The sequence below is a fragment of the Daktulosphaira vitifoliae genome, unplaced genomic scaffold (assembly GCF_025091365.1).
Source record: "Daktulosphaira vitifoliae isolate Bord-2020 unplaced genomic scaffold, ASM2509136v1 Scaffold_1, whole genome shotgun sequence".
Taxonomy (NCBI): domain Eukaryota; kingdom Metazoa; phylum Arthropoda; class Insecta; order Hemiptera; family Phylloxeridae; genus Daktulosphaira; species Daktulosphaira vitifoliae.
The window spans coordinates 36,681,394-36,752,840 of NW_026099572.1; the positions used below are offsets into that span (position 1 = coordinate 36,681,394).

At 27.2% G+C, this 71,447-nt stretch overlaps 7 protein-coding genes across 13 annotated transcripts in view; 4 read left to right on the forward strand and 3 right to left on the reverse strand.

Annotated features, from left to right (window-relative positions):
* Positions 1 to 1,742, reverse strand: part of LOC126895126 (prostaglandin G/H synthase 2-like) — an 8,393-nt gene extending 6,651 nt beyond the window's left edge. Inside the window, exons 1-3 of the mRNA XM_050666645.1 lie at positions 1,444 to 1,742; positions 1,252 to 1,365; positions 21 to 175 (exon numbers count right to left, since the gene is read on the reverse strand). The gene's annotated coding sequence lies outside the window, so the exon portion shown is untranslated. The remainder of the gene's footprint in view (positions 1 to 20; positions 176 to 1,251; positions 1,366 to 1,443) is intronic.
* A 4,704-nt stretch (positions 1,743 to 6,446) lies between these two features.
* On the reverse strand, positions 6,447 to 21,211 carry LOC126900967 (guanine nucleotide-releasing factor 2). 3 transcript variants are annotated; one of them, XM_050677019.1, is made up of 18 exons: positions 21,084 to 21,211; positions 20,780 to 20,960; positions 15,166 to 15,419; positions 14,818 to 15,105; positions 14,537 to 14,751; positions 14,170 to 14,387; positions 13,994 to 14,104; positions 13,787 to 13,926; positions 13,514 to 13,727; positions 12,353 to 12,376; positions 12,020 to 12,197; positions 11,820 to 11,966; positions 11,542 to 11,720; positions 8,747 to 8,921; positions 8,305 to 8,667; positions 7,403 to 7,681; positions 7,204 to 7,335; positions 6,447 to 7,105 (listed from the first exon to the last, which is right to left on the reverse strand). In XM_050677019.1, exons 2-18 carry the CDS (start codon positions 20,832 to 20,834, stop codon positions 6,976 to 6,978), a joined length of 3,102 nt encoding a protein of 1,033 aa, XP_050532976.1. In that variant the 5' UTR covers positions 20,835 to 20,960; positions 21,084 to 21,211; the 3' UTR covers positions 6,447 to 6,975. The 3 variants fall into 3 exon arrangements, with proteins under 3 accessions (XP_050532976.1, XP_050532997.1, XP_050532986.1); XM_050677040.1 differs by lacking the exons at positions 20,780 to 20,960; positions 21,084 to 21,211 and adding an exon at positions 15,506 to 15,800; XM_050677029.1 differs by lacking the exon at positions 12,353 to 12,376 and having other exon boundaries at positions 6,448 to 7,105.
* A 1,846-nt stretch (positions 21,212 to 23,057) lies between these two features.
* On the forward strand, positions 23,058 to 42,326 carry LOC126904031 (cyclic AMP-dependent transcription factor ATF-6 alpha). Of its 3 annotated transcripts, none has more exons than XM_050682677.1 (14): positions 23,058 to 23,265; positions 29,247 to 29,290; positions 29,450 to 29,567; positions 29,625 to 29,725; positions 31,665 to 31,815; positions 32,437 to 32,499; positions 34,114 to 34,331; positions 34,395 to 34,535; positions 34,604 to 34,746; positions 34,809 to 35,006; positions 41,059 to 41,244; positions 41,304 to 41,527; positions 41,934 to 42,065; positions 42,142 to 42,326. In XM_050682677.1, exons 1-14 carry the CDS (start codon positions 23,220 to 23,222, stop codon positions 42,231 to 42,233), a joined length of 1,857 nt encoding a protein of 618 aa, XP_050538634.1. In that variant the 5' UTR covers positions 23,058 to 23,219; the 3' UTR covers positions 42,234 to 42,326. The 3 variants fall into 3 exon arrangements, with proteins under 3 accessions (XP_050538634.1, XP_050538638.1, XP_050538626.1); XM_050682681.1 differs by lacking the exon at positions 23,058 to 23,265 and adding an exon at positions 26,692 to 27,004 and having other exon boundaries at positions 34,144 to 34,331; XM_050682669.1 differs by lacking the exon at positions 23,058 to 23,265 and adding an exon at positions 26,695 to 27,004.
* A 5,228-nt stretch (positions 42,327 to 47,554) lies between these two features.
* LOC126903972 (uncharacterized) lies at positions 47,555 to 52,651 on the forward strand. Its single transcript, XM_050682574.1, has 2 exons — positions 47,555 to 47,602; positions 48,832 to 52,651. Exon 2 carries the CDS (start codon positions 48,888 to 48,890, stop codon positions 51,729 to 51,731), a length of 2,844 nt encoding a protein of 947 aa, XP_050538531.1. The 5' UTR covers positions 47,555 to 47,602; positions 48,832 to 48,887; the 3' UTR covers positions 51,732 to 52,651.
* Positions 52,652 to 57,537: 4,886 nt separating this feature from the next.
* Positions 57,538 to 58,266, forward strand: LOC126910545 (uncharacterized). The gene is made up of 2 exons (XM_050693196.1): positions 57,538 to 57,580; positions 57,629 to 58,266. The coding sequence occupies exons 1-2, from the start codon at positions 57,538 to 57,540 to the stop codon at positions 58,264 to 58,266; spliced, it is 681 nt and encodes a 226-aa protein (XP_050549153.1).
* A 2,974-nt stretch (positions 58,267 to 61,240) lies between these two features.
* On the forward strand, positions 61,241 to 70,341 carry LOC126904023 (conserved oligomeric Golgi complex subunit 2). Its single transcript, XM_050682658.1, has 11 exons — positions 61,241 to 61,506; positions 61,599 to 61,826; positions 61,886 to 62,137; positions 62,468 to 62,769; positions 63,826 to 63,946; positions 64,014 to 64,156; positions 65,257 to 65,415; positions 65,915 to 66,141; positions 66,567 to 66,810; positions 66,879 to 67,038; positions 70,186 to 70,341. The coding sequence occupies exons 1-11, from the start codon at positions 61,456 to 61,458 to the stop codon at positions 70,270 to 70,272; spliced, it is 1,974 nt and encodes a 657-aa protein (XP_050538615.1). The 5' UTR covers positions 61,241 to 61,455; the 3' UTR covers positions 70,273 to 70,341.
* The window catches only part of LOC126904000 (WD and tetratricopeptide repeats protein 1-like), an 8,980-nt gene continuing 7,614 nt past the window's right edge, over positions 70,082 to 71,447 (reverse strand). For all 3 annotated transcript variants that reach the window (XM_050682620.1, XM_050682629.1, XM_050682636.1), the window contains exons 12-13: positions 70,347 to 70,536; positions 70,082 to 70,230 (exon numbers count right to left, since the gene is read on the reverse strand). In XM_050682620.1, coding sequence (XP_050538577.1) covers positions 70,348 to 70,536 — 189 coding nt within the window. In that variant the 3' untranslated portion in view covers positions 70,082 to 70,230; position 70,347. The remainder of the gene's footprint in view (positions 70,231 to 70,346; positions 70,537 to 71,447) is intronic.

Consider the following 71,447-nt stretch of genomic DNA (forward strand, 5'->3'; position numbering starts at 1 on the left):
AATATTTAGCTTTTCAATACCTCTAGTTTTGAGTCTGTGTTAAAAAATTGTAGAACAAAGTATTGATAAAATGAAAAAAATAATAAGTTCGTATTCTCTGGATTAGGAATAAACTTCATTTGAGACCTTTGAAATAGTGTTGTGTGTAATATAGACAGTTGTGGCATCTTTTGGCCTAAAAAGTAACCCAACAAAAATAAAAACCAAAGATCATTACTATTATCTAAATTAAATGATCAGTAAAAATTATCTATGGACATAATAACTATAAAAATATTGCCATTTATTATTTTTTAGAAAACTGATCATAAACGCATGTTGCATACATTGTACTCTAGCATTTTTAAAAAGAAATGGTTTGGACATAAGAACGATGAATAATCGGATGAAACTATATGTTATCATATGAAACTTAAGTTTCATATAGTAATTACTTCAATGAGTGGTGGTTAAACTATTTTTCCATTAGAGGGGATACCTTTTTGATACAAATCACTTTAGGAGCTTTGACCTTATATCACAGAGCTTTTTCATTTGTATTACTATACCAAAATGATACTATAAATTATTAGATATACATAAATGACTTCTTAATAAGCCTATTTTAAATATTTAATTTATTTTATAACTATCCCCGTTGAATTTATCTACGTATATATATTTTTTTTTATTAGCTTTCAATACAAAGTATTATTATAGCTTAACAATTAAATAAAATGAGAAAAGAAAAATCTACGTATATATAATAATAAAAAATTTCATTTTCTTAATGTAAGAATAATAAGTTTATGATATAAAATGTGCTCAATATAATTTAAATAGAATTATCATACTTTATATTTACATACATATTTCATCATATTTATCTATCATACATAATTTATATTTTTATATTTTAACTTTCATTAAGTATTCTATATAAAAGTTATACTAAAATGTCAAAAATATAGCCATAAAAAAAAAACAAAATCCTCGTGATATGTTAGGATTATTACGAAAATTAATTTAATTTCATAATCACTTTATTTTTAATTTTTGTTAGTCCAATATATAGACTGGTCTTATAATCTTAAGATTATGCAACGACTTATTTTTAATCAAGTCTATTCATTTGTCTTTTAGCTATGGTAATTTCAAAATTGTTTTAGCCAAGAAAGTTTACCACGCTAATGGTAAATAGAATAACCAAAAAGATTTTATCATACATAATATAATATGACAAATGTAATAATGATTTAAAAAATAACATACTTGTGTTCGAAGGTGGAAGAAGCCTTGAATATGGTGTTCCATATCCAGAATTAATACTTAAATAATTTTTTGATCCGAAATAAAATACTAATTTGGTACCTTGTTTGAGATGAACTAAGTTTTTAGTTAAATTAATAGTTAATTTTACTAATTACTTTAACTAAAATTTTATTTTAATTGAAAAATACATACACTTGTATAAATTTTTTAGTTGATATTTGTATGTAAATGGTATAAAAAACCATACATTTCTTGGTTCACCTCTGATTAAATCTGTATTTTTATTATAATTCACTCCTAAAATTGACCTTATTTTATCCGCCTGTTCTGGTTCTAATAATGTGTAATCTAAAATATATACGTGTTTGTATGCTTAAACTAAAGTATAATAGTATAGAAGATGTGACAAAATGAATATTAAGGGTAAAATTTAAAACACTACAGTTAGTTAAATACCAAAAGTAATATACAAATGCACATTGCTCGTTATAACTGACATAAAACCAAATGATAATAGGTAAATAATAATATTCTCCAAAGTTACCATTACATATTAGTAAACTTAGGTCAACACACAGGAGCACGTACGTTTGTTTGTTTACAATTGGATAATGGCCTCGTTTCGCGCTATGATTTAAAATATATTTTTTCATTAAATTAAAAATTTGAGTAGTTCAATGTGTCATCAAAATTATAACTTATCATGAGAATACCGAGATCATGGTTGTAGAAACTGTAATTATAACTGTCTGTGAGAGTATGATAAACCATAACATCTTTTCTAAGTGGACTTAATGATTAAAAAGTGCCTAAAAGTCTGGATAATCTCAAGTGATTGAGAACAAATTTCCATCAATATAGTTTTTTATACAAAATATTTAAAAAAACACTAAAGTTATCTTTTAGGTTTCTTTTAAAATACTTATTATTGAATTTACTTATTATTGCATTTGTGTTTTTTTCAAGAAATTTTATAATTGCGTATGATAATATCAATAGAATTACTGAACGTTTTACTGAAAAAGTGCAAACAAAAAGTAGAATTAATAACTTAATAAAGAGTAAAGTCAATTTATAGAGTGTAAGTCAACATTTTTACATATTAGTTGTTTAATTATAATAAATGAATTGCAAAATACTTACGATGAAAAAAATGAATGATTAATATAGTGTTAAATCTACTTAAAATAGTTGAAATAACTAAATAAATGGTTGGATTAACCAAATAATCAGTTATTCCAACTGTTCTAATTACAGTTGCAACTATATAAACCGTTTATATGGTAGTTCCAACCGCATTTTATACGTGTATGGGTGAAAAAATTTCAATTGAATTATAAAATAAATACAAATTGGTGTTTTCTCCGTCTTCAAACAATATAGTTATCCGTCATGAAAATGATTAAAAAGATTTTAAAAATAAAAGTTCACATCTATATTCACACAACCCATCAAGTTTGTATATATTTAATATGTTTTATTTATTATTACTTACCAGCATATTTTAGCATAAAGTTCTTTATGTAATACATTTTAAGAAATAGTAACTAATTTAAATTAAAAACATTTTTTTAAATTAATTGTATTCATTTAAAATAAAGAAAACAATTGTTACTAAGGAAACGAATTCCAGATATATTTATTAATGTATTTATTTATCTGGAATATATAAATAAATATATATATATATACATAGTTGTAAAAAATACTTTTAAAAAGTATTTTAAATAATATTCAAATATTTAAAAAAAAATGTATTTAAAATACTATTTGAATACTTTTCATACAAAAGTATTTGAGTAATACTCAATTACTTTACAAAAGTATTTCAAATACTAAGAATATAATTAAAAAATAATAATAATGTTTTTATTTTAACTAAGAGCAAAAGGTTCCACCTAAATAATTACCAAGAGGGTAATTTGAGTCAAATATTGAGTACTCTTAAATTAAGAGAACTCATTTATTATTTTCGATATTTTTTGTTAGAGGTAAATAAAATTAATTATTGGAGACTAATCAGTGAAAAAAATAAATATTAGTACACGTGTAAAAACCTGTAAAGTATGTCTTATTGACAATAGAGTAAATCATTTGAACCTGCAATAGGCTATTGTACGTTCAACTGATGTATTAAAAATAGATGTATACATAATAGCATTTAGATAAGCACAATAATTATGTTATACTATAATGTAACATATAAAATAACAGAGAATTATTCTCAATTTTCATTTTGACTGAGTTTAATTTGCTTGCTGTGTTATGGTTAGCAAATTAAAAAAAAAAAAGTATATTAATAGTACTGAATATTAAACAGTATTAAATACTAAATAATTGTATTTAAAATACTACTCAGATACTTTTTATTAAATGTATTTAAAAATACTATTCAATACCAATGAAAGTATTTGAATACTTTTATTCAAATACATTTACTCAAATGCTTTACGCCTTTGTATATATATATACAGAGTGATCGATTAAGGATAAAACACTCATATTATTGAAAACCATTGAAAGCTTAAAATTTCCCTAATGGAAAAATTGTTTCTTTAAAAAATTCTACAATGTTTAATGTAAAAGTTAAATACAAAAATTATTAAAAGTGAAAACATATAACTATATGTTTAATTGCACCTATCTTCTCAGTACTCTGTAAGTTATCAGTTTAATGATTATTGGGCTACTGTGATACAGTATAGTAACACAGTGGGCCGGTCGGTTTCTGCTTTAAATTATTAACTTAGGTTCGTGCCAAAAAAAAATTTTGTTCATTTCATCTTTTTACATGATGGTGATTTTTTTTAATATTATTTCATTTTATACTTTCAGTTCATTTTATTTTAATAGATTACAATTATTTCATAAATATGATCCATTCCCACTGTGATCCGGATTAAGAAAATAATATAATGGAGAATGCACGTATACACATTTTCCCGTTATCTTTAATATTTAAAAAGATACACGCAAAAAACTATACAGTTTCAGTAAATAAGGAAATAGGTTTCTATTGTTTATAACAATTGACCTGTTTCCTACGTTTTAAACGCTGTATTTCTATCTCTTTAAGACAAATGAAAAAGTTGCCTATAATATTTAACGTTGATAATGATTACTTTATTCCCGCAATGTGTATCTGCGATTTTTTTTGCGGCTTTTTGAGTTAAATATTTTTTAGTCTTAAATTAATAATATTTTAAATATAGTTTTAATTTTAAATAAAATTCAAAATTTACAACAATTTTTAATTTACTACATAGAACAAAATGAAAGGTACGGACCTTCAAGTTTTAAAAGATGGTCAAATAACGATCACTCTTTATAATTTATCTAATATAATTAATAATTACACTAATGTAACTCCCATTTTGTCATTTATCAACTCTTATGACATGAACAATTCCATCCAATATTAAGTTCATTGCATGTGCTAAGGTCGTAAATAGTATGGTTTGGAAAAAATACCCTGTCCCTAATGTAAAAAAACATTGAAGTACATGTGCATCTATCCATATTTGTCTATTGGGTCAATCCATGCCAAATCATCCAGAAGTGGTTGCACGACCACCTCACTTTTTTTTCAAACTTCAAAATTGTATAGTATATATTAAACAAATATAACTAGAGAATTAAAAACAATTTTTTTTTAAAATTAGTTCCCCAACAAAAATAATGCACTTAGAATACGTGTATTTTTATAAAATTTCTAACTTTGTAAGCCTCTAAATACGAAGAAAATTGTTTTATATATTTTAAATTTAGTTAAAATATAGATTATACAATACCACATTTGAAAATCACTCTAAAATAATAACTTCTTAATGGTTTTAATTGAGCTTAAAAACAACAATTTACACAGAAAGACGCCATTTTTAGAAAGACATTAAAGTTTAGAATTTTAAATGCTCTTTTTTTTTTTTTTATGTCTGTTGCCACTTTTTCTCAGCTCTCACTAGACCGATTTCTTTCAAAAATACGTCAAAAGATCACAAATCGTATCTAGTTGGAGACATTACCCTTAAAAATTGAAAAAAATTCCCTCGTTTCCCGAAAATGGGGGAAATATCCAAAAATATTACAAATTTAAAAATCGGTAAATTTTGTCATTTTTTTCTTTTTATTCTTAAAACTTCCATAACTTTTTCAAAAATCAACAAATCAATCTAATTTTTTTTTATACTAAAACCTTAGATATTTTCCTTTCATTTGATATCATTTTTTTGAATATTTATCACTTAACCTGCTCATTGGGGGGGGATTTAAAATAGTAACTTTTTTACAAAAATTAACTTTTTCAACTTAATTTTTGAAAATGTTCCGGAAATACTGCGTCCTTTAAACATATATCAAATTAAAGCTTATTTTATGTACTATAAAATGGAAAAAAAAAATTTGTCCCGACGACCTATCTTCTATGCGCAAAATGCGTATTCAACCGTATTCAAAAATATGCTATTTTAACAAATTTTTTTTTTATAAATTAAACACTATCTACAGATTTGCATCGAAGCATTTTTTACGATAGTGATTTTTTAATGTAATCTTTTAATTATAATAAGGTCAATTTTTAAATTTTAATTCCATTAAATTAATATTGAATAATATTTTTTTTTTAAATTTTTTATATTGAAATAAACATAAAAATGTGAATTTTGTTTTAATAATTAGCTAGTTTTAATCTAAATATAGCATAAAGAATAAACCCTGAAAATTAAAAAAAAAAAAGAGGTGGTCGTGCAATCACTTCTTGATGATTTAGCATGGTTTGATCATTTGTATTATTTTCCTCGTTTTCATTATTCGAGTCACCGTGGGAGATGAACTATTTTTTATTAGGATATTAATTCATCTACATGGAGTAATATATAATATCTATTTTCAATTTAGAATGAATGAATTTTAAATTTTTGTATTGTATGGTGAACCTAGAGTGTATGCAAAATTGCAGATCCATTTGATGTGGGGAAGTGGATCAAAATTGAATCCAAAAATTTGTAGCATAATGGAAGAAATATAAACTATGTCAAGTTAAATAAGCGCTTTTAGAAAAACATATTCTATTATTATTTATTAAATGTGTATATTCCATTAAAGACAAAGTTTTTATATATTATAACTATTATTATTAATTTATCTAAAATATATTAGTTACAAATCAGAAATAAATCCATATTTTTATTATTGGTTTATGTCTGTATCTATTTGACTTAAAATTGTACATTAAAAAATAAAAAAAATTTATAAATTGTCAAAAAGTGAAAAATAAATAAATTATTAAGTAGGTAAATATAGGAACTTAATAGTTTGAAATTATGTATTTGTACAATAGCTTAAATGTAGTTAACACTATTTTTTGTTTTTAAGTAGTGTTTTAATTATAATAATGTTATATTAACTGTTTAACCTACCACTATTTTAAGTTATAGGCTGAGACCCATATAGTTAAAAATTATAAGTAAAAAGGATTATTAAAGATCTCAAGTTAAAAAATTTAACAATATTAATTAACAGAAAAAGAAGTATACAAAGTAATAGTTAAAACAAACAAATGTTTTACAGATCAACAGAAATTCCACACAAAAAATATCTTAAAAAATGACTAGATATTCAATAATAATTTAAAATTTTTATATTTTTACACTAAAACGTGAAAATATTACCTAGAAAAAAATGTTCAATGTAAAATAAACTATGGTTATATATAAAAATCTAATAACATTATGTGGCTTTCTTTGTTCCTCTTGGTTTGATGCTTTCACTAATTTGCCACATTGCTTCTTCACATAGAAACTCATCAAAATTATTAAAAAATGCAATGATGTGTTCATGTTTTTTAAAACTATAACTCCTAATAAACAATACAAGAGAAAGAATAATTTATTATCCAATAAAAATTTTAATTTAATTTAAATTTATTATTATCTTCTAATTAAAAAGAATAAATACCCTTTTTTGAATCGTTTCATATTTTCCACAATATTAAATTGTTGCCATCTTTTTGAAAAATTGATCATATTTTCTGGTATGTAATCATTGTTTCCAATATGCACAAACGTTAAATCTTGTAAAACTAATCCTCTATGTAAAATGGTTATAATTTATATCAATAAAAATTTAAAATATTCATTAAATTATAAATAGTTACATGTAAGGAATGCAAGGAGGATTTGTTTCAGCTAATGCTTGTCTATAAGCTCTAAAACTTGATGAACTATCTATTAAAGCACAATATTCTTTTAGTCCTTCTGTTATATATTTCTGCCATTCTAAACGTCTAATTGGAGCACTGTCCAAAGCTGATAGAAGTGCAAGATATGAATTAAAGTTGTTCATTTTTCGCAAACATTTCATTATTTTAATAAATTTTAAAACATAACGCTCACGATCTTTAGCTTCATTTTGTTCGAGTATTCTTGACCTTGCCCTATTTGATAAAGAGATAAGTTTGATAAATAAATTATTCATAACATCTATCTACTATAAAAAAACTATACATTTGAAACATGGAATAATGCAAAGTATTTATATTCTAAAAGTAAACTAAAATTAATAAATTAAAATTGTTTAGAATTTAATATTATTTTTTAATTATTTAATTATGTAGGATAACATTGAAGTAATTAAAATAGTACAATACTTAGGCATTTATTATATTTTTTTAAATTTCAAATCAATAAACAAAGTTTTCTAATTTTTAGCTTTGATGCTTGCTGAGAGAGTATTTAGTTTTAATATAATGTAGCCGAGTTTAAAAAATAAAATAATAAAACTTTTAATATTAGTTGTATTTTTATTTGGATTTTCTTTTTTAGCCAGGCAGTCATATTGAAAACAAATTTTTTTCTATTTACTACACTATATTATAATAATTTTTAACAATTTTAAATAAAATATTTATAAGAAATACTATGTTGAGTCACCTAATTATTGCTCTCTTCAGTACTAATTCTGTTTTTTCAAATGTTTAAACTTTACCTATCAATGTTTTATGAAAACTTAGGCATTCAAATATTCAATTGTATAAATCAACAAAATTTTAATATTTACCAATAAGACATTTTATTAAAATGTTCAGTAAACTCTGTTAGATTAGGACTACGTTCTTCATTCTGTTCCTTAACCCAAATAAGTACTTCAGGAATTTCTATTTTCATAAATAGCTCAGAATCCAACATAGTCATTTGTTCAGCAATTAGTTCGGTCTTATAATCTAATAATGTAGCTTGCCGTGTATAAATATTTTGAGATGGTAAAAGAATATTTATAGTTGTAGTATGCATTAATTTTGCTTGATATCTTTCTAAAAGTTTAACTCTTAGAGCTTTGGCCATAGTTAAATCACCAGCACGCAATAACTGGTAAACAAAGTCCATAAGTACTTGTAAAACTTCTTCATCTAAATCTGTTAAACTAAAAATAATTATAAAATAAATTTATTGATTTTATAAAGATTAGAAATAAAATACTTTTTAAATATAATAATACTCACGTTAAATCACTAACAACTCTCACTAATAATGAAAATGATTCTCGACCAGCTCTTTGTCTGTTCAAATCACCAGAGTTTTGAAATCTTTGATATCGCATACATAGTTTTTGTATTAGTTCCAAAGGACATAAAAATGTTCTATAAGTAGTTAAAAATGCTTCTTGATACATAAAATCTAAAATTTATAAATAAAATAAATAAATAAATAAATAATCACTCTTAAATCCATCTATTTTCCAAACTTAACATGCTATAGAGGGTGGTAGCCCTTTTCACGTGTTAAGAAGTTAAAGTTAGTTCTTGGCTAGGCAATGATGGCTGGGTATTATGGTCAGCTTTACCAGACACCAAATGCCACCAATGAAAAAATCAAAAAAAAAATCTCGCTTGTACACTGGACATCAAACCCCCCGGTATTCCGTAAGCTGGAACATACGTTTCTACATACTAGGTCAGACCAACCTAGGGCATGATGTGCGCCCTTACCATCCGGTGATGGCCGTGCCCGCCACACTTCTCGATGTGGAGGAATGAACGTAGGAGGGCTATGTGCTTGGCGAGACTGATGCCGAACCTGGGAGGACCAAGAGAACTGCGACACCGACTCCAAGTCAGCGTTGTTCACTTGGTCCTCCTGTACGGGTCACCGGTTTGGGAGCGTACTCTAAAGTACTAGCCCAAGAACGTGGAGGACCTGAACCGGGTTCAGAGGAGGGCCGCCTTTCGGACCGTGTGCGCTTACTGCACCATCTCCGGAGTGGCGGCTATGGTCCTGGCTTCTTTGCCGACCGCGGACTTGCTAGCAGTCGAATAAGATAACGAACACGAGCTCCTAAAAACCACTGGTCCCGCTTCGCGCGGAGGACCGGCTGCAGTTTCGGTGCGTTACCGTGTCCAACTGGCTGAGGAAGAAACCTGAGGAACGTAAACGAGGTCACTTATCGGATACCTTCACGGTATTTGTAAAGAAGCCTCCCTGACGTACGACCACTGTCGGGATCGCCCGGGAGAAGCGGACAATGCACTTTCGGTGTGAGGTGTGCACCAGCGAGCGGGAAGAATTGGAGTCCTGCTCGGGGTCCGCGTTCGGTGTGAGGTCCATGGTGGACCTCATGTTGAGAAGCCAGGAGGGGTGGTCTCTCGTTCAGGCGTTCGCCGAATTGGTGATGAGCCGAAATGAGGAAGCGGAACGCCTGAGGCAGAGACTGCTCCAAGGACCCAGACAGGTTGAATTGCGGCGCTGGTTTGTATTGTGAAATATTTTCTAACCCTCACAAAATTCTGCCTCATGGCAAGGAGGCTAGGGCGGGCACGGGGAGCTTATGGACGAGGATTTTAACGTTCACTCCACGGTGTAGGGATTGGCGGACACAAATTAGCGTGGCGAGGACCTGCTGTCAGCACTCAAGTTGGCCAACAGGGGCTCCATCCCGACGTTCGAGGGTCACGCCATGAGCTCAGTGGTGGACGTTACGCTGGTGTTCCAGTCGCTTCACTCGTACGTGACCGGTTGGTCGGTTCTTCCATACAGGGAAAACCTTAGCGTCCACCGGTACAACGTTTCGCGATGAGCGAGTGGGCTGGCGGATCGGTCCGGGAATTGACGTTGATGCATTCGAGACGGGCTTACTGCTCGCTCAATGGTCGACAAGTCTCCGCGAGCGACGCGGTGACGTGCGTGCGGGGTTGGAACACTGCTCCTAGCTGAGGGTCTTCCCCAACACGCAAAGCGATCGGTACGACGAGGAGAATCTCTTAGGCTTGTCACCTTTTTTCAGAAGCACTCCTGACCTTCCACTTCATGAGGAATTCACCCTCCAGGAGACACCGGTTTGCATGTTGGGGAAGATCCTCGAGCAGCTCCTAGTCACCCAGATCGAGGCCCATCTGGCCGAAGTTGGCTGAACGGGTTTAGGAGGTGGAGGTCCACGCACGACGATAGATGTTCCGGTCGTACTCTAGCGAACTGGTATCTCCTACGAGATCAGACCCGTAACAGGCGACGTCCCGCAAGGGTCCGTTCTTGGGCTTTACCTGTGGATCATTGCGTACAACGCGGTGTTCTACGTTCCGCTACCACCGCACGTGAGTGTCATCTGCTACGCAAACGACACGCTGATGGTGGCGGAAGGCATCTCGTCCAAGGAGGCTGGATCTTGTACGAACTGCGCGCTCAGCGCAGTCATTGCCTGGATCCAGCAGGAGGAGTGGATTAAGCCTCGACCGGGATAAGACCGAAGCGTCCTGTTATTGGGCAGGTACAAGTTCACTCCTTCTCGGCTCGTCGTTCTGGGGGTGGAAATCCCGCTTAAGGACTCCATGACTTATTTGAAACTTGTCCAGGCGTTCGTTGAATCCGTCTTGAAAAAGAAGGAGGAAGCGGAACGCCTGAGACAGAGGTAACCACGCCGTCTGCCACAGGAGAACCTGAGGCGCTGGTTTAGGTCGGCGTCTTAGGTTCTTGTTTTAGTGAGTTAGTTTGTCAACCGTCCCAAACGGTTCCCGCCTGGGATCTGGCTAACGGGAGAAGGGCACACTACGTTGTGAATCATCCTTTGATTAATTTCGTGCTGATTCACAAAGTGGTGGTATGAATTATAGAGATGGCGTGGGCCGCCCTGAAGAAATGCCTAATGGCAAAAATGTCGGTCTGGAAAAAGAAAAAAAAAAGGCCAAGCCAACCCTCTAAAATTTATACATTAATTTGTAGTTTTAGTAAGTAAATTTAGTTTATAAAATTGGATATTATTTTTAATTTAATGAAAACTAATAAAATTAAAAATTATATACTTAACCATTTTTCTCTGCATTAGTAGCATGAACAACTAAAGCATCTGCATGACCTCCACGAACTAACGGACCATCCTCTTCGGGTTTTTTAAATAACAACCAATTTGATACATTTAATTGTTCAATTATATTGATTTTTTTTAAATCATCCTGTGGAGTTTCAGAACTGCATGAAGGAATTTCCCTATATATAAATATGTATTATTAAACTACTGAATATAAGTACTAATTATACAAATTTAATTGTATACTATGTTTAATTTAATAACAAACTAATACTAACTGAATTTCAATACATTGAGAAGGATTTGAAATACAGTTTTCTTCAGTTACGTATACTTTGTTTGGAGCTTTTTGGGGTGATGTTTGTTTACAAGAAGACAAAATTGCCTTTCCTCGTTTTGGTGGTAATTCTGGTGGGTTAGATTCACTAGAGGAAAATTCTGTTATTAGAGTATAATTTTAATTATTTTTGTAACTTACTTATTTAAGTAGTATGATTGGTTTGAATTTTCAACACTATAATTTTGCATTTCATTATATTTTTGTGGTGAATGCCAATTACTTTGATGAAGCATTGTGTATGTATGTACCGAATGACGTAAAAATTCAGTAGTGTTTCCATGAGAACAGTTACCAAACATTTCCATATAAGCCATTACTGGAATTATTTAATGATCAAAAATGAATAAAATAGTTTATTTTAGTTAATTATTTCATTTAATTCAATCAAAATTCAAAACACTAAAAAATTATAAGAAAAAAATCAAACTAATTCAAGTTAAACATGCAAAAACACTTTTGAATAATTCTTACCAGAATAAGCCACTGAATGAAACACTAGATAAAAAATATTTTTCATCATTTCAATTTTATAATAAATTAATTTTTATGAAGGGTATGTAGACAAATAATTATTAGTATCTTTGATTTTAATTAATTAATATTAATTATTTGCATCAATTTTTCTAATTTATTAATATTAAATATAATTAATAGTTTAATAATTAATTTTAAATGTTAATGAGTTATTAAATCAACAACATCTAATCATATACAGCAACAGTGTGAATCTCAAAAATCGACAAAATAAGATATTTATCAATAATGATATAATACGTGTTTCTAATTATTTTTTATATATATATATATATATATTTTTTTTTTTTGTAATACTCATAGTTTCATTGTATTTTATATAAGTAAAATTATCTTTCAAGTTAAAATATATAAAATCAAGTAGGCGGCCTATCTATCTCAGCTGGTAAAGCATAGTGCTTTGGTGTAATTATAATGTAATTCAATTCTGTTATATTGCACTATGTAAAGTTTTCCCATCCTTTCTAGCATAAGCAATAATTTTTAGAGAGAACATTAATCATGATTAAAAAATTTTCAAATTCAAATTTGCTTTTCGATCATCCTGCAAACTGCATAACTAAGAAACATACTGTTGTAGTATAAACAATATATGTATACACAAAAAGTAAATATGTACATACAAATAAAAAATCATGTTTACCATTTTTTTTGTATAATTTTTAGTCAGTTTTTGAATTTATAAACTTCAGATTTTAAGACATAGTTTTTTTTTAATATTGGCCTCAAACTAAGTATTTAAAATGCTTCTAATTCATAGAATAATTATTTAAAGCTGTCTATTAACTAGTAATTTTATTTTTTTTGTAATAATAGCTTTGAACTAGTTATTTTATAAAATAATTATTTTTTTCTTAATAAGTAATAAAAAAGTAAAAGTTCAATGTAATGTAATAAATTATAATAGATATGCAAATGTACATATTTAATTTTTTCAATTTTAATTAAATTAAGTATAATAATAGAAATTATAATTTGTTATAGTTGTTGTTTTAAAAACATTGACTCATTTAAATATTATAGAGTCATAAGTTTGTGTGAGATAGGGTCAAAACCCAAATTATGAAATATTGTTGCAACTCATACTAGATTACTCACTATGTTTTTTTTTAAGTGGCAATGGAGGTGGATTAGAAGAATCAGCAACTGGATTGTCTAGTGAAGCTGTATGTGTCAATGTTTGAATATTACAATGACTACTATTCTTGTGAAAGTTATACTGTGTTCCCAATTCATCCATTGATAAATTATCATAAGTAGATCTTAACATTTGTCTAACATTACGTTTTTTTTCAGGTACAGGTGGAGGAATCTATAAATAAATTTTTAATTTTAAGAATTAGATAGTTAATAAATAAAATTATAAAATACTTCATTAGTAGATGACGACTTATTAATTTCATTAGAAAATATGGTTTGATTACTAATTTGATGAAAAGTTGTTGATTTGGATTGTGTCCACACCTGACTAGAAGCTTGATGAATAAACATAGTTTTCTTTTCTATTGTGGCTTAAATAATAAACATATTTTTATTACAATAAGTATTTAATTTGAAATATTAAAATAAAACAAATACCTTGTTGTGGTGAATATTCAGAAAATGGAGAAATCAGTTTTTCATTACCTTGATCCATTGAAGTTGAACTAGAAGAACAGTTACAATATCCACAAACATGATTGGTATCACCTGATAAGTTTAAAACACAAGAGTGTAATATTAAATAAAATAAAAACTAAACATTCACAACTTACAGGTTAAAAATGAACCATCATTTTGAGCCATAACTACATTAACTTCTTCATCATTTAAAATTGAATCTAAAGAACCAATTGAAGATGAACCATCTGATAATTCTAACAGTTCCATAGGTATGTTACATGGGCTATATTTAGTAAAATTTTGTTTAGCTTGACGTTTTGGAGGAAGAGGCGGAGGGGAATGATTTGTGTCAACGTCTTCCAAACATGTCCTATTAAAAAATCTGATATAATGATACTAGATAGGATTGAAAAATCTACATTACGAAGAATAATATATAAAACCTGTTTTCTTTAAGGCCTATTATAGATTATTAAACTTATGATACAGAAATAGTAATTTTTTTTATTATATACAAACCTATTTGGTAAAGGAGGCTTAGAAGGAGGATTATTATCAAATAAATAATTATTGCTTGTTTGTTCTAATATTTCTCTTTCTCTTGGTGTTAATGGAATATCAGGCAATGAAACTCTTTGTTTTATCTCATCAGAAACTTCGAGAGAGCCTTCAGCCTTAAAATTATTTTTAATGGTTATTTGGCCCTTTTTTGAATTGGATAGGGATACTAAATTCTAAAAAAAAAAAAAAAATTAAAATAAAAAATTATATTTAAAAACTGTTATTTTACACCCTCTCACTTGAATAGCTACATCGACTAAATGCAATGTATCTGATACATTCTCAGTATTAATTGCTTTTTCGCCAGATAAGAGAACATCATCACATAATTTTATAAGTTGTGCTACACTTTGATATACTTGGTTTAAAGCAGATACTACTAAAGAACTTTGTTCATTGATATCATACGATTTAAATACACCACAAATAGAAGTTACAGTTTCTAAAACTACAGTTCCATTTCCAGGTAACATTTCTAATTTGTTTTTTGTCACTACATCAAAGAAATGTTTCAAGGCTATCTGAATCTATAAAATATACAGTTTATTAGTTGATCATATATCAAATTAAGTAAAATTATATCATACTTGTCTAACGTGAAAGTCAATGTCATTGAGGGATCTTTTAGGACTACTTCCAGATGAAGCATGTCTTTGCTTTGGTAACCAATTTTTGGGAGAATTGCTTCTAGAATTAATTGTGCTATGACTAGGCGATCGCATCGCAGATATAATGTCCAATAAATCTTCTTTAAAAGATCGCGCACGTCGAGCAAATTTGTTTCCGCTACTGTTAGTATTGTTATTACTCCATTTCTTACACTTATCATCGGCAGACACTCCTAATCATAAAAGGTCTATTGTTAAACAATACACAAATAACAATTCAACAGTGTAGAGTTAGCTACTCTCGAATCAACACACGTACACATTTCCTCGGTATAGCGAGACTACAGATAAATCATTTAAAAATAGAATTCCTACTTCCTTCAAAAAGTGAATAGTGGGGGGAGTAAAAGTTGTATTTTTCCATCAACTTGATTATTAATATCATTAATATAATTTGATAAACTCGCAATATGGTAAGGTCAGTAGCTAAATAGGGATAAATATAATAGTTTTTAATTATTATTTTGACATAATTATATAAAGGTAATCAAGGTTGCTTTCTACGCTTAGTCATCAGATTTATTTTTTTCATGATAGTTATGTGTTACATTCGAATGACAATTTATTTTTGAAATATTGTATTGTTATATATTAATTCTACTACAATAATATTCTAAGTTATACGAATATTTAAAGTATAAAATTATGCAAGCTGATATAATTTTTACATCAATGTTTACTAAAAATTATTCATACAAAAAATTTTTTTTTGTAAATAGTTCCTTTTTTATGTACTTTATTTAAAAATCATTTGACTTATTAAGCGATGAATATTTTTCAGTAAAAAAATACTGTTCATTAATTAAAAAAAAGACATCAGCCAATGTGTTTAAAACATGGATAAATAATCTACCTGTGTTTTGAAATATTTAAAAACCACTAAAATTTATGTGTTTATAGGATTTCTTGGTGATAAATTTTCAAGGTATTACAATTATAATACTCAAGACAAGATTTAGGAATGTTAAGGTTCAGGTCCATGCTAGGGAAGCAAATGGGGGAAAATGCAGTAGGGTGGCAAAAAAAAAGTGGTAATACTTTTTTTGTATAAGATGCGTTTTGTTTTCAATTATATTAAATAGGGGCGCTAAATATATGAGTGCTCTGAGGCGTCAATAGCAGTTAGCACGGTTGTTGGGGTCTTTAGTCATTGTTGGATAAACAACTTTAATAATTTATGTTCATAACGTTAATGGCCTTTATGAAAATATAAAAAATTAAAAAATCATTGACCTATTGGTGTACGTCTTAAATTTATGGAGTCTGATCCTTTGAATCCGGCCATGATAAAAGTAAAAAAAAAATTATAGTAATAGTAACATAGAATTTAAAAAAAAACTTTTAGGTTCTATATCCTAAGGACTCTGTGTATACAGAGTGATTTATTAACTACGTCTCACGAAATATATTAAAAAATAATTTTTTTTCTGATCGTCCCTAAACTTTAATAAGAAGAGAAACGTCATTAACAAAGAACCAGTTTAGTTTATTGCCTGTAAAGTCAACGATGTAGACAGTTTTTTGTGTGAGACAACTAATAGAAAAGTTTAGAGAAAAGAAGAAAAAGCTGTGTATGATATTTATAGATTTGGAGAAATCTAATAATGATAGAGATACCGAGAGAGGTTTTAAAGTGAGCATTAATGAGAAAAGGAGCCCCGAAAAGATACATTAATATAATAGAGGATATGTATAATGACACTTGTAACAGGTGTGGAAGAAGTAACAAAAAATTTTGGGTAAGAGTAGGAGTGCGATAAGGTTCTTCTAAACCCTTACTTATTTTTTATAGTGATGGATGAAATTACTAGAGAAATACAAGGAGAGATGCCGTGATACATGTTGTTCGCTGACGATATAGTGTTAACAGGAAAAAATTAATCAAAGGCTAGAGGTGTGGAGATCAGCTTTTAAAGAAAAGGATTTAAGAATAAGTAGGAGTATATAGAGTACGAGTTTGACAAAGGAGAATACGAGGTAGGTGAAATGAGGACATCAGTGACAATAAGCAAGGATGTTATAAGAGAGATGGAAAGTTATAAGAATTTTGGATCAGTTTTACAAAACAGCGGTGGTATTGACGATGTAAGACACAGAATTAAATGCGAGTGGGTAAAGTGGAGAGAAGCATCTGGTGTGTTATGCGATAATAGTGTAGCAGAGATAAGAATGATTAGATGAATGAGTGGAGTAACTAGAGAAGATAGGATAAGGAACGAGCATATAAGAAGGAGTGTAGGTGTGGCGTCAATCGTAAATAAGATGAGAGAAAATAGACTTAGATGTTATGTTATGAGAAGAGGGGAATTGGAAGTTGTAATAACAGTTATAGAAATTAATGTTGAAGGAAGAAGAGGTAGAGGAAGACCAAAAAAGAGATTGAGGGAAGTTATTGAATGCGATATAAGGACGGATGATGTGGGAGATCGTGTCAAGTGAAAGTTTAGAATTAGATGTCCAACCCCAAGTAGTTGAGATTAAGGCGAGAAAAATTAAGAAGAAGAAGACATATCTTTAAACAGACAAAATTTTATGGAAGATATAAAAACTCTATATGATTATACTTAACTAATTTTTAGTATTTTAGGAAGAAATGATCTCTAAGTACACCCTGAGAATTAGATTAAATTTTTAATACAAAAAATGAAATAGGGATATTTAATTTTTTAAATAGGTACTTCTAACTAATCCATAATAGCTAATGAATCATGAGACTAGAAAAATTATATACATTACATTTTGTTAAGTTATTGTAGATATAATATCATCTAGTACAAATTTTATTAATTAACTTAAACACTTAGTAATGTGTTGTTATCGAGGTTATAGATTTTTTGTGGTGATAAGGAATATTTATTTTCCCTTAAAACAATAAATATTTCTATGCTATTATTTAATCCTATAACAAAAAATTAGAGTGGTCGACCCCAAGTAGTAGGGATAAAGGCGAGAAAAAAAAGAAGATTAAAAAAAAAATGCTTATAAATTAAATGACGACGTCAGTTTTTTACTAAGTAAGGAACATAAAATAAATATTAAAATAAATAAATGTGTGTTATCGCGAATTGTATATATAAATGCTTATTTTATCGAAAGTAGTACATTTTATTTTTAATATTTTTGAACTGCAGCCCAATTTGATATAAATTGGCGTATTATTTTTAGTTTAATTTACGATTAAATTGACCAAGACAATGGACATTAAAGTACTCAGAAATAAATAAACAACGGAAATGGGACATAAAAAATGTTTATAGTAGCATACATCTAGATATGAGGAGGCACGTTCACCTTCTTTTAAATATATTACTGATGCTGCTATAAAGTAGATTAATACGTTGAATTAACTTACTATTATAAACTCGCACATTATTATCAACAAATCGTAAACATAAATATTTAAAAACTTAAAAATGGTTTATTGATTTTTAAAAATATATTATAATTGAATTTTATTTGTTATTATATTAAAATATTTAATTATTATTGCGTATAGTATGAATAATATATAATACAACCTTGAAAAGAAAAATGATTATAATAACTACCAATTAAAATTAAAACAAAAAATATATTTAAGTGCAAGTATAGTCTCAAGGGTGAGCAAAAAATGAAATTGTATGAGACCTTCTATTAAAAGGAAAAAGAAAAAATCATTTAAGATATACAATGGTAATTCTTCATTTGAGTTTGAGCTTAGTGGTAAGGGTCTATATGTCACCCTAATAACCAGAGTTGTTATATTTTAAACACTAATTGTTTAAAATAGTTTTTTATACGTGTTTTAAACATCAAGAATATCAACATTTGCATTGGTCTTATGACATGTTTTAAACAGATTTTCTTTTAAAACATATTTTTTAACAATCCTGTTAATAACCTAGGTTTATAAGATGACATCATAAATATCTCGATAACCATTTTTCTTTGCTTATTACTTTATATTTATAGTTTACATTATATGTTACATAATATATACAATTATTTTAAGACTGGATTAGCTATAGTCTACTTTTTACTTTACCAGTTGGTAAGATAAAAAATACCTTCGCCTTTTTACCTTGCCTCTCTTACTCACAATTATATTGCTTACACTACTAAAAATATTAGCATTAGCATTAATTAAGGTATATACAATAGATCTTGGTGTATTAAATTCAAAGTATTCGTAATAAATTAAAAAGCTTTAATGAAAAGTTCAGCTTATATTTTTGAAAAATGACCACTCAAGTTCATATTTTAAAAGCAATAACAGGTTTTACTTGACTCTGCAGTCCTAAAATTCATATATATTTAACACTATTTAAATAAATTAATAAAAATTATAAAACTTAAAAATGGTCATCAACTGTAAAAGTAAAATTTGTTTTAAAATTAAAAAATTGATATATATTAAAAGAATGACTTAATAAAAATAATTAGTGTTATCACCAATCATATCAATTTATTTGATAAGTTGTATCATATAATTGTTAAAATGTTTATAATACTAGTCAGAGTCAGAACTAAGATTATTTAGTTTTTTGTATCTCCTGAATAATTTTATAAAATATAGATATCTGTTTATTAGAGTAAATAATTAAATTATGCAATACACTTGATATTAAAAATATTTTATGTAAAATCAAAATTGTATCAAATAAAATGATATATAATATAAAAAGGGAATAAAGTTAAATAAAATTAATTAATGATTAATATTGAGATGCTGATATAATACCACCAATTATAGATATAAATATTTGTTTAGAAGAGTTATTTATTTCAAATTAAATTAATAAAAACAATTAAATAATACATGATAGTTGTCATTTCAATATATAAATAATAAATAAAGGATTTTTTTCTGTTGGTGAGTCTATATGTAGCATTAGTATTAAATGATATGACAATATAAAACAGAATATACTAATTCTAAATAAATTTTACAATGATTTTTTATAATTAAAATATTGCTAAACATTAGACTTTCATACCAAATTTATCTAAGATTAATTTTTAGGATATTTAAAATATCAAGGTACGAGTTTAAAATGAATGAAAAAAGTTATGATCATTTGAAAAAAAATATGAAACATGAGTAAACATTATTGAAATTATATATTTTATAAGAAATTTGTTTATATTTGCTTTTAATTCATTTATACTTACCAAACTTTAAAGCACTTATATTAAATTTAAAAAAAAACATAAAATTATTCAATTTAACATAACTTAAATAATTTTTTTGTTAAGAAAATAGTGCAAGATTAATTTGATAAACTTTTCAAAAAACAATATAACACAATTTCCATAATTATTTTCTCATTAAAATAAAAATTGGTAATGAGTGGTACTACGTTAAATACTAATAGTAAAACATAATTAAAATAAAATTATCTTTTAAATTCAAAATGAACGTTAATAATTGATTTAACTAATAATAAAAAAACACAATATTTTAGTTATTAATGTCGAAACAATGCACAATAAAATTACAAAAAATAGCCAAATTTTAAAATAGTACTATGGTTAGTCACTTGTTAATACTTACTGCATTGTTCAATATCATCATTCCTGTCAAAATCTTGCTTATTTGTTGAAGACATACCTTACAAACTACTTTACAGTAATCATATAACAAAACAAACCAAAACTGATTGCAAAACATTTTTGATCATATTATTTGTATTCCAAAAATAATACAACCACAGTAGAATATTCATCCACAAAACCTAAATATATATTACCATGTAAGTATTATTTTTCAAACAATAATATTATAAGCACTAATCATGATTTACTTAGTATTTTTGGGAGATCAAAAAACTATAATTAGTAATTTTTATTATACTTACATAATTTTCATAATTAAAAATAGCTGTCAATGCAATATAATGTGTTTATTGTATTCAATAATTAATTTATAAAAAATATTAAGTAATAGTAGAGAAATTTTTAAAATTTAAATAATAATATTTTTACATCAGTAATAAATTTAATATTAATTTTTAACTAAATTTCCTTCATAATTTACAGGAATTAAATTAATAAGTACTATAGTCTTATCATTATATCTCAAAATATTGTGTATCACATAAACATAATGATACCTTATTATAAATAGTATACCAGGAAATTTTCTACTTATTACTACCACAATAACATTAGACTATGGTTATATCCAGTTTATTTTAACCATGGTCAAAGGACTACTCTGATAAACATGCAGTTTAATTTTTTAGTGCTTTAATTCGAGCTATACGACTATGACTTTCTTGTTAATAAATTAAACTTTTTTTATTTGTATAATTAAATTTACTAATTATTTATAAGTACCTCTCTTTCAAAAAAAAAAGTTTAATTGTAAGAAGAAGTATTATGACTTTCTTTACAAATTAAAGAACGTTGTTTCTAACTAATAAATTAAAAAGTGGTAGAACATTTGTGTTGTGGTTCAATGAGTATGTATTATAGTTGGGGCAAGTGTAATGATATGTGATAGTGTTGAAAAACACTATCATAAGAAACGCTTCAGTACAAATCTGTACATAGTGTATAATTTAATAAAAATGATGAATTATTCCAAAAGCAACATGAACTTCTATTCCACCATTATTTTTAATTAGTAGTCCCTTGATTTATAAGTATAATATATGAATAAATACTTATTATAATAATTAAATTTAGTACGAAATTGATAATTAACAATTTAATATTGTAATTTTTACGGATAAATTGTATATTTCGTTACTTCTATGGTAAACATGTATAAAAAGTAAAGGGCTTTTTGAAACTTTCCAGAAAATAATTTTTTGTTAATTATGAATAAATTCATCAGTTTATAAAGAATCAGAATCAAAAATATACTTTTCCAAACCAATTATTCACACGGGTTTTATATTTGCAACTAGATCATTTCTATGACTTTTTTTTTTTCAGAATATTACTAAAGACTGCAAATAAAACATTAGGTGTCCGGATAACTTTTTTTAACATATGCATAGTTCTTAACATATGCTCAGAGTATTTACAAAAGTTTAATTGAAAAAGTTAACTGTTTGTTTAAAAGAAACTATATTAAATCCCTCTTGAGGACAGGAAAAAGGTCAGATTTAAAAAATATATGTACCAAAATAAAAGCAAATACCCAAGGTATTTATAAAAAAAAATTTAAAAAAAGAAATTTTTTTGAAGATTTTTACTTGACGGAGATTTTAAGGAAATTTTTTGAATTTTTGAGGGTAATGCCATCAAGTAGATACGATTTGTGATCTTTTGACGTATCGTTAATAAAAATCTGTCCGGTGAAAGTTGAGAAAAAGTGACGACAGACCTAAAAAAACACATTATAGTTAAATTAATACCTTCTCAGCTTCTCATCGAAGCTAAAATAAAATACGATAATAAGTTAAAATAAAGAAATAGTATTCAATTTTATTTTCAAATAACTAGGAGTGTTAGTGTTTAAAAGATTTTATTTTTATCAAAAATGCAAACTCAAATAAGTATTGTATCAAACATATAATTATGAATTGATATAAAAACCCTTCTATTTCAGTGTATTATCATACAAAATGAAAAACGATTTTATATAATTAGCCGGTAAGTTTGATAGTAAATCACGATGCGGCTTGCTTGTGTTTTGTTATCATTTTTGCATGTTACATAGGTTCCTAAACTACAGTCTCATTGACAAAGTGCGTAAATTTATGTTTTATAAAAATAAGCGTATTAGTTTTGGAAATAGATCTCAAAATATAGAATAAAATATTTTAAATTTATGTTATTTTTATAATATTAATTAAATATATTGTAATTAGTTAATTTTATTGTTTTACTCGTACTAAATGTTTGATATTTTTTCTTATTTTTAGTACTTACTTATCTTTAATACCTTTTAATCTAAAAACTTCTTTAAAAAAAAATTTTTGGATTTTAAAAAATTATATTATCTTTTTCATTTTTTTAAGTTTAACTTAAATAAAATTCTAATGCCGAACAAATATGTTAATGATTATTCAAAATATGATTCATCAGGTAAGATGAAAGTTTTTCTAAGTATCTTATGGTGTATAGAAAACAAAAATAAAAACTTATTAAATTGATATATAATAGTAGAACGCAAATATAATATTATGATTTTAATTTTACTTTCAAAAATATTCTTGTAGTACTTAAATATTATATTTTGTATAATTTTGATAAATCTACTAAAAGTAAAATTATTTTAAAATAGATGAGCAAATAAAAAGGTCTTTAACTCAATATATTTAACTAAATATCTTAACAAAGCTATATTATCACTGTTGCTGTTAGATAGTGAGGGGATCTCTTGAAACAGGAGCGAACCCAACCTACAAAAATGCTCCGGATTTTTTGGTTTACTGAGTATTTAAAAGAATTGGGTATTTTAGTTGAATATATTTTATATTAATAAAAAAATATAAATTAACTGTATAATTATATTATAAATTATAATTTAAAACTCATATTTAAATTACCTTTTATTATCATTATTTTTAATGTAAAATCTAAATTCCTTTTCTTTTTCTCATTTGATTTATTTTATATTTAAATTTATTTATATTTTCAATAAAAATTTCGGTGCCACAATGAAAATGTAATTTTGCAAGGCCAACAAGCCTCTCTTGGCACATATGAAATATTTGCCATTTTTTAATCTAATGTGAATGAATATAACTATAGAAATATGAATTTGAAAAAAGCAAAAACTAAATTAAAATTAATCAACAACTGAAAAATATTAAATATTAACAGTGAATTTATAATCTCTGTCAATCATAATATTTTAAATATAATTTGTAAAAATTTTCTTGGATGTATTATATTGCAATACTTACTACGTTCTAGGGAGGGGACATTGCCCCTATGACTCCCCCAATAGATACTACTGTTTTAAAATATACTTGGATTCAACACTGGATAAGTAAATTACGTTTTAATTATTAGCATATGTGGAATATGAGGGCTCTTACCTATGGGTTTTTTTAATGTAAATATTTCAAGCTCTTCTTAAAAAAAAAGATAAAATTGCACCTATGGTGTGATTGTAAAATAACCTTTGGTAGAATTTAATTTAACATATAAAAAACATGATTATACTTCTTTTTGTTATAATTTATAAAGTTATAAATAAGTTATAAATTATATTCCTTTTTGTTGAAAATAAAAAATCAAACTTCATATGAATTTGCCTTAAAAAAATTTATTTTCAAAATATATTTTTACTTCCTCGCGACCAAGTTAATCTCCAAGAATTTTTGCTAGCCTTCATATAATTTGTGATGTTTTTTTTAAACTCTTTGTTTAACATTTATTTTTTAGAAAATAATGTTTGTTGAGCATTCATTTCGTTAATTCTTTCTTTCGTTCTTACTTATACTTAATAGATGTAATGCTAATGGACTTGAACAGTGCTAGATCTATGTTTCAGTTACTGGCGTCAAACTAAAAATAAAAATTAAAAAAATTTTGATCATTTCGCTCACAATAAATTATTTTTATTTAAAATATATTTTTTGAATATCCGAAAAAAATTTATTAAATTTTGTTTTTCAAAGTTTTTTTTAATGTAATGATAGATATATGAAACTAAATCTTAATATAGGGTAAACCGAATCAAGACAATTCGGTATGAGGTGCGCACAATGGACCAACAGGTCTGAGTGCATGGGCATTATGTCCACCTCGATAATAACTAAAACTAAATCTTAATATACGAAGCGACACGCGTAAATATATATATATATATATATGCATTATATTTATATATAATAATGTAATGTATAATAATAATAAATATATAATATTTGACATATTAAAATCATTACTTTCTTAGCGTTGTGTTAAAATTAAAATTAAAATGAGGCTTATTTTAAAAGAAAAATTTAAGTCATTGCATATTGTTTGTATTAAAAGGAATCAGGAGTTAAATCATAGCATACTCATACATAATTTTGCATACACGCTAAAAATGTCAAAAACCTAAAATTCTTGAGGGCTGGTTGGTTTAATGAACTCCAAGTAAATCTAGCACTGGACTCGAGGAAAATTAATTCAGTGATTTTTACTTTAGAACCTTAAAAAGCCATGTTGGGCGTCTGCCTTTTAAACTAAAAAATAACTAATATTTTATATTATAATTTGTATAAAATTTTTGTGAAATCGCTATAAGCATATTAATACATTTTTCTTTAAAAATCTAATTTAATTACTGGTGGATAAAAAAGATATATTTTTATTTCCGAAAATTTTTTAGAATAATTCCTAATGAAATAAAGAGCAATTATGGTACTTAAAATTGTTTAGATAACTATTGCAAAATGATCGTAAGATCTATTTCTAGAGAATGTGCAAAATACGGAGTAAAAGTGATTAGGTTGAATTTTATAAATGTTTATTCATCTTTAGCGACGCTATAGTGATAATATTAGAGTATATATTGTTTACATAAAAATATCATAGCTATGGAGAATACAAAACTTTGCGTAACATTTTGATTGTGTAAACATTGTGTTTTGATGTCCTACTTAATTGATACTACAAAATCATATTCAAATGCTTATTATATTTATTCATTGAATTAATTGAAAATTCTATTTTTTCTTTTGGTATTTATTAACAAAGACTCTATGTATGTAAAGATATAATCTTTATTTTTTAAGATTACGAGTAATGTAGGATCTTATTTTCTTGGTTTTAGATACATCATTTCAAATATTGGCCTTAAAACTAATGAATCATGAATATGACTAGGAATTATATGCATTTATATTTTATTTTTTTGTTTAGTTATTCTGAACATAACATCATCCAGTACAAATTTTTATTAATTAACTTAAACACTTAGTAATGTGTTGTTATCGAGGTTATAGATTTTTTTGTGGTGATAAGGAATATTTATTTTCCCTTAAAACAAAAAATATTTCTGTGCTATTATTATTTAATCTTATGAAAACAAGTTGAAGTAATCTACCTATCCCCAAGAAGTAGGGATAAAGGCCAGAAAAAAAAGAATATTAAAAAAAAATGATAATAAATTAAATAATGATGTCAGTTTTTTATTAAGTATCTATTGAAGATCGTTATTGAATCAATTATTTTTTCGCCTAATAACGTAAAAAATAATTCCAGAGCCTGACTCTTTTTAATGTTGAATTTTGAAAAAAAAACTATTGTTTTTAATTATTTTATATATCATATACTTGATGGCGTAAGTAGATTTTCCGAGAGTTGTAAGTTCATTAATAGTCTGATCAACAAAACAATATTTCTAGTCTATTATTTAAAAAAAATCATGTATAATATACGTTTGTTTTGTATGAACGGCGTTAACTACTAGCGCTTTGTGCATACGACAGCAATGGTTATGAAATATAGTGCGGAAAAAAGCGGCGTGCACCAAATGATATCGCGCTTCGATGATTTCATTATAGTAGCCGGTAGACACTTAACGAGTAACTTACGTCTAATGTATATACATTGATTGTAAATTTGAAAAACCATCTCGTGTTTTAATTTAAATATTTTATCCATATATTTTTAATTATTTTATTTGATATAATCTGTTATACTTGTATATCAAGTCTTTCCTTATTGGTCTATTAGAACAAAAAAAATCTTAGCAATAGATTTTTACTATTTTCACGATAATATATTTTTAATTTTTTGTTTGTAAAACATAATAAATATTACAAAATGTCTTTCATGAAAAAAACTGATTCTTCTGTACCCCCTTGGTCTTACGAACATTTAGGTAAGTTTTGACCTTTTTTTTATTAAAGTATTGTTATTTAATATTCAACATATATAAACATTATAAAAATGATTGCCGTTTAATTTGTTAAAATTTAGTAATTATACAGTTTTAATATTTTTCATTCTGGTTAAAACTATTGTAAATAATAAAATATATATTAAAATTCTTGTTTTTAATATTTTTAAAGACTCGAAAGTAAACATTGTGTATTTAAAACGCCAAAAATTTCAAAACTTGCATTGGTTTTATAAGACATTTTAAACGTTTTAGACTGTTCACTTATTTTTTAACAAATTTACGATTTATTGATAAAAATATAATATTTTTTTATTAAATTAAAAATTTAATAATAATAAAATTAAAACATTGACGCCAAACAATGTTCATAATATTTTGGTAGTGAGTATGCATTGCGCAGCTCCATGTGTCTTTGGCAGTGAATATTATCTTAAGGTGGTGACCGGATCATTGACCGTTGTAAATATTGTTTCGAGTTCAAGGCCAACTTTGTCATACTCCTACGAAAAATACACGTTTTACTGTCGTTTAATTTGAATTTTATTAAAAAAATTTCCATTAAAAATATTCAATTGTATCTTCTTTAGTAGTATATATTTCCAACTTTTTTCCCTTATTGTTGTGTAAATTTTTTAAGTTTAATTGTTTTATTTTATAATGTATTATGATGTTCAATAAAAATGTGACTGGATAGATAATATAGAATTTATAACTATAAGTCTGCTATTACTGTTGTAATAAAAGAACTCTTATGATGAGAAGTGATCTTATAGGAGGTGAATCACACCTTTCAACCGAAATTAACGATTCAACAAAAATTAATTACAATTTAATGCGATTTTATATATTTATATAAAATAGGAATCATGAACAAAAAATTTAATTTGTTGTTATTTCACCTAGAATCCGAAGGATATTGATGATATTTTTACTATTATCATCAAAGTTTATAATCGGTGTAATTATAAATCTCAAACAACTTTTAGAATAATTAATTATTGAACTTTCATTATATATTATATGGTGTTTCTTTTATTAAAAATAATTTAACGACCAAAAAAAAGTCCTCATTTGAAAAAAGTTCAGACTCGTAATTTGTAATGTCGACTAGGCAAAAATGATGAAATATACCTCTCTTTTAAAAAAATATGTAGGACCGTCTATGATCATTGATTCTTAATATAATTTAAAAGGCCGTCCTTTAAACTATCTTGGAAAATGTTTACTTAATGAAACATGCACCGTCAATCAGAGTTTTGAATTTTAAACTACTCTAACAAATTCACGATTAATAAATAAATTTTATAAAAAAATCACTTGTTGAAATATGTATTTTTACATGGTTTACGACAATTGTCGTACATCTCTAAGATATAAATTGAGTTAAAAATTTTTTTTTTTTAATTTAACTTAAGTAAAAAGTGCTTTTTTTAGGTATATCAACATTTCGAGTAATATGGAAAATAAATTTTGTTTAAATTAAACTGCATTTAAAACAGTGGCGGCATATCCAGATTTTTTGAATAAGGAAAGAGTGTGGGGTTTGTTTGGGTATTTTATATTTTGTGCATATTGGATATTTATAATATTATATTTTTAACTTAGAAACAATTTTCTGCGAAGGAAGGTTATAACCCTTAACCTTCCAAGAATACGCCACTAATTAAAACCATGGTAAAAGGTGACTTAGAATGCTACAACTATTTTTAAGAATAAAGAAATGTTAAATATTGTTTTATATTCCTATGTTATTGTCTTGTTACTTTATAAAATATTTTATTATTATTCAAAATTTTTTTAATAGAAGAATTAATTATTTTGTATGTGTAACGATTTTAATAGGCTCCTCAATTGTGTAAAGAATTTTAGGACTAAACAGGTCTAAACTAAAATCGTTACTTTTCCTTTAAATCTAAGAAAAATTATTTTATTGAATAAAAATAAATATTTGGGACAATTTAAATTTAGTCTTATTTGCTTTTATTTCTATTATGTATGAATGTTTTAATGATCCTTTGATAATTATTTCGTAGGTTTTTATTCTCCTAATAACAGTAGTCTATTTTGCACCTTCATTTTTGTTTCCTAAAAGTAGGATATAATTGTATTGGAATTGTTTTTAGCTTTGAGGAGATATGTATGTGATGTATATGTATATATATACAAATAACATATATATAATAATAATATAATCATATAATATAGAATATATGTTTTTTAGAAATGATGAATTATTTGGTTGAGCCTAAAAACGAACTCTTTGGGGTAAGTTTACAATTTTTAATTTAATTAAATTATCGTTTCTAGTTGTATTTTGTTATTGTTATATTTTTTGTCAACTTTGATTTTTTTAATAATACATTATTTTTCTGTTCTACAACCGTTTCTGTAATTCAAAATTAATTTTGTTATCTTTTTTATTAGTTTAATGACTTGAAGATGGAACCTATATTTAGCGATGATATTAAATTTCAATCTGAAGATTGTGATATAGATAATGATTTAATGTTACAATGGAGCATTGATACTTGTTTTGGAAATGGTATTTATTTACTTATTTTTAAGACTGAAAATTAATGACTTTCTTTATGTTCTTTAGGCATTGAGCTAGAAAATAATGACTTCTCTCCCCCATCATCACCTTCATCTAGTGGATCAGCACCTAGTAGAGATTCACAGTCATCATACGAATCAAGCACAGTATAAACTCTTATTATATATTCTATTTAGTGATATTATTTTTTTACTATATAGTTAAATGATTTTAAATCTGTCTTATGACTAATTCAGACATTTATTTTAATAAATTTAAGTTAATACAAATATTATACAATTAATTTATTTTTTGAAATTAAAAAACTAATCTGAATTGCACTGGACCAATTTTTAAATGAAACAATTAACTTGGGTTTTCAAATCCACATATATCAGTTTCTACTTAAAATTGATATTGTTAGTGTAGATTGAGCTCTAGTAGCTTAAAATGCTGTAAAACAATATTTTTTCAAAATTTCCACTTTTGTTACACTTTTGTTCATGATCAAAATTACAAGAAACTATCTGTATAGATAAAAATATAAAATAGCACAAAGGTAGGCCTTACAGTCTCAATAAAAAAAAAATCTAAAAATTGCAATTTTCTTAAATTTAAAGCTGCTTTAAGGAGTTTTTAAACCCATGTTCTAATGAATTTAAAATTTTAACTCTGAAATTATGTTTTAATTTTATTATATAAATATATATAATTATAGTATATAATAAATTCACAAAAAATTAAAACGTTACTCTAGACGCCAAAGTAAACTTTTTTTATCACTTAATACTTGGCTTGTTAGTGGCAAAATACTAGTTTAATTCTTGAGTATTAAGAAGGTGATGTAAAGAAGAAAAAAATCAGAAAATAAAGATTTTTTCATGGGATTCATTAGACATTAGAATCAGTTTATAAATTAAAGAAAGAACAAACTTGGCCACAATCTAGATATTACTTTGATAGGTATTTTTTTTTTTTTAGGGGTATTTTAGAACTTGGGCTTTTTTTGCAGTTATAATTATTTTATTTATTTATTTTAGTTATTTTTGTATACAAGGTGATTTTTTTTATCATAACAGACTTAATTACTTACCGAGTAGAAATAATACTTTTTTATTATCTTTAATTAAACATTATTCTTAAATTATGTAATACTTATAAGTTCATTCCTTATACCTTGTAAGGGTGTCAACTTTGTTTTTTTAAATGGAAACACATTTTGAATTTTATAAAATTTTTGATCCTATAATTTAATAGTAAATGAAATTTGAAATTTGATTAAAACTTTATTTGTATATTAGGAATAAAATTTTAAAATTTCAAATTTTAGAACTAATATACATATATAATACACAAAAAATTACAAATACAGATAGCTAATTGGTTTTTTATGACATCACTATCCAAGTCTAGAGTGTTTATTGTCAATTATAACTAACAATAGATATGCTTTCTGTATTGCCAGTTGGTGTATTCATAAACTCAAAACAATGTACTTTACTACCATTGATATTAAATGCTGTGTATCTGCAAATGTTGATGTCATAAAAGACCAATTAGCTACCTGTATTTGTAATTCCTTGTGTAATATTCATGTATATTAGCTCAAAAATTTGAAACTTTAAATGTTTATATCTAATAAACGAATAAAATTATAATAAAAATTCAAATTCCATTTATTATTAAATTAAAGACTCCAACATTTTATTAAATTTTAAATATGTGTTTCCATTTATAAAAACAAAGTTGACACCCTTGCAAGGCATAAGGAATGAACTTAAAAAGTAATACATAGTTAATAATTTAAGAATAATGTATAACTAAAGATAATCAAAGAAAAACCAATACCTTCTCAGCTTCGCATCGAAGCTAAAATTATTTTTATTCTGTAAGAAATTGAGTGGGTTATGATAAAAAAATCACTCTGTATATTACTATAAATGAGTTTTAAATATATATATATATATATGATATTTATGTTTTAAAAATGAGTAACTTTTTATTTCTAAACATTTTGGTCTTGCATCTTCACACATTTTTCTAGGTCTCTTACAATCTAATGTCTTATAATATTTTATTTATTTATTACATGATGTCATTTTTTAGATATTATTATCATTCATGCCTGATAAAATAAATACAATTGTTAATGATACTATTACTCCTAAAACTTTAACTGCCAATGAACATAAAAGTAATGTAAATCTTATTGGTGAAACTCTTACTTCACAACATCAAACAGTATCCAAAAATAATTGTAAGTATATCTAATTTAGTAATTACTAATATTTTTTATTTAGAAAATACTTTTAGTTTTACCACAACTAATTAACTAACATTATTCTCTCTATTTAATTTAGATTTTTTTGTACTTATTAAATTATTATAAAATATTTTAATCTTCTGATCCTCAATTGTATTTAAATGTTAACAGTAAGTAATGTATATTGTTGTTTAAGATTTGTAATTTTATTTGAAAAATTAACATTTAGACCTTTTAAGTAAAAATGAGTTATTAGCTACTGATAAAATATATATTTGTATGTAAATAAATATAATTTTTTCTTAAGTTGACATGGTATCTTGTTTTCTTTGGCAGCACATCTTGTAATTAACCAATATAAAAGTGTATCAAGATCTGAATTATAAATAGTGATATCATAGCTTAGTGGTAAGGTTTGTCTTTATGATGCCTTGGACGCAGGTTATAATCCGATACCATACCTCTTGCTTTCATATGATTTCATGTATATATTCTATAACCAATTCTTGGTGGCAATGTTAAAATGTTAATTTTAATATTTTTAATTATTGTGTTATATTAGCATGAATTATTTTAATAAATCTAAGGTTTTAATTGAAATATTTCAAATTTTAGTTAATGCTTCTTCAATGCTTATGAACCAAAACATTCAACCCCCAAAAGCTACAAAACTATCAAGTAATTATTAAAATATTTTTTAACAATAAATTAATTTAATTATTTTTTTAAGTGCTTAAACAGTAAATAATAAATCGCACTCAGGAGTAATTAAAAAAAATAGATGATTATTTACCATTATAGTACCCAAAATCCAAAATAATTTTAACGTCTCCTCCATACTAATATTTTAGTATTAGAGACAACCCCCCTCAAATTTTTTTTTTACTTTCCGTGTTGACCATGAAAATTATTCACTGTTCTTTAAACACAATGTATTGTTTGGAAACTTCAACATCTTTTATAGAACGTAACTTTTTATGTTATAAAAATGTTAAAGTTATAACATGACTTTTTTTTTATTATAATTTACAAGAATATAACACAATGTTTAATAAGTCCCTTAATTAACTCAAAGATGTTGTTAATAATATCAAATTTACTTCATTTTTTGAAAAAACTAACTTTCAAATGATACATGATTGATTTTCATATCAATTGTACCATATACTATTATAAAACCACTGTGGTGAAAGTGATGTTACTTTTATGTTTGAAGTATCCTGTGAAATCAAATAGGAAATTCATAATGTCAGTTTTTTGGAATGCACACGGTATAATTTACATCAACTACCTTTTTCAAGGTAGTTTAACAGCGACTATTACATTGAGCTATTAATATCTTTGAAGGACCAAATTGCTTAAAACGACCACACATGAAGAAGAAAAAAAGTATGTTTCATCAAGACAATACAATGTGCCATAAAAACAATGGCCAAATGAAATGAGCTGGGCTTTGATCTGCTATAATCTACAGATCTAGCCCCCAGATACTTCTGGTTCTTTGCAAATCTCAAAAAGATACTCCAGGTAAAAAGATTTAGGTTGAATGAGGAAGTAATCCCTGCAACTGAAGCTTATTTTGAAGACAAGGTCAAATTATTTTACAAGCATGATATCGTAAAGTTAGAATGATTGTATTGCACTTGATGGCGATTAGTTGGTGAATAAAAATGAAGTTTGCGAAACAGATGTTGTTTTCTTTGTTAGTTCTGGGAATTATTGAATAATGTGTTATAAATATATTATAGGATGGTTTAGAATTATTATTTTATTTATATTATTTGGCCTTATTGTTGTAGTAGTTTCCTATGAGTATAAAAACATAACTTTTGTTACAGATCTTTTACTGAGAATAATATAAAACATATTAAAATATTTTACTTGAAGAAACAAACAAATTAGTAACATTTGATTGAAAATTAGTTAAACATAGACCTAGTTATAAGGCTTCCAATATAATATTTTTTTTATATTTGAAACCTTCTTATTTAATTAATATACAACTAATTTTTACTTGAATGATACTTAGTTTGTTTCTTTTTTCATTTAAATTGGTATGATATAAATAATAAAAGTATTCTCAATAAAATATGTGACACAAGATATAAAGATAAAAATAAAATAACTATTTCAAGAACTTTAAGCTTGCAAGTTGGGGAAATTTTTCATTTAAATCAAGTTTGTATAGTGTTTTTATACCTATAGTAAACTACTATAGCAATACAACAAAAAATAAAATAAAATAAAATATAAATTCTGGACCACCATAATATATAAGAATTAATTTTTCAGCATCATTAATGTCTCATAAAATCATCGTAGCATCAGATAAATTTTCAAGACTGGTTAAATCAAAAAAAGAAAAATTAAATAAACCAGAGTTAAATATTCTATCAACACCATTGGTTACGAGCACAACTGACATAAATCCTCGACTATCATTCCCTGCAGTTGATATTGATTTAACCAAAACGAGATCTCATAGTCCAAATACATTAAATTATAACCAAGTAAACTATTTTAACTAACTTCCAATAACTAGGTATTTATATTAAATTAAATTAAAATTTTAGCTAAGTGCAATAAAAAGACATCAAAGAATGATAAGGAACCGTGAAGCAGCGAGTTTATCAAGAAAAAAGAAAAAAGAATATGTCGCATCTCTTGAAGAAAAAGTGAATGTCTTACAAAAAGAAAATTTAGAATTAAAAATGGTAATATAACTACTGATTGTTGTAAAATAATATACTTTTAATTATATTTAATTTTCAATTTATCATAGGAAAATTCAGCACTAAAAGATAGACTTAAAATACTTGATAAGCTTTCTGTTATGACTGATAATTCAATAACCAAAAAGGTTAAAAAAGCAACTATAATTCTTTCTGTGTTTTTAATGATCTCTTTCAATATAACTCCTTTAAGGTATTATAAAAACATTTAATACTATAAATAGAAACTGCATTTATTTTGTTGTTATTGTGTAGGATATTTAACTCAAAAGAAATGGATTATACAGATTTTTCAATAAGCCAAAGCGAAAATTTAAAACATCCATCTATTGATAACTATAATTATCACTCAAGAAATATACTATGGGTTGACTATGAAGATAATAATTCTTCTTGGAACTCAACTGAACAATTAATGTGTCCCATGTATATCAATATATCTGAATCAATAAGGTCAGTAAAACTAATTACACTTACATTGAGATATCTAGAATAGAAATAATCAAAGCTTTCTGGTTGATATTCATAGACTAGACATGCTCTAAATATGTTATAGAGATGTAGGATGATTAGATCTAGCCTCTCTTGTAGAAATGCAGGAAATATTTTGTCACAGCCTGCAGCTATAACTGCCAAAAGCATTTATTTCCCATCTTATGCCACTTGAGGTTATTACTTTCCTTGTTAGCTGCCATTCACCATGGGTCACACGTTTGCCCCATATTTTGTTTAGCTGTTTTTCTCTGTTATAAATTTCAGAGCCAAGAAAGTGTATGTTCAACAAATGTGATAATGTCTCAATATCATTGTTCGTTAATGTATCATCTGTCAATAATATTGATTCTAGTTCTTATAGGACTCCCAATGTTGTTCCAAACCTAATTTCATTGCTTTGTTTAAGAGTTAGGAGAACTCTTTCTTAATTTTGATAGGTTAGCATTCCACCAAGCTACACCCTGTTCTATACCTTTCCTTTCTATCAAATGGCAGTTTTTTCTCGTATGCCGAAACAATGCAATTCTGAAGGTCAGTTACGGCCCTTTCAGTGATTTGTTCCAATCCTAATCTAAACTATAGGTTTTCAGGTTATGAGTAAGATCTGCTCTGTAACTATCCCAGTTTGTCCTTTTAAAATTCCTATAATACTCTTTCAACCCTGTTTATTTTCAAAGTAATCCGTTAGTGCTTATGATCAGAAAGAGAAGATTCAGAAAACACTCTCCACCCTTCTATCTTCTGTACCAACCCCTTTGAGTAAACTAAAATTATTGACATCTTGCCTTTTCCTAATTATAAAAGTAGGCTCATTACCTCTACTCAGTATACTTAAATCTGTAGTCAAAAGTAGATCCCATAGTACCTCACCTCTTTGTTTGATGTTACAGCTTCCCCATATAGTATAGTGAGTATTTACATCCATACCAAAGATAAGTTATATTTTTTTTTTTATTACAATAATTAAGTAGTGTAATTAGATTCCAGCCTGGGTCTGAGGACTCATATGGTAGGTATCTTTAAGCTACTATAATTGTTTTACCAAAACTTAATGTTACCAAAATAAAAGACCTTGGTTTGTTTGACTGTTTTTAAAACAGTTTAAAGCCCTTTAATTTTAGTCTCTTAACCTGTTTATCATGTAGCCATAGTTCTTGAATAAAAGCTATTTGTAAGGGTGTTTTATCCCTCTCGGTTAGAGTCCTTAGCAATACACTACTGGCCCCTTAACTTTGTTGTAAATTTATGTAGGTGAATTGTATTATGTATTCACACATTCAGAAAAACTGATGTTAACATTTGAAAAGACATGTTAGGTAAAGGTGTGATACAAGTTTCATTTACAGTCCTTGTATCATACAACCCACTGTGAGTGATTAAGAATAGTGTTTTTTCTTTAGGGCTAACCTCTGTTTCATGATGGGTTTGAGATGACTGTATTCAGTCCTGGGTTCTGTTTTTCTAAGATTTTCTTAGAATCCCTGGGCAGTTTTGGTATGTGATTGATTATCCGTTTGTACCCTATCGGGTTGTAAGGCTCCATTTGGATCTCAGCACCATCCCAAGGTTTTATTTAGTTGACATTTTCAGTGAGCCATTCATGAGACATTTCTGGGGCTGCATTGATCACAAATGATCCATCAATGAGTCTAGTGTCTTCAAACCTTGATACATAGGTTCCATCAGTACACGATAGTATCAAATCTCCATCACAAAATTCAATGAGTTGCCTTTGTTCAGTAGTCAACTTATTAGTAGGATAGTCTACAGTGCCAATTTTTTAGTGTCAGTTACTACATTCTAATAGGTTGGTATCCAACAGGACTTCTTCAAGTCCTTTAGTTTCCGTGACAGGATTTTTGGTAACTTCTGAATTTTCCAAATCATTGGTTTCCTTATCCTTTCCCTTCAGTTAGTCCCTCTGTACTTTTGCAGTTACTCTTTAGCTTGCACCTGTGACTGCTGCTATGTTTCTTAAGCTTAAGTTTATGACCTTCAATCATTTCAGAACTGCTCCCAGTTGGTCTTGCAATTCTTGGTTTACCTCTGCTAACATCATCTCTGTGCTAGTAGACGGTTCAATAAATGTTCTGTTGTTCAGTCTTCTTTTTCCTCGCCGTAATCCCAACTACTTAGGGTCAGGCAAGTTGTTGTTGTAAGTCTGTTGTTCACATTGAGATTTTCAATTTGAACAATTTTTCTACAAAGAGCCGTTAGTTCTTGCTCTTATTCTGTCAGATTGTCCATAGAGTCTCAGTTCGTCGCAAATTCGTTGTTTTGTGGTTTTTCTAAGTTTTCCTACGAATAGTCAAGAAATAAAAGTCCATCAAATCAGAGCTCAATACTGTAATAAAGCTATATACTCTATGGTACTCCAATGGTCACTTTACCTTACGTCTAACTACCCTGTAACAATTTAGCTAGCCTTTCACTCTATATGACTGGGTTAGAGAGGCCTATTTGCTGCAGGTATTTGCAGGCCCAACTAACTATGAGGAGTGGTACGTGTTGCCACCCCCACTGAGTTAACTAGGATCCATAGGGTTGTTAAGGCTGTGATCTTTATGGATCCTCTTGCAGGAATGTACTTAGTTAAGCATTTAAAAAATCATAAGAAATATTAAATTTTTCAAATACTATTCATGATTTATTAGTTAGTAAATCAAATGGTAGATCTTTTTTAAAAGAATAGGAGAGGTCTTCAAAATTTAAAAATATTTTTTTTATATTAATTGCGATTGCCTTTTTTGAAATCAACAATTTTTTTCCTTACAAAATTTTGTCTGCCAATTGACATCTTGTAATATTATCAATAACTTTGGCATAAATTTATAAAAACAAAAATGGTGGGGCTCAATTGACTTTTTTCCTCATTCTAAATTTTTTTGTATAAAAATACATACAATTTTTTTTTAATTTTGGGTGGCCAAGCCTTCTTAAATTCCCCAATTTATGTTAATGATTAACATGATCTTCAAATAAAGAAAATATAAAGTCATATAAAACAAAGTGTTAAATAAATAAATGAACACATTATGGTATCATGATTTCCAACTTCGTATTAAAACTATTATTGTTAAGATTATAAAATCATGTACTTCCCTTGACCGCATTTTTTATTAGTAGGGACTTAAGCGCAGTACTCAATTTTTTTTTAGTTTATAATTTATAAACGTAATTATCATAAAATATTTTAATTTATAACTTATAAACAAATTTCTAAAAGTTAAAACTAAAAAAAAACCCAGCACAGGGGGATCGCGGCACAGTGGTTACGTGGCATAGTTGGATCAAGTATAATGATATCTGACAGTGATTAAAATCACTATCAAAAAAAAACGCTTCGATGCAAATCTTTAGATAGTGTTTAATTTTAAAAAATTGGTGGATTATTCCAAAAGCTTCATAAACTGCTAGTTCCTTATTAATATCCTGATTAAGACAAAGTATGTAGAATAAAAAAGAGATTATTAGAAAATAGTATTTCCCATAAAAAAATTATATTGATCAATACACTTTTCAATAAGTTATAGCATTATAATGTTAAAAATGTAAAAAATAAAATTGAGAATTTTCACACAATAATAGCATTTGGTAGCCATTTTCACCTTGAAGATAAAATAAAGTCCGAAATTTTTTTTTTCCATGATAAAGTATATTACATTAGCTTTAATTTAAGATATATATAAAAGTGTCAGACTTTCCGGAACACTTTCAAAATTTAAGTTGAAAAAGTCAATTTTTTGTGAAAAAGTTGTCATTTTGAATCCCCCCCTGTAGGCAGGTAAAAAGTCAGATTTATAAAAAAAATATACCAAATGATAGGTAAAGACATCATGCATCTACAAAAAAAAGAATTATATTGATCCATACATCTTTCGAGAAGTTATAGCATTATAAAGTTAAAAATATAAAAAAGAATTTTTTTACAAAAATCGTATTTTTTTTATTAAGTTTAATGTCTGTTTTCACCATGAAGATAAAATAAAGTCCGAAATTTTTTTTTACCATTATAAAGTATATTACATTAGCTTTAATTTAAGATATATATAAAAGTGTCAGACCTTCCGGAACACTTTCAAAAGTTACGTTGAAAAAGTTCTACTTTCTATATGCATTTTTATGTTTTGAATCCCCCCTGTATTTAGGGAAATGGTCCGATTTAAAAAAACAGTATGTCGAATGAAAGATCTATATAAATACTACTTCTCATAAAAAAATTGTAATGATTCATACATTTTTCAAAAAGTTATAGCATAATAAAGTTAAAAATGGAAAATACAAAATCGAAAATTTTCACACAAAAATAGCATTCGGTAGCCATTTTCACCATGAAGATAAGATAAAGTCCGAAATTTTTTTTTTTCATGATAAAGCATATTACATTAGCTTTAATTTAAGATATATATAAAAGTGTCAGACCTTCCGGAACATTTTCAAAATTTAAGTTAAAAAAATTAATTTTTTGTGAAAAAGTTGTCATTTTAAATCCCCCCTTGTGGGCAGGTTAAGGGTTAAATTTATGAAAAAAATATACCAAATGAAAGGTAATGATATTATGCATCTATATAAAAAAGAATTATATTGATATGTTTATTTTTGAAAAAGTTATGGCACTTTTAAGTAAAAAAAATTGAAAAAATTTCGAAAATTAGCGATTTTTAAATTTGTAATTTTTTTGGAGGTTTCCCCCTTTTACGGGGAACGAGGGAATTTTTTTCAATTTTTAAGGGTAATGTCTTCGACATTTTTAACAAAATTATATGGAAATTATTTTTTGGAAAGAAAACAATTTAATTAAATAGATATTTTTATAATTTATTTATATGCTCGTTTAATTTTGTAACATATTTGGATAATATTGCTATTAATATTAGTAATAGTAAGCATAGTCATTGGGTGTTTTAAGTAGGGGGGTTAATTAAATTGTTTCCTCTCCAAAAAATAATTTCTATGAAATTTTTTTTTAATTTCTGGGGAGCTTAGCTCTAGAGCTCTCAATTTGCCCCTGATGATGACTTGTACTAATAACTTACTACATAATATAATTTAACAAATTTTGACACTAAAATATTTTAAATTAAACGTTTTACTTGTTTTTCAGTCATCACATAGACATTATTTGTTAATAACAAAAAAAGTGAATAAGTAGGTTTTTTACATCTCTGGGAACAATTAAATATATTTTGTTTTGACCCACTAATTATAGTAATTATAAAATTTATTGAAAGACCAAAATATGACAATATAAAAAATACACACAAATATACATGATGACATAATAATATGTTCATTAGGAACATCACAAATATGACTACAAATACACAGTGTGAAAAGTAAAAAAAAAATACCAACTTTTTACCTTTTCTATTAGTTAAACTAATAGTCTAAATAACTAAATGTCTAAACATTATAGAGAAATACTTATTTTTAGTTAATAATAAGATATAAAAAATGGTTATATTACATTTTTTAATCAATTTTAAATTTATTAAGTTATAGACAAAAACGAAATATTTTGTAAAAGCATATAGTTTGCAAATTTCACCATTTTCCTTATTAGTATTTAAAATACTACATATTACAGAAAAATTTTTAAATATTTTTTTTAGTAAATAACATATTGAAATAATTCAATAATTTTTTTTCCTAAAAGTCAAATTTAACAACAAGTTATGTTATAAAAACTAATTTTAGTTCTCATATACCGATATTCAATCCCTTTAAAGGACAGGAAGTGTAGTCAAATTCAACTTAGATTTTACCCACATACTTTAAAAGGAAATCCAAACAAATTAGAAGGTACTGTTTATAATTTTTAAAAATAATTTTCTTCTATAGTTAAGAACACCATAGTAACTCAAATTCCACAAAAGAAAATTACTATTTTTCAATAATTAGTCCTATATTATGTGAAGTGCAGTTATATATTTTTATTATTTTATCAGTAACATTATTAAATATTTATTAAAAAAAAATATTAAACAATCAAATTATTATTTCATACTAGAATTGATCATGAATTGAGGAAATGGATTGATCCTAACAATTTAGAAATATTAAATGATAATTTATCAAGAGGGCTTAGTCCAATGTCAAAATATCTCAATACAAATATTTATAATATCAATAAAAGTGAAACTGTTGATGTCAGAAACATTAAAAAGAGGAAGTCGTTCTTTAAAACAAATTTAAAGTAACTATTTATAGTTATTATTAATATCAATTTAATTATTATTTGTAATTTTTATTTAGAAAACGACGAGATATTTTATATAAAAATAATTTTGATGGGATGTTTAGCCAATTAAAGCTTGATGCTAAAGAAAGTTTATTCCATTCAATTGAAAGACAAGAAGATACTTTTTATGTTGTATCATTTTCTGGTGATCATCTTTTATTGCCTGCAAGTCATAATGTTTCTAACACTACACATCAACCAAAAATGTCACTTGTATTTCCTGCATTGACATCAACAGGTAAATTTTTATATAAAAGATTATTAAATGATCTTTTAAATTTTAAAACTAGTTATAAAAATAATGTATTGAATAAAGTTTAATTTAGGATATAATTGTTAGTATTTATTGTATGAAATTCATCTCCAGATCATTGGAGTTTCATTATAAAATATTGAACAGATGTAAATAAAACAATTATATGAAAACTTAACTAGGATTTTCGAAGAGAAAATATTCATTAATTTTTTAAATCTTATTAATTTATTTTGAAAAGGATAATATTTCCCATAAAGTTGTTCATTATGTGTTTAACATTAATATATTTTATTCAAGTGAAATAAAATATTTAATATTTCACAACAGAAGAGGTTTCTACTATAATATTCATTGTAAAATAAAATATATTTTTATTGTGTGCTTATAGAATCAAATTTTGTTACTATGATACAAATTGATTGTGCTGTAACTGATACAAAAACTTTACAATTGAGGGACACACAATTAAGGCACCCCCATGATTTAGATAATAATGTATCACAATTAAAGCAAACTAATAGTATGTATTCATGATTCTTTGAAAAAATAAACCTTTTTTGCATAATTTTAAATTTCTCTTCATATTTATACTTTAGACCAGAGGACAATAGCACATAGACCATACTTTTTGAGACAAAGTTATTCGAGAATGTTTACTAAAATAAATCAAGGACTTCCAAGTTATTAAGTTATACCAATTTTTACTTCTTGTAATATACTTTAACTTTAAATTTAATATTAGAATTAGATTTTAAATTATGTGATCTTTATGTTTTTATTTTATAGCATTACATATTAATGTGACAATTGTTATTCTGAAATTTATAATGTATTTTCTATTACTATTATTTTATTATTAAAAATTTTTCTAACAACTTTTTTTTACTCAAGCATAAATTGGAGTTTATATATTAAACTAACTATTGGTGATCATATTTATATTTTATTTTGCTAGACACTGCTTAAAAGTTCATTTTCATTTGAAAAATTATTTTACTTTTTTTTTTTTTTGGCTTAATATCAATATTAATATATTATTACTGATAGTTATATTTTTTCAATTTGATAAATATTTTGATATAATAATTAGATTAAAATACAAAAATAATTAATCAAAAAAGTTTATAAGTTATTATTATGACTATCAATTTAATACCTATGCAAAATTTGATGGCTGATCAATCAGTGTAGAAAAAGTATTAAAAATAGTAATAATTACAATTATTATAACTGTTAGTAATAATCATTGATTAAAAAATAATTTTGATTGATACATTTTTCAAATTGATATTAGATGATTTTTCCCAAAAGTAAACTCATTATATTTATTATTTTTCTTTTTATACAAAGTAATTTTAGCCCAAATTTTTAAATATTTATCCTTTTACATTTGTGTTCCTTTTTTTATTTAATGTATATTATATTTATATTTAACTCTATTTGAATAAAAAATTGATAACTAAAGGAATTTTGTAAATAGTTTTTTTAATACATGTACTTTATTGAAAAATAATAAAATGAATTCATTAGAGTAAAATGTCGATTCTTCCACACAAAACCATAATAATACAAGAATAGAGGTGTCTAGAGGTTTAACAAAATATGGTTTAGGTATGATTATTTAGTTTATAATAGTTTAATATAAATATAGTTTAAAAAAGTTATGGAAGTTTTAAGTAAAAAAAACCCAGCACAGTGGGGTGGTGGCATAGTGGAGACGTTGCATAGTTGGGTCCAGTATAGATTTAATCTGACAGTGATTAAAATCACTATCATAAGAAACGCTTCGATGCAAATCTGTAGATAGTGTTTAATTCTAAAAAAATTGATAGATAATTACAAAAGCAACATCAACTTCTATTTCCTTAATTATACCCAGATTAGTAATTCTTTTAATTATATATTATATAATTTTTAAAATTAATTGTTTTCAAATTATTATTGATTTTGATTTTTAATATGTTAAAGTAATAATTTTGAACCTAATTTTTATTGTCCTTTAAAGTGAAAGTTTTATTAAAAAAAAAAATGAATTTATTACCATAACAAGTAGCTCAATTTGCAAGTTTGAAATTGACATTATTAAATAGATAAAAATGAAATTGTTAAGATTAATATGCTGTCAGCAAATTTTATAATTACTATTTACAGTATATTTATCCGAAAAGTTAGATTTTTTTACATTTTTATCGTAATAGATCACTTAAATAAAAATCATAGTAATCATTTCTAATTAACTTTTGTCGTTTAAAAAGATTCTACAATGGAAATATACAGAATTCAATTAATTTTAATGATTATATATCTAAAAAAACCAATAAAAAAAAACCCAGCACAGGGGGGTCGCGGCACAGTGGTGACGTGGCATAGATGGATCAAGTATAATGATATCTGACAGTGATTAAAATCACTATAAAAAAAAAACGCTTCGATGCAAATCTTTAGATAGTGTTTAATTTTAAAAAATTGGTGGATTATTCCAAAAGCTNTTTTAAAAAATTGGTGGATCATTCCAAAAGCTACATGATCTGCTAGTTCATTATTAATATCCTAATTAAGATAAAGTATGTCGAATGAAAAAGAGATTATTAAAAAATATTATTTCTTATAAAAAAATAATGTTGATCCATACACTTTTAAATATGTCATAGCATTATAAAGTTAAAAATGTAAAAAATAAAATCGAGAATTTTCACATAATAATAGCATTTGGTAGCCATTTTCACCGTGAAGATAAAATAAAGTCCGAAATTTTTTTTTCGCATAATAAAGTAGATTACATTAACTTTAATTTAAGATATAAATAAAAGTGTCAGACTTTCCGGAACAGTTTCAAAATTTAAGTTGAAAAAGTAAATTTTTTGTGAAAAAGTTGTCATTTTAAATCCCCCCCTGTGGGCAGGTAAAGGGTCAGATATAAAAAAAATATATACCAAATGATAGGTAAAGACATCATGCATCTATAAAAAAAAAATTATATTGATCCATACATCTTTCAAAAAGTTATAGCATTATAAAGTTAAAAATATAAAAAAGAATTTTTTTACAAAAATCGTATTTTTTTTATAAACTTTGATGTCTGTTTTCACCATGAAGATAAAATAAAGTCCGAAATTTTTTTTTTGCATAATAAAGTATATTACATTAGCTTTAATTTAAGATATATATAAAAGTGTCAGACCTTCCGGAGCAGTTTCAAAATTTAAGTTGAAAAAGTAAATTTTTTGTGAAAAAGTTGTCATTTTAAATCCCCCCCTGTGGGCAGGTAAAGGGTCAGATATAAAAAAAATATATACCAAATGATAGGTAAAGACATCATGCATCTATAAAAAAAAATTTATATTGATCCATACATCTTTCAAAAAGTTATAGCATAATAAAGTTAAAAATATAAAAAAGAATTTTTTTACAAAAATCGTATTTTTTTTATAAACTTTGATGTCTGTTGGACTTTAGCCTCATGTAAATGGTGGAAATCTTCCAAAAAATTATTCGAATTATTGATTTATAGTCATTTAAATAAAAAAACTTTAAAACAATTTTCCATTATTATTATTCTAATAAATATTAATTAAAATAGTTAGTGATCATTATTATTCAAGTAAAATAGTTATTTTCAAGTATAATTGTTAGAAAACATTTTTATCAGAATAAAAGTTTATTCGAATTAATACCTATATATATAAATAATTATGAAATTAATATAATTTGTACATAAAAATTATTCGAATATATTTTAACTTGAATAATATTTCAAAATTATTCGAATACATTTATTCATTTATTTATTAGCTTTGATGCGAAGCTGAGAAGGTATTGGTTTTACTATGTGTTTTTTTTTTTTTTTGTGTCTGTTACCACTTTTTCTCAGCTCTCACCGAACCGATTTCTTTCAATGATACGTCAAAAGATCACAAATTGTATCTAGTCGAAGACATTACCCTCAAAAATTGAAAAAAATTCCCTCGTTCCCCGTAAATNAACGATACGTCAAAAGATCACAAATTGTATCTAGTTGAAGACATTATCCTTAAAAATTGAAAAAGTTTCCCTCGTTCCTCGTAAATGGAGGAAACCTCCAAAAAAATTACAAATTAAAAATTTACTAATTTTCGAAATTTTTAAAAATTTTTTTACTAAAAACTGCCGTAACTTTTTTAAAAATGAACATATCAATATAATTCTTTTTTTTGTAGATGCATAATATCATTACCTTTCATTTGGTATATTTTTTTCATAAATTTAACCCTTAACCTGCCCACAAGGGGGGATTTAAAATGACAACTTTTTCACAAAAAATTAATTTTTTTAACTTAAATTTTGAAAATGTTCCGGAAGGTCTGACACTTTTATATATATCTTAAATTAAAGCTAATGTAATATGCTTTATCATGAAAAAAAAAAATTTCGGACTTTATCTTATCTTCATGGTGAAAATGGCTACCGAATGCTATTTTTGTGTGAAAATTTTCGATTTTGTATTTTCCATTTTTAACTTTATTATGCTATAACTTTTTGAAAAATGTATGAATCATTACAATTTTTTTATGAGAAGTAGTATTTATATAGATCTTTCATTCGACATACTGTTTTTTTAAATCGGACCATTTCCCTAAATACAGGGGGGATTCAAAACATAAAAATGCATATAGAAAGTAGAACTTTTTCAACGTAACTTTTGAAAGTGTTCCGGAAGGTCTGACACTTTTATATATATCTTAAATTAAAGCTAATGTAATATACTTTATAATGGTAAAAAAAAATTTCGGACTTTATTTTATCTTCATGGTGAAAACAGACATTAAACTTAATAAAAAAAATACGATTTTTGTAAAAAAATTCTTTTTTATATTTTTAACTTTATAATGCTATAACTTCTCGAAAGATGTATGGATCAATATAATTCTTTTTTTTGTAGATGCATGATGTCTTTACCTATCATTTGGTATATTTTTTTTATAAATCTGACTTTTTACCTGCCTACAGGGGGGGATTCAAAATGACAACTTTTTCACAAAAAATTAATTTTTTTAACTTAAATTTTGAAAATGTTCCGGAAGGTCTGACACTTTTATATATATCTTTAATTAAAGCTAATGTAATGTACTATATTATGAAAAAAAAAAATTTGACCTCTGGACTTGTCTTCGTGGTGAAAATGGCTACCAAATGCTATTTTTGTGTGAAATTTCTCGATTTTATTTTTTACATTTTTAACATTATAATGCTATAACTTATTGAAAAGTGTATTGATCAATATAATTTTTTTATGGGAAATACTATTTTTNGGATCAACACATTTTTTTATGAGAAATAATATTTTTTAATAATCCCTTTTTCATTCGACATACTTTATCTTAATTAGGATATTAATAATGAACTAGCAGATAATGTAGCTTTTGGAATAGTCCACCAATTTTTTAAAATTAAACACTATCTAAANGGATCCACCAATTTTTTAACATTAAACACTATCTAAAGATTTGCATCGAAGCGTTTTATTTTGATAGTGATTTTAATCACTGTCAGATATCATTATACTTGATCCAACTATGCCACGTCACCACTGTGCCGCGACCCCCCTGTGCTGGGTTTTTCATTTACATTTATATATATTCATATTATTTAAAACCGTATTATACAAATAAAATTTTGTGCCAATAAATCTACATCGTCCTCAACTAAAAAAAATAAATTTAAAATAGTTGCAAACAATGAGTTTTAATGCTATAACTATTTTTTGGGAAATATTAACAAAATACAATTTAACAGTTTATTTTTAAATTATTTTAAAAAATTACATTAGTCTCTGTGCTTTAAAGTTAAAAATGTATTTGTATAATGATTTATATATTTTTTAAAGTTCCCTAATTATTCGCAATTTTTATAATTCACATGAAATTGTTCAATCAAACAATTAATTAAGATTTATTGTTGCATAACTTCTTTAATTTATCTTTAATATTAATGTAACAAAATATTTTAAAATTGTGATATATTTATAATTGTAGGACATTTTTTAATAAATTAAGACAATACTTCCGTTCCTGGCGACTGGTAAATTTGACAATTAAATAAAATATGCAACTACGTAATCAAAATCAAAACATGATTATTCGATCCTAGTACCCCCTGAAGATTTATTGTCAAACATCAGTCTCAGTACTCGATTATTACTGTCCGACTTTCAACAATAAATGAAGAGTTTGTTTAATCGCCACACCTTTTCCAACCTTGTATCTTCTCCTACTTAACTGAAACACTTATGTCTTGTACTTCGTCTGAACCTAATACCTTAGTGTTTCTCTCTTATCGTTTTTAAAACAACAGCTCTTCGACCACCCCGATAGTAACAGTGTCAGGCAAGCGTACTATAACTACCAATAATCACACGTACTCAACATATAGTTATCACTTATATAACAGTTATAACATAATAATAGCAAACATAATTTTTTTGATGACAGGATGTAGTAAAAAAATTGATGATATGATATAATCCAACAATTTTACGAATGTATGAATCATTAAAATAACTTTATATAGTTCTACCCCAGTTGCAGTACCAATTATTAAATTAATAGCTTCTCTCCAGTTCAAAGTTTAAATATTAAAATGTTTCTGTCCAAGAACCTGGTTATTTTGTTTAGTTCCAATTTATGATTTTAATTCATATATTTAATTATAAATCATCCTAATACATTTTTATTCAAATTAAAAATTTGAATCAATATTGACAAATATAGTTATATAAGTCACATTGAAAAATTATTATTCGGATTAAAATGTATTCAAATAATGTTTTATACGAAAAACATTTATTTAAAATATGATTTATAAAAAATTTTATTCGAATATTGCCCTAGTTTTTTATATGCACCCAAAATTCCCCAAACTATACTAAATAATTCTATTAATGTAAGCAACTCGCATATAAAAGCCACAGACAATTTTTTAGATTTTGAATTACATTAATTTTATGTACAACAATGCTTTAATTTTATTATATTTTTAAAAATATTATCTACTTTTTTTTAATAGCAATATACTCATACAAATATTTATAACTAATTGAAAAATAAAACATGACAGAAGTATGCTGAATGATAAAAAAAATTATAATTCAAGTTTCACATTAGGCCATAATTTTAATTTACTATTTAATTTACCATAATTTTGAAAAAATGAAAATTGTAATTGAACTGTCACTCCTTAATTAGATATTTTTTAATAATTTAGATAAAACTGTTAATAAAGCTGAAATTAATAATCATTGTGCTCATTAGGGATCAATAATAGATATTCGAATGGCCAAACATTATATCCATATAAAAAAGGTACGATGTCGAAAGCTGCTAAAAATGATGACTTGGAAACATTAAAATTAGTTTACGAGAGTCGATACAAGTGGGATGAAGATACGGCTGAAATGGCAGCAGCGTATGGACATTTAGAATGCTTAATATATGCTCACACAAAAAATTGTGAATGGGATAAAAAAACAACCAAAGCTGCTGCTGAAAATGGGCATTTACATTGTTTAACATATGCACATGAAAATAAATGTGAATGGGATGAAACAATAACGGAAGCAGCTGCTTTTAACGGGCATTTAGAATGTTTAGTATATGCTCACAAAAATGGATGTAAATGGGATGAAAGCACAACCAGAGCTGCTGCTGAAAATGGGCACTTACATTGTTTAAAATATGCACATGAAAGTAAATGCGAATGGGATGAAATAGTAACAGCAATTGCTGCCTTTAATTGCAATATAGAACTTTTAAAATACGCTCACGAAAATGGATGTAAATGGGACGAAAGCACAACTAGATCTGCTGCTGCAATTGGCTGTTTAGAGTGTTTAGAATATGCACATGAAAATAAATGCAAATGGGATGAAACAGTAACAGAGGCAGCTGCTTTTAACGGGCATTTAGAATGTTTAGTATATGCTCACAAAAATGGATGTAAATGGGATGAAAGCACAACCAGAGCTGCTGCTGAAAATGGGCACTTACATTGTTTAAAATATGCACATGAAAGTAAATGCGAATGGGATGAAATAGTAACAGCAATTGCTGCCTTTAATTGCAATATAGAACTTTTAAAATACGCTCACGAAAATGGATGTAAATGGGACGAAAGCACAACTAGATCTGCTGCTGCAATTGGCTGTTTAGAGTGTTTAGAATATGCACATGAAAATAAATGCAAATGGGATGAAACAGTAACAGAGGCAGCTGCTTTTAACGGGCATTTAGAATGTTTAGTATATGCTCACAAAAATGGATGTAAATGGGATGAAAGCACAACCAGAGCTGCTGCTGAAAATGGGCATTTACATTGTTTAACATATGCACATGAAAATAAATGTGAATGGGATGAAACAATAACGGAAGCAGCTGCTTTTAACGGGCATTTAGAATGTTTAGTATATGCTCACAAAAATGAATGTAAATGGGATGAAAGCACAACTAGAGCTGCTGCTATAAGTGGGCATTTACATTGTTTAAAATATGCACATGAAAATAAATGCGAATGGGATGAAATAGTAACAGCAATTGCTGCCTTTAATTGCAATATAGAACTTTTAAAATACGCTCACGAAAATGGATGTAAATGGGACGAAAGCACAACTAGATCTGCTGCTGCAATTGGCTGTTTAGAGTGTTTAGAATATGCACATGAAAATAAATGCAAATGGGATGAAACAGTAACAGAGGCAGCTGCTTTTAACGGGCATTTAGAATGTTTAGTATATGCTCACAAAAATGGATGTAAATGGGATGAAAGCACAACCAGAGCTGCTGCTGAAAATGGGCATTTACATTGTTTAACATATGCACATGAAAATAAATGTGAATGGGATGAAACAATAACGGAAGCAGCTGCTTTTAACGGGCATTTAGAATGTTTAGTATATGCTCACAAAAATGAATGTAAATGGGATGAAAGCACAACTAGAGCTGCTGCTATAAGTGGGCATTTACATTGTTTAAAATATGCACATGAAAATAAATGCGAATGGGATGAAATAGTAACAGCAATTGCTGCCTTTAATTGCAATATAGAACTTTTAAAATACGCTCACGAAAATGGATGTAAATGGGACGAAAGCACAACTAGATCTGCTGCTGCAATTGGCTGTTTAGAGTGTTTAGAATATGCACATGAAAATAAATGCAAATGGGATGAAACAGTAACAGAGGCAGCTGCTTTTAATGGTAATATAGAACTTTTAATATATGCTCACAAAAATGAGTGCCCCTGGGATAAATATACAACAATTACAGCAGCTTCACGTGGTAATTTCATGGCCTTAAAATATGCTCATGAAAATGGATGCGAATGGGATGAAACAGTAACAGCAGCAGCTGCTTTTAATGGTAATATAGAACTTTTAATATATGCTCACAAAAATGAGTGTCCCTGGGATAAATATACAACAATTACAGCAGCTTCGCGTGGTAATTTAATGGCCTTAAAATATGCTTATGAAAATGGATGCGAATGGGATGAAACAGTAACAGCAGCAGCTGCAGCAAGTGGTAGTATCGACTGTTTAAAATATGCTTATGAAAATGGATGCGAATGGGATGAAACAGTAACAGCAGCAGCTGCAGCAAGTGGTAGTATCGACTGTTTAAAGTATGCCTACGAAAATGGATGTAGTTGGGATAAAAGTATTACTAGAGCGGCTGCAGCAAGTGGCAGTATTAACTGTTTAATGTATGTCCACAGCAATGGATGTGATTGGGTTGAAGCTACAACTACAGCTGCTGCAGAAAGTGGTAATATCGATTGTTTAAAGTATGCCCACGAAAATGGATTTGATTGGAATAATGGTACAACTAGAGCAGCTGCAGCAAGTGGTAATATCAACTGTTTAAAGTATGCCCACGAAAATGGATGTGATTGGGATGAAGGTACGACAAGTGAGGCTGCTGCAAATAAACATTTAGATTGCCTAAAATATGCTCATGAAAATGGTTGTGAATGGGACGAAGGCATAACAAGTCTTGGACATTTAAGTAGTCAATTTAGTTGCTTTAAATACACCAATGGTTATAATAAATTTGATATCACAATAATACTACGAAGTAGACATGCCATTTATGAAGCTACTCGAAATGTTTATACTGATATAATCAGATATTCTATCAAAAATGGCTGTCCTAATTAGTTTTCTATTGAAATTATTTTTTGTATATTCATGGAAGTATTTATTAAATCTATTTTTTTTATTTTACTTATTTTAGGAATACTTGACTGGAATGTATATCCAAAATTCTATATACTTTATTAACACTTCGAAAAATTTTTTATATTCATATTTGACGATGTTACAAAAAACCTTGTAAAATTATATAATATTAAACTCAACCAAACCAAATCTATCACTTAATATTTGCATTAAATGATGCTGTTATTTTTACATGTACGTTACATATTATGAAAGGATAAGATCACCATATCAGGATTCCTATTTTAAAATAAAATTAACCAGCTAATATGCTTGCTGCTATATGATATTACATGTTTACTATATGCTTATATCTTTGTTCTAATGAACATTGTGCCGGCACATATAAGTAAAGGTTGGAACTAGATATTACATTAGGTTAGAATAACTCTGTAAGCCTAATAGTATTGGGTAGCTAGTCAATCTCTATATCCTTATTATAGCTTCGATGCAAAGCTGAGAAGGTAATAATTTTACTATGATGTGTTCTTTTTGATTTTTTTTTTGTTGTATCTGTTACCACTTTTTCTCAGCTTTCACCGAACCGATTTCTTTCAACGGTACGTTAAAAGATCACAGATCGTATCTAGTCGAAGACATTACTCTCCAAAATTGAAAAAATTTCCCTCGTTTCCTGTAAATGGGGGAAATCTCCAAAAAAATTACAAATTTAAAAATCGCTAATTTTCGAAATTTATTCAATTTTTTTTACTTAAAACTGCCATAACTTTTTCAAAATTAAATAAATCAATATAACTTTTTTTTTAATAGATGCATAATGTTCTTACCTATCATTTGTTATATTTTTTTATATATTTGCCCCGATATCTGCCCACAAAGGGGGATTCAAAATGACAACTTTTTCACAAAAAATTAACTTTTTCAACTTAATTTTTTAAAGTGTTCTGGAAATACTGACACTTGTATATATATCTTAAATTAAAGCTTATGTAATATACTTTTATTTGAAAAAAATAAATTTGACCTCTGGACTTGTCTTCGTGGTGAAAACAGACATCAAAGTTAAAGAAAAACGTACGATTTCCGTGAAAAAATTCTCGATTTTATATTTTATATTATTAAATTTATATTGCTATAACTTTTGGAAAAATGTATGGATCAATATTATTATTTTTTTATAATAAATTTTTATATACCCCTTTCATCCAGGGAGGTCAAAACTTTATTAAAATATTAAACTAAGACATTTTCAATTTAATTTTTGAAAGTATTCCTGAAATACTGACACTTATATATATCTTAAATTAAAGCTTATGTAATATACTTTAATAAGAAAAAAAATTTGACCTCTGGATTTGTCTTAATGGTGAAAATGACTACCGTATTCAAAAATATGCTATTTTTGTGTTAAAATTCTGGGTTTTGTATTTTATTTTATTTTATAATACCTGACAAGGGGAGTACAGTTTTTCATAAATATTATATAAATAAAAAATTGATATAGCATAGAAAGTTAAGCTTATTTAAATTTGTTTGCTTCTTTTAAGTCGAAAAAAATAATTTTGAAATTTGATTTAGCTTAAATAGCCAATTTTTTCAACCGAGGGTACCAACGTACGGTTGCCGGGGCGGTAAAACTTGTGTTTTACGCGCTTGTGGTACAAGGTTCCAACACGCGTATGGCAAGGAATATTTTGCATTTTTTTTTCTTAATTCTTTTTAAGTTAGAATAAATTTTCAACTGCTCTGATTTTTATCTCATTTAGATTCAATAACTTCAATAAAGATCAAGGATCCCATCACTGTAGTCGCCACTTGCGAGAAGAAATTTTTTATTCATATTAAAATTATTTTACTATATTTTAAGTTTTAGCTTCGATGCATAGCTGAGAAGATATTTTTTTGTGACTATCATTTATTTTCTCTGCTCTAACTTGACCTACTTTTTTAACGATACGTCAAATAACTACAATTCGTATCTAGTTGAAGATATTACCCTCAAAAATTGAAAAAAAATTCTAATTTATCAATGAAACAGTTACTTATCCAATGTTCACCATACAGACAATTAAAATCCTTCATTTCTAATGTTTTCAAAATATTTATATTATACATTATTCTTGTAAAGTGTGTGGTGTTAAAAAATAATAATTTAAAAAACAGAATGTTTAAAAATAAAAGTACAGAAAAAATAAAATTCATCAATGTTAAAAAATATATATCCAATGAAAATTAAAAAATTTTAAATAGAGTACTAAGTTGAAAAAATATATTGGTGGCATAAAAAAAAAAAGGGGGAAAAGAGAAAATATATTAGAATAAAATTAATATATATATAATAGCCACTCACCCACACTTATTTATTAAGTTTTTCACCTTTATTTAATGTATCTATACTTTGGTGATTTTTATCAATTGTTATTGCTTTGACAAGCTGTGACATAGTCAGTTTAAAAAATTTGTAGTAAGTGTTGTGATATTTTTACGATTAATTATTAATATGAACGTTTCGTTTTCGTTTTGTTAATATAAATTAATATTAATTTTCAAAGTTTCAGTTAGTGCGGTAAAAATTTAAAAGCTCTATTTTTCAAAATGTCGGACGATGCATTTGATAATGAACCCGAGTTGTGTAATGCCGATTTAATCGCAGGGTTAGTGCGTAAGCGCGCTATTATAAAATGTTCTTTAACCAGAGTAGCAACTTTTATCGACCGGTTTATTCCATCTCCAGCTTCTTATGCAGAAGCCGCGTCTCGTTTATATATTATCCCTGCTATCTTAAATCAATTTGAAGATGCTCAACAAAAGGTTGAAGAAATTGACATTGAGCACGACGATGATAATCAGCACGAAGAGTTTGAATCTAAATATCATGATATGGTGGGTCGATTATCAAGATTAATACCTGCGCTATCGCCAGTGGCTCCATCGCCTGACAACTATGCCCATGCACAAAAGTCGTCTTCGCATGTCTCATGGTCAAGGTTAGAGTCCTTGCTCGCTAAAAATTTGAGTATGAAGTCGGTTACACATCGTTACCGTTAGAGAAGTTTGACGAGGACTAAATAAAATGGCCAAGATTTAATATTTGTTTCATGAAACGAGTGAATGATGCTGCTAGTCTCGATGAGGTTGATAAATTGTATTTTTTACGATCTTGTTTACAAGGAGCGCCCTTGTACTTAATAGATGGATTAGATGTGGGCGAGTCGTCGTATAGTCGGGTCTTAGCTCTTCTCAAGGATCGATATGAGCGCAAGCGATTTTTAATAGACACCCATGTTCGATTGTTGTTAGAAATGAAAAATTTAGCAAGTTCAGCTTCAAAGGATTTGAGTAACTTTTTATTGACGTTTGATAAGCATGTGGAAGATCTTCGTTCATTAAAACGACCGGTTGAGCATTGAGATGATCTGTTAGTGGGGATTGTATGAAGTAAACTGGATCTTGCTACACTGGAAAAATGGGATTTGTCGCATAAGGCCAATGACGACGTGACGTTTAAAATGCTTTATGACTTTCTAAAGACATGTGCTAGTTCCTTAGAGTCGTTTGAAAAACAAGTAGGTCAAGGTCGTCAGTTGAACAAGTCAAAGACAAGTAACCGTGGTTCGACTGTGTTATCGGTACAAAGAAGAGTTAAAATTTGTCCCATCTGTTCAAAAACTCATATGATTTACCACTGCCCTAAATTTAAATCTATGTCTTTAACTAACAGATATAGCGAGGTAAATCAGAAACACTTATGCTTTAACTGTCTCCTTTCGGGTCACGGTACAAGAGATTGCAAATCACAATTATGTCGGCATTGTGGTAAGAAACATAATTCTAAGTTGCATGGATTATCATACCAGTCTAGGAATGCTACTTCCACTCCTAATAAAGCAGATAATGAGGCGCCTACTAGTATGCTAGTGCCATCAGAGCAACCACAAGCTAGTCTAGCTAGTTCTAAAAGTTCAACAACTGCACTTAGTAGCTCTATCGCGGTTTAAAATGCATGTACAAGTACCCAAGTATTATTAGCCACCGCAATTGTTATAGTGCAGAACAATCGTGGTAAAAGGCTTCCATGTCACGCCATATTAGACAACGGATCACAAATGAACATATTGATACAAAAAATGGCTAGGCGCTTAAACTAGGACGTTAAAAATACCATGTTACCAATCTGTGGAATTAATGGGGTTAACACAAGGTCATCTCAATAGACAAATTTATCTTTTTTCGCTGTTCACTCTCCATTCAGTAAAACTATTATTTTCAAATATTGCCAGCTGTAACGGTCTCATTACCGTCACAGTCCTCCGATGTTAGGGGATGGAATCTACCCGACAATGTACGAAATGCGTTGGCAGATCCTGAGTTCAATATATCATCAGAAGTAGATTTAGTATTGAGCGCTGAGATATAGTATGAGCTAATACGTTCACAGCCGTTGGTGATGCCAGGAGGTTTGCCTTGGTTGTACGATACTGTTCTTGGTTGGATAATATCGTCAAAGGATGATGAACATAGCGTTGTCAAGGTACACTAGGAACAACCACTACGTGGATGAATTCAAAACCATTAATCAGGCAGTCGAAACGTGAGGAGGAGTTAGCGTTTGAAAGATATTGTCAAGACACTCATAGTCGATTAGCGGATGGGCGTTTTGTCGTTCGACTACCGTTTCGAAAAGAACCATAACTGCTTGGGGGTTCAATGAATCTCAAGCGATTCCTGACACTTGAAAAAAAAATGTGTAATAATTCAGAGTTGGGAACGGAGTATAAAAATGTTCTCAAGGAATAAGAAGAGATGGATCACAAGTCAAAAATAGATGATACCGTCGCAACACCCGGTACTTATTATTATATACCCCACCATGCGGCGTTTAAAGGTTAAAATAAGACCACGAAGTTGCGAGTTGTTTTCGATGCTTCTATGAAAACCACTACTGATTATTCTCTGAATGATATTCTGATGACTGGTCCTGTCGTGCAACAAGAGATTTTTGATATAGTGTTGCGTTTCCGTCACTATTTATACGTAGTTACTGTAAATGTTGCCAAAATGTACCGTCAGGTCCTCGTCTATGAGAATGATCGACATTTTCAAAGAATATTATGGCGAGATGCACCTGACAAGCCTTTACAAGATTATGTACTTAATACTGTAACCTATGAGACGGGGCCCGCTTCGTTTTTAGCCACCAGAGTTTTTAAGGAGTTAGCACTTGGCAGCGCTACTGAATATCCTGAGGCAAGTTTATCAATATTACAAGACTTTTACATGGATGATTACCTTAGTGGTACTGACAGCGTGGAGGATATTAAGACAATGTATCAGGAAATTTCTAAAATATTAGGAAATGGTGGCATACACCTGCGTAAATGGTGTTCAAATGCCGTGGAATTACTCGAGCATTTCGCTTGTGCTTTTACAGAAAGGCATTATTCTTTAGAACTTAGTACGGATATGACAGTGAGTTCTTTAGGGCCTACTTGGTGTCCCATAACCGATGAGTTGAAGTTCTTGAGGAAGGAAAGAACAGCAAGAAGCGTTAAAACCAAAAGAGAATTGTTATCAACACTTAATAGCGTGTTTGACCCGCTTGGCTTTTTAGGTCCCGTCTTAATCCGGGGAAAGGTGTTTCTGCAAGAATTGTGGCAGTCAATTTGAATTGGACGATGTTCTGTCCGAAAAGTTGCAAATCAGGTGGGCTACTTATATTCAAGAGTTAGAAGGACTGGTGTAGTTTAGGATATCTCGTGCGGTTAAATTGAATAGTCAAAGCACGATGAAACTACATGGCTTTTGTGATGCATCTCAAAGTGCTTATGGTGCTTGCATTTATTTTCGTCAGCAAATCGGGCTAAATTTATGAACAGTTCGGTTATTATGTGCCAAATCACGAGTTGCACCTACCAAAACTTTAACTTTACCACGATTGGAACTCTCTGCTGCATTATTGGCTGAGTTGATGAATCGAATTGTCAAATTGAGCAATGTTGATTCAAGGAGTGTGTATTGTTGGTGTGATTCGACGGTGGTCCTAGCTCGGATTCAGAGTACTCCCTCTCAGTGGAAGACGTACGTGGCTAATCGTGTTACTCAAATTTTAGATGTGATTGGTAATGAAAGGCGGAGACACGTTCTTACCAATTGTAATCCCACAGATTCCTTTTCGCGTGGAATAAATGTAGACGCGTTGTTGTCGTCGGACCTATGGTGGAAAAGTCCTGCTTTTCTTAGAAGTATCAAAGAAGGTTGGCTAATCACATCCGAACGTTATACGATTTCTCAAGAAGCGTCAAATGAAATGCGGCCTGTTAAATTCACTCTCACGACTGATCCCGTGGATAATAGACTACTTCAGTATTTTTCGACCTGGTTCAAGTTGTTGCGCATTATTGCAATATGGAAGCGGTTTATTGCCTGGGTCCGTCGCAAAGCGATATCTACATCACCTCAACCAGAAACAGGTCCGTTTAGCGTTATTGAACTTAATAACTCACGGGATATCTGAATTAAGTTTGCTCAGCAACAGGCTTTTGCAGCGGAGATAAGAGAATTAAGCCAGGGCAATTTTGAAACTAAGGGGCCGTTTGACGCGGTCGCATTGCACTTCCGGCTTTACCGCTGGATGGCGACTGCAATACAACTACCTCTCCTCGTCCGATAGGTCGCGCGACACCGAATGACCACGGGTGCGCGAACCGATCCGACGATGCACCAAGTATATCACTTTCAACGTCCTAAGCGCTGATAAAAAATTTCACGCCGGCTTTGCCCCTAAGTTGCTGGGTTTCGTGCAACTAGCCAAAAGGTTAGGCAAGGGAGTATTTGCGACCAAAGGAAAGCGTCAGTTGAAGCTGTATATTACGGCCATGAAACATGACACTTCGGGAGGTAATCCTAACAATCATTCTCTGTTACAGAATGACCGATAACCAGCAGCAAGGAGAAACCCTCCCGTTCCATCTCGTCGATTAGCCGCCGAAACCGCGACCATGATGCGCCAACAGGCAAGATGGCTGATGCGGCAAGCAGCGGCATTACTGAAGGAAACCTACGAGGAGTTGCCGAATTGAAGCCGTGCTCGGGTCAGAACGGCAGAAGTCTGGGAGTTGCGATCCCAGCCACTACTGTGGGTCGCTTTTGATCGCGGCTTGACCCAGCGAGTCCGCCAAGGGGAAACCCGGAGACGGAACGCTGGTCCGGCACAACCACGGCCACGTGCTTGCCGTCCTAGGCAACCGGCATAAGAGCGGCTGGAGCGAAATCGACCAACCATCGGCACAATACCCGGGACGATCACAGTCGTTTCCGTCCGAAACAGGTGGCACAAGCTCCCAGCCAGCTTCCCTCCGTCACAGTAGTGGTAAGCGGAGTGGGAAGTGGATTGACCACTCTCTCTATGCTCGAAAGGTTAGTCGACCGGTTGGACGGGGGGGGGGGGGTATGACGCGGTCGCATTGCACTTCCGGCTTTACCGCTGGATGGCGACTGCCACACAGCTACCTCTCCTCGTTCGACAGGTCGCGCGACACCGAGTGACTGCGGATGCGCAAACCGGTCCGGCGATGCACCAAGTATATCTCTTTCAACGTCCTCACGGAATACCTAGTGGTATTTTTACAACTTTTGGTTTATATTTGAATAATAAAAATAAATTGTTATTAATATTAATTATCATTCGCCGTGTTACCATTTATTTATCATACAACAAATCCTTAATCATATCACGTTAAAAAATTTATCGCCATTCTTCGACAAAGGGATATTGCGAGTTGGAGGTTGTTTAAAACATTCAGAAGTAGGTCTGAACCAAAAACATCCAACGCAATCATCGAGTGACTCAAATGATATTCGAAGCTTACCATAAGAAGTTCCTACATATCGGTCTTCAAGGTTTACTTGCAAATATTCGTGCACATTTTTGGCCATTGAGAGGCAGGGACATAACACGCATTACCGTTAACAAGTGTGTAAAATGTTTTCGTGCGAAGCTCATTCCAATCCAACCATTAATGTGCAGTTACCAGCTGCGCGAGTGTTCGCAAATCGGCCGTTTACGCACACCGGAATAGACTTCGCAGGTCCTATTATGATTAAGGTTAGAATACGTAAGAGCACATTAATCAAGACTTATGTTAGTGTGTTTGTTTGTCTATCTACTACAGCGGTAAACCTCAAACCTCGTCAGCGGTCTTAGTGCAGATGCCTTCATGGCTTGTTTAAGACATTTCATTTCACGATGTGGTTTACCATCACATATTTGGTCTGATAATGCCACCAATTTCGTGGGAACTAGACGTGAAATAATAAAATATTATGCAAAACAAAGGTCTGGCAGAACTTTGCATGATGAACTGCTTAATGAAGGCATACAATTGATTTTTATACCACCATCAACACCGCATTTTGGAGGCATTTAGGAAGCGCCCGTCAAATCCTGTAAGTGTCATTTGATCCGCATTATTTTGAGCACGAGTTTTAATTTTGAAGAATTATGTACCGTACTTGCTCAAGTGATTTTTTTGTTGTAAGTCACACGGATGACATTAATTTATGACTACTCATGGAACTAAAAGACTTATTATATTAAGGGTTATAAAGTGATAGAAATACAAGTTTAAGATGATATGAACATTTGTTATATAATAGAACTTACCACGATAGTTGAAATATTTTTAGTCTGTAGAATACTTGATAAATTATATATTACTATATTTGTCATTTTATATTTTTATATGTATATATCTACCTAAATCGGTTACTGTAAATATTTTTTTTTTCAACTTGATTCTGTAGTATAATATTTTAAGTTTAAAAAGACTATTTTTGTAATAAATTAAAGTTTTGATTTGAAAGTTTAGTGATATTTTGTATAATATTCATTTCCATTTGATTTTTAATAAAATAACAAAAATTGTAGGTAAGTACTAATATATTTCTTTATTGGGATAATTTTTTTCTACTGAGTAAGTATATAAGCTTATGATCAGTATCATTTTTAGCCTTTGAGAGCAGACAATTTGGTGTGGCTGAGTACGCTCCTCATTTTTTTGGAACTACAGTCCCCTCTCCTAGTTTTTCCAATTTAGCCACAGCCTTTAAACATAAGTTAAATTAAAGCTTATGTTACATACTATCCATTAAAAAAAATATATTTGTCCTGACCACTTATCTTTTATGTGTAATAGCTGCCAAAGTTATAGTTAGATAAGTATTTTCCTGGCTTATATGCTCTCCATTGGTACCTTATCGATTTTCGATATCTTTGTTGTTTTCCTTTTATGGCTATTAGCTTCTAAAACAGCCTTATCAACTATTTATCATTGACAAACATTGTTACTTATTGATAATACCAAAAAAAATTTTTCATTTTTTTAATTATCGTGATTTTTTAAGTAATATTATTTGATATATTTTTCTATTATAAGAAAAATTGATTATTTTCAATAAATTTTATTAGCTTAATCAAATAAAATAGTTATAGTTCTTTATCTTAAAAAATACATTTTATTATTAAATTTTTTCAAATATTTTTAAATGTTACAATAATTGCATTTTTTGTGTAAATTAAACTGTTGAAAAAAACTCACTTTATGTTTGTACTTTTTAATTAGAGTTTCCTTTTATCTATTTAAGAGACATAATATTTATTTCTATTTTCCTTAATATAAGGAAAATTTTTTATTTTTTAATTGAGATGGAAAACGAAAAAATATCCAATGTATTTGATATGCAAACATTTTCTAAGGTAAGAGGATTTAATATTGTTTTAAAATAAATTCTTTAGTAATTTTTTTTATAAAAATGATAATTTGGTGGTGATGAATTATGTATTTGTAGGAATCATTTTCTGTGGATGAATTTCTTACAGAAAATCGTAACAAAATGTCATTAGAAAACATGCGAGTAGAAATGGGTATTTTCCTGAAAGATCTGCGTAACCAAATGATTAACTCATTAAATGATGACTGTGATAAATATTTTCATTTATCAAAAGGTTTGATTGGTATTGATCAACAATTAGCTACCTTAAAACCTGGATTACACGCAATTAATTACTCAATTATTGTATGCTATTTTTACAATAACTTCTTTTATAGATTTATAATTAAAAATATGTTACTTAGCTAGCTAAAAAAAATTTAGAAGATACATTACGTATGTTGGATAGTGAAATACAACTTAATAAACAATTATTTGATGATAAACAAGCTTATTATGCTATTGTAAAAGTTCAAAACTCATTGGAAAAACTAGAGAATTTATTGAATCAAAATGATTGTGATACTATTGCTTTAACAAGAATTGTTGCAGAATATAATCAACTTATGTCTAATATGGCTAAATCTAATAAAATCATTAAATCAATACATTTAAAGGTAAAAATTCCTATTTTAATTTGTAATTAATTTCATTATTTAAAATTTTTATTTAGTAGAATTAACTATAAGTAATATTGTCTAAAATATGATGAATTATGAGCAAACAATATTTAAATATATGAAAATAAAAATGTATTGAATTTTATTTTGAGTAGTTCATCTTGATTAATTTTAAGCTAAATATGATCTTTGTATTTCACTACAGCCTGTTGTACACACTTCAACTAGTATAGTATATTATAGTAAAGACAATGTATAATGTTTATAGGCACAATACTTATTTAATAATTTTATTGCTTAATAATATAAATATTTATCATTTTCTAGAAACAGTCAATAATTAATGATTTGATGATGAATCATTTAAATAATATGTTTGTTGCTTCACTAAAAACAAATTCAAAAGCAGTAAAGCGTTTTCTAGAACTTTACTTATCTTTGGGAAGAATTAAATCGGCTGAAGATGTATGTCGTGAGAAAGTTGTTGCACCAGAAATGTCAACATTTTTAAATGAAAATTATTTACTAAATTGTAAAGATGGCTTAAAAGGATTATTTAAAAAATGTTTTGAATTTCTTACATTCGATCTAAAACATCTTCTTGATGCAGCAGCCGAAAAAAATTTATTGTGAGTTTAATATATTAATAATAAAAATGCCTAGTGATGTTTTCTTCAATTTCATAAATATATAATCGTAGTAATAAATTTTTGTAATAAAAATTAATTACAAGGGTTTTATAAGATGTAAATTTTTTTTGTGACAATTACAATCTTAACGATATTATATTAAATGAATATTTTAGAAATTGTCAATATTTCATAATTTATTTTTTTATTTAATATCCATTTAGATTTAAATACCTGGATAGTTTCTAATTTCGTCATTATTTCAATTCTCATGATAATTTTTAAAGTAAAACCTGTTCTATATATTATTTTACAATAATGATATAAAAAAAAATACTTAAACATTTATAAAGAATTAATGCTTTGCAAATATCATTTAAACATTTTTACGTAATACTAAAAATTACAAATTTATTGCAATTATCAATAATAATTTTTATCAACATTTTTCTCATTGATTAATTTAATGTATATTTTATTGTGATTTGTTTTCTTAGTTTATTTAAATTTTTTACCGCATGTTGACTAGAAATTACCATTTATACATGATTACTCCACACTTAGTTAAAAAAAAATATTTTATTGTTACAAAGATTTCTGTTGAGGTCATCTATAATGTTAACATTAAATTTTGTTTTTAATTTGTATTAATTTGGTAAATTTTAAGGTTTTCATTATGTTATGAGGTTAGTTTCAAAAATTTTCTTATACACTAATGGGGAGTTTCTTACAGTGTTCTATTTCGGCATTCAAATATAATAGTTGAGATTTATTCTTTTATTTTAATAAATAAACTAAATTTTATATATTATTATATTATTGAAGTTTACACCATTAAGCATTTTAAATATCAACTGTTTGCTGGCTAATTGGCGTAAACAACATTTTTATAAACAAATTTTTTGTCTTAAGACATAGAAATAACTTATGGGTAATTCAAATCAACTGAATCTGAAAATTGTTAGTAAAATGTCGTTTATGCCTACTAACCTGTAAACGGTGTATATCATTATGTTTAATTGATTAATAAATACTATAAGGACTTAAAAAATTTAGAAGTTCTAATTCCTGCAAGTTTGATTTTGTTTTGAAAAGTTATTGGCCTGTAATTAATGATCACTTACAGAATAATTTAAAAAGCATTTATAATTATAAAGAGCCAAATGTGTTTATAGAAGTAAGTTTGCATATTGTATTTACTAACAAACATAAAATATGATTTTATTTTATTAATTTTACTATAGAATTACAAAATAACATTTGATGATTTTATGAAAAACTTAATTGATTTGTCTGTAACTCAGTGTGAATCTCAATCATTGTGTTCAACTCAAACTTGGGATGAATTTAAAAAATGTTGGAATTTACCAATTTATTACCAGTATTGGTAAGATTATAGTTACTTCAATTTTTTAATTAAGAAATTTATTTGTAATTCATAACTAGATAGCTTAGCTAGTTTAGTCAGTAATACATAGTTACTATCACTTTTTTTTTATTAATGCTTTTGTAATTATTAATTATTATATCGATAAAAAAAGGTTATTCGGATTCAAAAATACTTAAATATTATTTATTGTATCACTTATAATTGACATAATCATTACAATAATCAATACATGTTGAAAAAACTTAATAAATCTAGTGGAAACTCTTCCATGAGTGGGTACACTTTATGCTGGTGTTTGAGCATTTCATCTGTTACATACCCATTTTATGTATTAAAATACATGTAACTCAATAAGTATTTATCTTAAAGTTGTCATGGATTTATCATTATTTTTTGTAAGAAAATGGTTATTATGAAAGTTTAGAAAAAATAAAAAACAATTTTTATTATTAAAAAGAAATAATTAAAAAAGTCATATTTTTGGTCAGAAATAAATTGTTTGAAAAAATATTATAACAAAATTTTAATTGTATCAAAAGTTATAAGTGATAAATATTTCTGCAAGATTATTGATTGGATATTATGACTAAATCATAGTTAGTCAAAAATCCAATATTCTTAAGTAAAAATTTTAATTACTGATTAGAATTTCCCCAACTCCACTTATTTATGTAATTATAAGAAAAGCAAAGGGTTGGGTTCAACCTCGTCTTAAATTAAGGTAATAATTTTTTATGTTAGAAGTGTAGAACTTGATATATATAATTTAATATAATAATGATATTCTATTACTTTGTTGTACATTTGTGTTTTAATAGCAATTTTATCTTTTACAAAATATCTAAAATACTTTAAGTAAAAACTGTAAAATTAAAAAAATATTTACTAGAACAAAAGTTGTTCAATATGTCAAAATCTGGTGGAACACTTTATTTATGTAATATAATAGCATAAATATTGAATTTTATTCTTGAAACTATGTAGTGTTAATTGAAAAACATCAATTCCTTAATGTAGCTTGTTCTGTTAATGATTTATTCTTGTATTCTCCTGATTTTTGTATTTGTAACATGTAAAAATTGATTTTTTTGTTATAGTTTTCAAGAAATTGGTTGTACCATAGAAAATGCAATGTGTAACTATAGTTTTGAGTTGTGTAAAAATAATTTTTTCAAACTAAAAGTCACTGAAACAGTATGGGACTGTATGTGTTCATGTTTGGATCAAAATATTTTTATAATTGATCTTAGCCCCAAGTAATTATACTTTTGATACATGTATTATTCAAATAGTTAAAGCAGAGTTTATCATATCCACCAAAAAATACACGATTATCGTTTTTAGGAACTTATTACTCATATATGATAAATCGGCAGAAAGTAATTTTTTTAATAACTGTTTAGTACACAAGAAAACATTAAATTTTATGTAGTTTTAAATGATAAAGATATTCTGTTGCAATATAAAACACTTCCTAACTAGCTATTTTTACTAAAAATTATGATTTTTGCATTTAATGCCTAATAACTCCTACAAAAAGAGATTTCAAATAGTTTTACTTATTGAATTTTAAAGTATGTTGTTTAGCTTTAATTCAATGTTAATTTAAAGAAGGGCGATTTTTTGAAACATTGTAAAAAATAGAAAAGAAAAAGAATTAATATGATATAGGCATTATCAATAAATCAATTAAATTTAAAAACAATTAGTATTATTAAGTGAAAAATTATTTGTTTTTATGTTTTTTTTTTTCAGATTCATAAAATTAATTTTACACATAATTTCACGATACCAAACTTGGGCTAATGATTCTATAATCAATTCAAAAAAAGAAATTAAAGAATTCAGCACTCGCATTAAATTTCTTGAGTATCTTGAAGAAGATTTAAAAACTTTCTATTTTAAATTGAATGATATTTATAGTATGCTACAGGAATTATTAGAAATAAAAATATCTAATAACATTTTGGAACAGCTGAAGAGTAAGCATATGTTTGATGTTGTTTTAATATTAAAGTATCAAAAGGAATAGTTTTTAACAGTTTTAATTATTTGAGAAATTTTCATTTATTATAGCAGGCAGTAAAATTTTTGCAAATTATATCATTAATAGCTTCAATTAGATACAATTTATGATTTTTTGACATGTTATTGAGCAAAATTAGTTCATTAGGAGCATAGTATTTTGTTTTTTGTGTTTGTGCACATAATACTATATAAATAGACACCAAAAAACATGATATTGAAACCCAATATCTTCCTAGCTGTGCATTAAAGCTCAAATATACTAAAATTTGTTTTGTTATATTTTACTCTTAAATACAAATGGCATAATATTTTTGGATATTATAAAATATTAATACAATTTAGTTTTTATTAATATATCTCCCTTGGTATTTCTTTTAAGGTTGTATTACAGAAGTTAATTTAAATTCATTGATTAACAATGTATGTAAATTTAAAGTTCAGTTGGTAATTGATGAAGCTATGTCATACGTTATAAGGGTTACAGATGTACCTCGTTTATTTAGACATACTAATAGGGAATATCCAACAGAGCCATGTAGTTATATGAAATCTATTGTTATTACATTAAAAATATTACAAGATAAAAATTGTAAAAAACAAGTATTAGAATATGTAGTTATTAAGTAAGTATTTTGATAAGATGTAATTATAAAATAATCACTTTAGAATGAAATAATTATGGTTTTTGAAGATATATAGCTTACATAGATGATGTAATGAAAGCTATTAAAAAAACTGAAGAAAGTTTGAGGAAGTTGAAAAAGATAAGAGATCCTAACTATAAAGTTAATTTAGATGATGATAAAATCAGATGTCAATTATCATTAGATGTTAATTTTTTATTACTTTCTGTGAGTATAATCATGATAAGTTATTTTATATATTTTTATAACTCCAGAGTGGTACTTATACATGATTTTTATGACCATAAATTTTTAATTTAAGTATTAATTATCTATTACATAATCATTAGCATACATTACAATTTGTTTTCTAGATATATATACAGAGTGATTCACTTATCATAAATATCTTAATTAATCGAAAAATAAAAATAATATTAATTTTTTTATTAGTGTCCTTTAGTTCAATATTTATCTCAATGTATTTATTATAAAAAAAAATTATGTTCATCCCTTATACCTTATATAAAGATGTCAACTTTAATATTTCGAATGACAATTCATATAATTAACTAGCTTATTTAATAAATAATGATCTAATTAAGAAAATAACTAACATATTACAGTCACAGATTGTTTATTGTCAGTTATGACTATCAATAAATTCACTTTCTGTGTTGCCAGTTAGTGTATTTATAAACTCACAACAATGTGTCTTACTACCATTGATAATAAATTCTGCGAATATTGACGTTATAAGAAACCAATTAGTTATCTATATATGTAACCTTTGTGTATTATACATATATATTAATTCTAAAAATTCAAATGCCATTTACAATTAAATTTAAATCAATTTAACTAAAATTAAATTCAAAACATATATTCCCATTTAAAAAAACAAAGTTGACACCTTTACAAGGCATAGAGGATGAACTTAAAAATTATTAAATAGTTCATAATTCAAGAATAATTTGTAACTAAAGATAATCAAATAAAAAAATGTTTAAATTATTTTTATTGTTAGAAATTGAGTGGTTTATGATAAAATAATCACCCTGTGTACATGTGACCAATTAGCTCATCCACATACAGTTACAATGTTTTAAATGTTTACAGTAATATTTTCTTAACTTTTTACAATACTTTAGTTAAGTTGATGTTCTGATAATATTATTATTTTGTTTGTGCTTTGTAAGTTATCTACAAGTGCTTCTATGATGTTAGTTGGGTTGTCATACTCTGCATGTTTTTGTTAATACTCCATGCATTCTCCTATTATTTGATTGTGAGAGTAACTAGGCAAATTTTGCAGTTCGATTTTTTTACTTTAGATATTAGGTTTATAATTTGCGATATTTAGTGGCTAACTCAAAGTCTACATTACATTTTTGGTTATGGAAATAATTTATTTTATTATTATAATTCTTTTAGATTAATACTTGACTAATACTAAATTATGTCGATTGAGATGTCACTGTAAGTGAAAAAGATTAAACTTAATCATACCTTAGACAATAAAATGAGATATTATTATAACATAATATCACTTACTATTTGTAAAATATTTTCTTTTTGTTCTTCATTTGTAGTTCATACACTATTGTTGAATGAAGATCAATTTTCCCGTTTTATTTATTTGGTAATTTATATGTAGCTCCTCTATAGGTGGAAGTAGTAGTAGTATTTGCTGCCTGTTGGCTAGTTTGAAAAGATCCCGACACTAGTCAGAGATTTAGGTTATGTAGTAATTCCAATTGTTTCAACATTTCACGATTGGCCTAACTGAATATTATTGAACAATATTCTATTTCAGGTGATATGAATGTTTTTGTTTTCTTTGTAATATATTTCTGTTGACTTCCCAATTAGTGTTGGATAATACCTCGATGATGTTTAAATTAGCCTTACTATTTTTAAAAACTATTTTTTGTATGGGATTCCAAGAAAGTTTTTTGTCTAAAATTACTTTAAAGTAAAGTGTCTATAATCAGTAAAACAAGTATATTTAAAAAGTAATAAAAACAGATAAAGAAACTTTGAACATCTATTACTAAATTAAAGAAAATATCAAATAATTTTAAGATTGAAAGTAAAAGACTGATACTAATAATAATAACAATAACAACATTTGAATATATTATGATTACATTTAATAATATATGTCTGCTCCATACCATATCATAACATTTTTCTAAATCAAGAGATAATGCTGTTACGTCTTGTTTATTTTTAAATGCGCAATGTATTTCATTATGTAAGCAGTTTAAAGGATTACAGTTGTACAATATTTTCTAAAGCCACATTGTTCTATTACTAAGAGGTAGTTTTTAAGAACTGATTCTTGTGTTAACTTTTTTTTGAGCATTTTACTAATTGTGACGTAATTAAGATATTAGGCAGTGATTTTAGGGTTTAAATTTGTCCTTATTCAGTTTAGATATAGGAATCATTTCAGCTTGATGGAAATTCTGATGTCAAGATTGTTGTATATGTTTAATAAAATATTTGGTGGGACAGTTAAATATTATATAGATTTCATTACTTAATTTTGTTAACAGATAATTTGTGTTTTTTAAAAATACTGGTAAACATTTTACTAAAGCTATAATTTATACCGATTAAATGACAGTAGATATTTAACTATCCCAAGTTTAACCAATACCCAAGATAGCAGCAATTGATTATCAAATCTATTTTTAAATGTTAAATAAAATTACTGCATTATACCATTATGCTGGTATTGGAAATTATAAATAGAGATTAATAATTTCTATTAAATTAATAATTTGTTTTCCTTTTGCAATTACTTTATAAAATTGAAAAAATTACTAAAAAAGATGGATATAGTTATCATTGGTGTATATTTATAATGCATACTCCACCTGTACATTTTATGCATTAAATACTTATAACTCAATAATTACTCATCCAAAATTTTATTATAAGAAAAGTGCTAAAAAATGGATATTTTAAAATTTTAAAAAATAATAAGTTTCATTTATATTTTTTTCTTATTAATTATAAGTAATAAAAAGCATACTTTTGACATAGTCTAAGAATGTAAGAACTGTTTAAAAAAATATAAGAGTTGTTAGCTATACCATTCTATTAAACACAACTTCCTAATTGCTAATGGATATTAAATCCAAAATTTATTAACCTAGATTATACATTGTTCAGCAAGTAAAAAAATTGTTACAAACAATGACAATCTATATCCTGACTTACTGCACACTGTATAAAAGATATTTTAGTTGGTAAAACAATGTATTTAACTTTAAATATGATATTGTATTTTTTTTTAATATATATAATTATTTTCATTAAATTTTATATGTTTACAAATATAAAATAATTTTACATATTTTTTAGATTGGTAGTATGTTATTGCCTCAAGTAAGCGAAATCGAATTAAAGCTAGAAAAAGTGAAAGAAACAATTATAGCAAATAAGAGCTAATTTTTAAATGATTGTATAAAAAAATGTCATTATATATTGTGCATATAATAAAAGAAAAATTTAGCATAACTTACTTTAACTAGGTCTGCATGTATAAAACTGTTCTGGTCTGTCTTCACTTTCGTTTTCCCTTCTTTCTCTTGTATCTCTCAAACCCATACCCATATTACGTAAAACCACTTCAAATGGATCTGTCATCATTCTTCTTTGGTTTTGTAATGCCGTGGATGTAAAATTTTTGATTTCATTTTCATTTTTAATATCCTTAAAATCAATTCAATAAGAAGGGAAATTTTAAACATTGATTCTATAAAACTAAAAAATGTTCATACATTTTTTTATAAACTTAAAGTTTTTTTAAAACTGGTTTTTTTTTAATATTCATTTTGGGGCTTACATAAATTAAGGCTTAAAAATTTTATTTCTGGAGTTTTTCCAATACTTCCTAATAAATTATTGGAAATCAAATTTTTTTTTTTATTCCAAATCGTAAGATGGAACAGATCTATTTGACTACTTTTTAACTTTTGATGCAAATAACATTTCATTTTTTTTTAAATTTTTAATTTTTTCAACATTGTTCAATAATGAATTTTTAGTTCTTTTATTTAAAAAAAACCCAGCACAGGGGGGGTCGCGGCACAGTGGTGACGTGGCATAGTTAGATCAAGTATAATGATATCTGACAGTGATTAAAATCACTATCAAAAATAAACGCTTCGATGCAAATCTTTAGATAGTGTTTAATTTTAAAAAAATTGGTGTTTTATTCCAAAAGCTACTTGATCTGCTGGTTCCTTATTAATATCTCGATTAAGATAAAGTATGTCGAATGAAAAAGGGTTTATTAAAAAATATTATTTCTCATAAAAAAATTGTGTGGATCCATAAACTTTTCAATAAGTTATAGCATTATAAAGTTAAATNTATATCCAATGAAAGATGTATATAAATACTACTTCTCATGAAAAAATTGTATTGATCCATACATTTTTTAAAAAGTTATAGCACTTTAAAGTAAAAAATGTCAATTATAAAATTGAAAATTTTCACACAAAAATAGCATTCCTTAGCCATTTTCACCATGAAGACGAGTCCAGAGGTCAAATTTTTTTTTTCAAATTAAAGTACATTACATTAGCTTTAATTTAAGATATATATAAAAGTGTCAGACC

Excerpts from the sequence above, each read along its gene's own strand:
- LOC126900967 (XM_050677019.1), bottom strand. The coding sequence starts at position 20,834 with ATGTCTTCAACAAATAAGCAAGATTTTGACAGGAATGATGATATTGAA. Across the intron at positions 14,752-14,817 it reads TAGTCGATGTAGCTATTCAA|AATTTAGTATCCCTATCCAA; the intron begins GTGAGAGGGTGT and ends TTTTTTTTTTAG. Across the intron at positions 13,927-13,993 it reads TGAATATTCACCACAACAAG|CCACAATAGAAAAGAAAACT; the intron begins GTATTTGTTTTA and ends TTATTATTTAAG.
- LOC126904031 (XM_050682669.1), top strand. The coding sequence starts at position 26,947 with ATGTCTTTCATGAAAAAAACTGATTCTTCTGTACCCCCTTGGTCTTAC. Across the intron at positions 31,816-32,436 it reads AACAGTATCCAAAAATAATT|TTAATGCTTCTTCAATGCTT; the intron begins GTAAGTATATCT and ends TTCAAATTTTAG. Across the intron at positions 41,245-41,303 it reads TTCTTTAAAACAAATTTAAA|AAAACGACGAGATATTTTAT; the intron begins GTAACTATTTAT and ends ATTTTTATTTAG.
- LOC126903972 (XM_050682574.1), top strand. The coding sequence starts at position 48,888 with ATGTCGAAAGCTGCTAAAAATGATGACTTGGAAACATTAAAATTAGTT.
- LOC126910545 (XM_050693196.1), top strand. The coding sequence starts at position 57,538 with ATGAAACTACATGGCTTTTGTGATGCATCTCAAAGTGCTTATG. Across the intron at positions 57,581-57,628 it reads TGCATCTCAAAGTGCTTATG|TTCGGTTATTATGTGCCAAA; the intron begins GTGCTTGCATTT and ends ATTTATGAACAG.
- LOC126904023 (XM_050682658.1), top strand. The coding sequence starts at position 61,456 with ATGGAAAACGAAAAAATATCCAATGTATTTGATATGCAAACATTTTCT. Across the intron at positions 61,507-61,598 it reads ATATGCAAACATTTTCTAAG|GAATCATTTTCTGTGGATGA; the intron begins GTAAGAGGATTT and ends ATGTATTTGTAG. Across the intron at positions 62,138-62,467 it reads TTAAATCAATACATTTAAAG|AAACAGTCAATAATTAATGA; the intron begins GTAAAAATTCCT and ends ATCATTTTCTAG.